This window comes from Miniopterus schreibersii, assembly GCF_964146895.1.
Source record: "Miniopterus schreibersii genome assembly, chromosome: 14".
Taxonomy (NCBI): Eukaryota; Metazoa; Chordata; class Mammalia; order Chiroptera; family Miniopteridae; genus Miniopterus; species Miniopterus schreibersii.
Genome location: NC_138114.1, coordinates 46,119,282 through 46,190,494, shown reverse-complemented (window position 1 = coordinate 46,190,494; position 71,213 = coordinate 46,119,282). Strand labels below are relative to the sequence as shown.

Sequence of the window (71,213 nt, the reverse complement as noted above, 5' to 3'; positions counted from 1 at the left end):
GGACACAGATGAAGTATCTTTCTGGCTTTGTTCCCATTTGCTTTTATCTTCATAGACTGTCTTTACAAAGACAATTGATTTAGTGATTTTGTGGTCACTAAATATTGTCCCAGCTCATTAACAATTTACAGTCAAAGGGCTTTATCTGGCAGTGACCCAGAGAGCCAGTAGGTTGGTCCAAATAACCACGATTGATATTCTGGGACCGTCCAAAATTGTGCTCATGTACGCACAGCTGTGAGGTCCTTTATGGGAGAATATAGCACAATGATTTTTTTTTCCTTTGAAAGAAAAACAAACAAAAAAACAGAAAACCACAGAGTAGCCCAGTAATTTGAATTTGAGAGAGTTAGGAGCTGCCTGGTCAGACCTACAATTTTTTTCAAGTACTGCAAATGTTGGAGAGTTCTGTGATTTCATGCCCTGATCTTTGTACCCTATGATCTTTACTCGTTAGTTACCTTCGACCATTTACATTGTTTCAGATTCTGGTTTGAAACCAACTCTGTTCTCTTACAGTTGGGTTAAAAAACTATGGAAATCGATCATTTCCAGTGGACTTCAAAGACTGAGAGGAAAGCCATCTGCAGTTCTGGGCACACTTCCAGATAACCACAGCACGTCGTCTTTCCTTGGAGGAACGGAGGGCTTGGGCTCAGGAAAGGCTTAGATACACTCTCCCTCCAGCCCAGTTTTGCTTCTGCCCTTAACCCCTGGGCAACCTTGGGCAAATGGCTCCACTTCTCTCACTATCCATTTCCACTAAGCTTCCTCTAAGGTTGCAATAAGGGCCAGAGGAGAGGCATAGAATTAGAAGTTGTATATCAAAGTGCATAATTACCTATAAGATATTATGCAAAATATGTCTACCTCTATCTCTCTTATCATCTATCTCTGTGACACCTCTTGCTGCTAATTTGAGAGACAGATAGGGGAAGGTTGTGAAAGCATTTTCAAAGCTATGAAGTCCCATATCCATTCAAGGTCCCCATTTCTAATAGTGAAGCTGGCCTTGTGGATGGCAGTGCTTTTACCTTGAGGACAGGCTGCTGATCCGACTGATTGCGCAGGTGGAGGTGGGCCTGGAGTGGTCACCGAATTGCGTGGCCCGCATGCCTGGGGTTAGGATGAGTCAGTTTCGTGGGCTCATGCTCTTCTGGCCTCTTCCTTTTTTCTAGCTTTTTGCCTTCATCTTCTATCCCTTTTTGTGTTGCTTAAATTTGTTCTTACTATAGAAGTAATACTTGCCCATTGCAGAATATCTAGGAAGTTTAAAAAATCTGAAAGAAACAGAGTAAAATGCATAATCATATCCTTTTGAGGTAACCGCTAAGACTGTGATCTACTTCCTTTTTTGTTGTTGTTGTTGTTGTTACTGGTTTTGAACTATGCATTTTAAAAATACCATCGAGAGCCTACAGCATATGGAATTGTGGTATCCGGCCGGCCCTCTTCTCTGATTGCCCCATAGTGGAAACTTGATAATCTCTAGGGATGGATCTCAGGACCTTGTTGAATCCCCATATTGGCTGGCATTTGTATGGAATATAATTTCCCCGATATCTCCTCTCCCTATATCACCAGCAGTTGACTCCCAGTTCAGGGTTACTTCCCTCTGCTTTCCACGAACTAGTACATGGGTGATAATAACTGCATTGCACTGTGGCCTGTTGACTGGGCTCCATCAGTAACTGGATCCCATAATCCAGTTCCCTGCTACTTGAAATTCAACTTCACATGACTAGAAAGAACGAAGGACTCCATGTGTTGGATTTTCAGGATCACCTGTGAACAGTTTAAACCTCAAATATTCAACAGTAACTGCCAAGGGTGTCCCGATCCCCAGACTGTTGAATCAGAGGGGCAGTTTAAGATGCTGCATCTTACCTCCCCTTCTGATCGCCCAGGTGGAGTTTGGAGAATTGCAGTCTCAGAGAATCACCTCACTTAGCCTCAGTGCCATCCAAGGAGGGGTGACCCACAGCAAAAGTCTTTATTTTTCAGCAGGTAAAAAGGATTCAGCTGGGGAAAGCAGCAAGGTGACCTTAAGATGCCCACCAGAATCTCTCATCGGGGCCCAGTAGAAGCTCCCTATCAAATGGCCACTGGAAAAGTGAAAAATACCAGTGTTAACCCCTCCCCTCTGCACTTGAGCTTGTCTGAGCCGAATCAGAATTCTCTCTCCCACCTCGCTCAAGCCCATGACTTCAGCCAGGGCCCCCTTTTCCGAACACACTGAAACCATTATCCCACTGGGCAATCCCTGTATTTTTACGTTGGCGATTTCAAGGGCACTAATAGAGTCATCCCCCATGGAGTGGCCTCATTGTCCCAGGCTTTTTGGAACCCATATTAAGTAACTTCAGGGTGGCTGGTTGGAGGCCGCTTACACATTGCAAGTGAGAGTGACAAGAAAGTGGCTTTAGGAAAAAAGAACAAGTCAAATCAGAGAGACGGTGAGCTGATAGGGGTTTGGGTTTCAGCTGTCCCAGTGCCACAAAAGGGCAGCAGTCTTCCCTGCTCCTCCTCTGATTGCAGCCCACTGGCTTAGTTACAGGGAGGGACGTGGCTTTATACACGTAGGGGTTGCTGCATTTTGTGAAATCTACAGCCCAGTGTCAGCCACTCCCTTGCTCAAACGGATTTAATGGCTCCCTATTATTTCCAGGATAAAATCAAATCCCCAGACATCAGTATTAGAGTCCGTCAATGATCTCCCTTAATCCTTGCTTCCAGCTTTATTTCTTTTTTCTTCATCCCTCTGGTAGATGAATCCCAGTGTCTCCGTGTGTTTCACTGATGGACACCAACTTTTGGTCAAGCATTTCCACTCCACTGGTATTGGCTTCCCTCCTTTCCTACTTCCTTTTCAGGGTCATTTCTCAATACTACCCTAATTTGTAACTATCTACAGAGGAGCATTCCCTTCGATCAGAGGTCACGAACAGGCAGGCCATGGGCTGATCAATCAGCTGACAGTATGACTTGTTTGGCCCTCATAGGGTTTTACAAATCTGAGCCAGCATTTGAAAACTGGGAGATTTCACATAACAACTTAGCTTATAACTTAACCTGAAGAATGATAAGCTCTGGCAACACTGTGCCCACATTTCTGCACAATGGTAGCCGTGGTGGAGAGTAGCCCCTGTGCCCTGATAGGTCACACACTCTCCAGTTGTCACAGTCCCTACCACTCAGAATGTGTACGTGTGCCTCCATCTGCTTCTGCTTCTCACATTCGTATTTTCAGTCTGGACTCTGTAGGCACTTGTGTTTCCAACACCTGCTTTAAATAAAACAATAGTAATTTTAAAATAATAATTAAAATACACACAGACACACACACACATAGTCTCCTAAATGCAAAACAAACTAAAGCATTGCCTAGAACATGACATTGCAGAGTGGTAGGGGGATGCCCTGCTTGTGATCTTCTGCTGAAAACCCAAATAGCTCCACCCTGGCTGGATCCCATCAGAACTTACTGATAGTGAGGAAAGAGATGGGAGAGGGGAGAGACAACTCAAGGGTAATGCCCAGGTTCATTCTGAAATAAGGAGAATGGAGTTTCTGCTGGTCAATATAGGGAAAAGGAGCTGGGAGGGAAATCCAGAGCTTGGTTTCAAGCCTGTTAGATTTGATGTCCTTATTAGACATCTCTTATGAGCTGAATTGTGTCCCCAAGAAAGATATATTGATGTCCTAATCCGAGGTGCTTCAGAATGTGACCTTATTTGGAAATAGGGTCCTTGAAGATGTGATTAGTTAGGATGAGGGATCTTGACCCTACCTTCCTTTCTCTCTGTGCAGGATTAGTTCTAAACCCCTCCCACTCAGGGCGACCAGGGAACATCCCCAAGCGACTTCCTCTTCTCCTGCTATCCTCCAGCTTCCAGGGCTTTCCATAGCTGAAGGTCAAGGGGGTTATTGTGGGCAGCCTCCTGAAAAGGGAAAATGTCACAGAAAGTCCACGTGCCGCCCGAGTGGGTTGTGAAGGTGAGTGTTTGGGGGCAGAAGGCGGATGTTTGAGATAAAGATTTGGAGGTCAGGGGAGGTGTGGAGATCAAGGCTGCATCAGGTACTGTAGAGCCCTCAGCCCCCCAAAAGCTCATGCTGCCCCCTCTCTTATTTGTAATTCAAAATAGAAATACTAAATGACAAAGTAGACAGCAAGGATCCAACGTAGTTCTGAATTTTTAATGCTCTTTTAACTTATGAAATAACAAAATTAAAAAAAAACCTCTTTCTCTTGTGTTGGCGGTGGGGGTGGGGGCTGCTTGTGATTTCCTGGAGTCTTCTCACAGCCCTAGGCTCCTCAACAGTCAACGAGGAGCCATCTCCCGTTCCTGGTCCCCATGCCCACATGTGACCTGGAGCAAGCCACTTCTCTCTGACTCTCAGGCATCTCCTTTGTAAAACAAGGGGTTCTCTAAAGATGCTTCATAAACCTGGCATTTTATTATTTTACAAATAAAGCTGGTGCTTGGGCCTGTTCTCATACATCTATCTATCCAGGGGTCTGTGCTAGTTCTTGCCGAAGACAAGCTCACAAATACAAACACAAAAACCTTGTCGTGTTTTGCATGAGAAACAGGTTCTCGGCCAGCTTTTCTAATCTGCCCACGTTTGGTGGCCCATGGACCAGGAAGTGTAATGGACAGTAATGCCATTGGGTGTTTCGCCCTCTCCCCCCCCTTGAAGTGGATACACTTTGGGGGCAGAAATGTGTGAGAAGACATGGAACATTCCGTTCTGGTATCATCTGGCTCCTGTCCCAATATTATTAGTGGGATCTTGTAACAGTAAAAGCATTGTTCCAAGAGGCTTTTTGTTGCTCTCTCCTGGCTTTCAACATGTCCCCTTTTAATCTCCAAAGGTGGTGGTAGCGAGGAGGGGTCCTGGGGGAGACCTTGATGGCTTTGGCTTGTTCCCTTGTCTCACTTTGGCCAGCCCTCTTCCCACCCTTCCTTCTCAAGGCCAAGAAGAGGGAGGTCTGCCTTGACTTAGAACAGCAAAGCTCTTTTCAGGGGTGGGTGGCAGGGCAGAGCAGGCTCAGAGTAAAGTGGCCGTTTTCCAGCCTCTGAAACAGCCTCCTGTGCTATAAGAAAACATGAGAGACTGGAAGGAAGGAAAATGGGATTTTTCTTTGATTTATGGAAGCAGTAAGGCGGGGGTGGTGCACAAGTAGGGGTGATGGAGCAGAACGTAGACTCTTGGCTGGTCTTGAGCCTCCTATATACTGGCTGCTTCTCCATTTTCAGGTAGGTTGCGAGTGACTGACAGAAGCAGGGAGTTGTTGAGTTGGTTCAGCAAGAGGGGTGTCCTTGGGGAAAGCTCCCCTGGTGGTGAGAGTGTCACCTTCTCATCTGCTACAGATGACACCATCCTGAGGCACCATCTGGATAAATCTGCTGCCTAGAGGAAGTGGGGGCCCTCCCTTGTAAATTTCAGGGGTTTGAAAACATCCAAGGAGAAGAGTCTCCCTCCTCTTTTACTAGTTAGAAATAAAACCAAATAAAATCTTTTTTTTTTCCTAAAAGCAGACTATGGCTAGGTATTTCTGGAGACCTTTGAGAAGGTGGTTGCTGCCTGCTTGCCCCTAGCCTCACACCAATGGCCCAAGGGCCCCTTGCCCTCTGGAACCTTCTGCAAGGACTTCTCCACCAAAAGTCACTTCCAAGTGTTACTAGTTGTGGAACAATGTCGGAGGCACTTAGCAGACATCATCTTGTTAATTTTCCAAAGAAACCCAGTGAAGTAGTACTATCAGTCCCCTGAGCTGGACAGCATGTTCCCTGCTTGCCTTCTGGGCCCAATCCCGGAGGGGATTTCCTATCTGGGGACTTCCCAGCCTTTGAGTTTCCAGTTTCCCCTCCCCCTCCCCACTTTCCTGCCCCCCCCCCCCCATTTCTAGATATTTCATCATTTACTTTTGCACAGAAATTCAGCTCCTTTGAATTTGATCTATATGAGGAGGTTGGTTGGTCAAATAGGGCCAAGAATTCAGGAGAAGGCACATTTTTAAACATCTTTTTTCCCTTCTGTTCTGCCTAAAGTGCTTCTCAAAGGACTGAACGGAAGTGCGTATAGGTAAGTGTGGTGTGCTGATGGCAGTGCCTGCACACAGTAGGTGCTCAGGTGCACAATTGCTAAGGTGACGTAACAAGATGCTCGATCTATTTAGGGCCTGAGCAGCAAGTAGTCTAATAAATCGGGAATGTTTGGGTTCAACTCTCTACTCACAGAGCACACTTGCTGTGTACCCTTGAATAACGTTCTCAGCCTCTCTGAGCCTTTGGATTATCTTCTATAAAGATGGCACCAACAAATTAAAATACCGAGTGGTTTTCTAAAGTTGAGCTGCTGCTCCATTTCAAGTGAGCTGCCCTGGGTGTCGAGGCCTTTGCGGACAGTTTGCTGAGACCTAAAGCAGAAGTGAGAAACAGCTGCATGTCTGGTGTGTCGCGTTCTCAGGAAAGATGTGGACATCTTTTGGCAAAGCTTCAAATGCTGATGGCTTTCTGTGGGTGTTTTGGATCTTAATGCACAGCTCGGTTAGGCTTGCCAGTTTTCATTTCTCTCTTGTCAGTGAGGGAATCTGGGGACTCATGTGAGAAAGCTGGACCCTATTCTCTACCTTCACATCGAATAACCACTTTTGAGCAATTTTATGTCCTAAATTGCCTCCAGGACACCCACTTGTCTCCATTCCCCTGGAAACCACCCTAGCCCAGTACTCCCCCATCCCTCCCCCAGGTTCTAGCACCAGCCTCCTGTATCCTCTGTGGTTCGCAGAGCAGCTAGAGTGATGTTTGGAACTAGACTAGGACCACTCCCCCCACTGCATAAGCCCTTCGAAGTCTCTCCACTGCTATCTAGTTAAGTCCAAACTCTCTCCATGTCTCCCACCGCCCTCTATGACAACCCCTCCAGCCCCCTCTGCCACCTGTCTTTTATAATCCTGGCCATATGGAACCATTTGCCCCACCTTTTCCCACCTCCAGTCCCTCACCCATGCTGTTCTTCTGGCTGGACCCACTGTCTTGAGCATCTCCCTTCGGTAACTCCTACTCCATCTTTTGGCCTCTCACTGTCCCTGGCCCACTGCCTCTGAGGCTGAGACTTCCCCTCCTGTGCTAACTGGAGGCATCTGCCTGGAATGCTCCTTAGAGAAGGTTTTTGAGACCAAGGCTGGTGGGAAAGGTGTTTGCAATGGAAGGAGGGGTGCACATGTGCAGTGATCCTTCCCCTCTTCCAGGTGCAGCCCCCTCTTTCCCATAAAATCCTCTCACTGCTTCTGCTCACACTGATCTCACCTCCTACAAATGCCTCTGTGTAGAAGCAGAGCCACACAACTTAGCCCTGCATTTGTCATAATTGTGGCAGGCGTGGTTTCTGTCTCCTGGCCTAGACTGGACTCTCCTGGAAAGTAAGATGTTAATCAGATCCTCAGACCCCAGCCAGCGGGGCTGGAAAATAGTTGCTGCTGGCTGGGCAGCTGCTGGCACCCTTTGTTCTGGCTCCGGAGTACCTGGTGATGGCCGCTTGGCCTGCTCCCTACAGCCCCTGAGACCCCTGCTTCTAGAGCTCGGGCCTCGTCTCCTGCTGTTGCCTGTCGACACCCTGCTTCCCCTCATTCCGGCCTCAGTTCAAATGTCACACCTCCTGGAAGACCCTTTCCTGCCTACCTGCCCTGCTCCTTTGCGACTTTCTAGAACCTTACCCTGCTTCATATTTTTTATGCCATGTGCCCACTTTCTGAAAGTATTTATGGATGTGTTTCCTTTTTTCTTATTCTGTGACTACCCACCCCCATATCCCCCCCAAGTATAAATGCCCCAAAGGCTGCATTTAGCCTGCTGTTCTCACTGTATCCCCAGGCCAGGCACTGTTGTTGAATGACTGGATGAGTAAGAGAATGAATGAATGAATGAATGAATGAATGAATGAATGAATGAATGAATACCTAAGAAATGGGCTGTCTCTCTTTGAGAATGACCTGGGAGAACGCTTTCACAAGATGGTTAATTTCCCAGGCCTTTGGGGTTATAGCCTCTGGCTCTGTGAGTTCAGGAGAACTGTAGATGGCCTCTTGCTTTCCCAGAGAAAACAGAGTGTTTACTGGAAATAAATAAAACAAACAACAAACAAACAAAAAAAAACAAGAGAAGGGAAGTGACTGCTGGACTGTTGGTGGACTGGGCCACCTGAAATGCAACGGAACCCCAAAGCTGCTCTCCAGCTTCTCCAGCCTCCTGGAATGAAAGGAGGCTGTGAAAAGGCCCTTCCAGGGGCCATATGTGCCAGAAAACAATGAGCCACGTTGCACAGCTGACTCACCCGAGAGGAACAAATGCCCCTCTATGGGGCTTGGAGCCTCACACTTGAGAATCCCCTGAAGAATGTGAAGGGGGTTTAATGTTTCTCAGCTTTGGGGGAAAGGAAATAGGGAGCGAAGGGAGCATTTTCCTGTATCCTTTTAGGTCCTAACAAACAAGGCCTGTTCCTCAGTAGAATGCCTTTTTTCTTTAACTGCAATTTTTATCCTCAAAGCCTGTTGTTCAGTTTATGCTCGAAAGCTGCCTTGCCTCCAGGTCCAGGCAGAAAACTGCTTAACCCGTGATCAGTTGATTTTTCAACATTTTTTGCTGTGATCAATTTGTAAAATGCAAAGAAGCAGAAGGAAGAAAAGTAAAAGCATCTATATTCCTAGGGCTCAGGGGCAACTCTTCTGGCTTTAATTCCTCTCATACATTTGCTTCTCTTATGTATATATTTATGTCATATATACTGCTTTTTCATTTGACAAGACATCATAAACAATCATGAACATTCTTATTTAAGATTTTTTTTGGTTTGTTTTCTTATTTCAAAATTAAATACTTTTTGCCCAGCTGGGTGTGGCTCAGCAGTTGAGTATCGACCTAGGATCCAGGAGATTGAGGTTTGATTCCTGGTCAGGGCACATGCCCGGGTTGCGGGCTCGATCCCCAGAGGGGCTGTGCAGGAGGCAGCCGATCAATGACTCTCTCATCATTGATGTTTCTATTTCTCTCTCCCTCTCTCTTCCTTGCTCTGAAATCAATAAAGATATATTTTTAAAAAGATAAAAAATAATAGTAATAATACACTTTTGTTATCGAAAACTAGAAAATAAAATGAAATAAACAAAAAATAGCAGAGAGAGATAAAAAATACCTGCAATTCCACCAGAGATAATCACTGTAAAATGTATATCTACTTATTCTTTAAAATACATATTCTTAAAATATAATCATATTTAAAAGCCTTTTTTTTTTTTTTTTAAAAAAAAAAAAGGTAAAAGTAGAGTCATGTTGTACATTCAGTGAATACAGGGACATAGTTTCTTATACTGTGACCATTTAAAATCAAGTATATTTTATACAAGATTACTATGTAATAAGTATATGGCAGATGCTATTGGTCAGTGAAATTTATTTAAATCACCTTTCCCTTGCTTTTTTCTACTATGGAGCCTGGAAAATGAAAAATACTCAGCTTCCCTTGCAGCTGGGGGGTGGCCATATGATTTGTTCTGGCTAATGAGATGAAGGCAGATACCAGAGGACAGCTACTCTTCCCAAATGAAAACACAATAACTAAAAAAGAGAGGACTTTTGCTGTTTACACTTCCCTTTCTTTTTCTTCTTGGGATATGGACATGATGCCTGGAGTGCAGCAGCCACTTCGAAAACATGAGGACAGAATCCATAAGCAGAAGACAGTATAGCAGAAAAATAGTAGCAACTATTGATGATTTTCATGATAACCTCTTCAGCTCTGAGCTGTCTACCTTTGGAATTCACACTGAGTGAGAAAAATATGCTCCATATTTCCTTAAACCACTATTTGTGAGTTTTCTGTCACTTGTAGCTGAGCACTCTTCTAACTGATTCAAGATGTATGATGTTTTATAAAATCCAGGATTAGTCTTTATCTTTTCATGCTCCATCTAAAATTACTAACTCACATGGGAACTTGATGGGGCCATGTGCACAATATTATGCCTAATCCAGTGAGAATTTATAACATCTGGCTATTTTTACTCAATTATCTTTATGTATCTTTACCTTTCCCTCAGACCCCCATCAGCAGCCAACTCTCCATCCCCAAGTCCAGGCCTAAGCTTCATATTTTTGTGTATCAACCTAAAGGGCCATGCTTTGTGAATGGTAAATAATAAATATTAGTGCTTTGGTTGTCTGATTTTAACTCCCTGATTTCTTAGTTACAGAATGTGTAAAAATTTCTGAAACTATTGATTTAGACATCTTTATAGAAACCACAAACACAAAATGTTTGTTTTTTATTGTTTTTTATTATTATTTTTTATATCTTTATTGATTTCAGAGAGAAGAAAGGAGAGGGAGAGAGAGAGACAGAAACATCAATGATGAGAGAGTCATTGATCGAGCCCGCAACCCAGGCATGTGCCCTGATGGGGAATCAAACCCCGATCGCCTGGATCCTAGGTGGATGCTCAACCACTGAGCCACGCATGGCTGGGCAAAATGTTTGTTTTTTAAAACACCAAGCAGAGCAGTCAAAATGACACTTTCAGACTCTTTGGTTTAAAGAATATTTTTAGCTGCCCATCACCCATCACTTAATTATCGTTACTAGCAACAAATCTCAGTCCAGTGGTCAAATAACACTTTTGAAAAAAAGGTTGTGTTTGGAAAGACCTGCAAATGATTGGTGAGGAGGCTATGATGCTGCTCATGTTGTCTAATCGCGATTGCAAGTGGGATGTGGTCTGTTAGCTGAACTATCCTCGGTGTGCCCCAGGCCTTTGCAGCGGAGGGGCTGGTGTCTGAGCAGGTGGCGGTCAGCAGGCAGCCTCGTGGCCAGGCAGACAAAGAGGAAAGAGGGCAGCGTGGTTGCCCAACAAGCCTTCGGAACAAATTGATCCAAGCTGTTTATATTTCCCAATTGGGCCATGGTTGGGGTGGGGGAGGAAACCTTGACCTCTGCCAGTCCACTTACAGCAGTAGGACGAGCGCCAAATGCTCAATGAGTGCCTTCAGCTCACGCATTCATTGCCTGGCTCAGTCCATCTTCTTTAGCCACGGGGAACAATCTGATGGGGGGAAACGTCACTTGAGAAGATAGTCTTGTTGGCTTCTGCTTTATGGGAGGCCAGGGGGCCAGAAGCCAAAGCCTTTGGTGATTGCAGGAGACAATTGGCTTCGTCCTCAAAGCCAGTCAGGTGAGTCACTTGAGCAAGAGAAGAACCAAAACAACTGATAGCAGGGTTCTAGGATGGAGAGGAGCCAGAGAGGAAGGGCTCTGTGGGTAGTTGGGAGGCATAGAACAGAGAAACCACTGAGCTCTGTTATGTGCCTTCATCCTTCACACTGATTTTCTTTAAGAAGTAAAAGTTTAGGTTTAATAGACCCTCCTCTACGCAGAGACCACCTTTATGGAAACACCGTGGCCATTTTCTGTAAGGGGGGTCCACAGAAGTAAAGGGGGAAGACGCTGTGTGAATTAGGAAGGACCATAGATGTTTGCACATAAAGGGATTTGGAGGTCATCTAGGCCACCAGTTGCCTTCTCTGATATGGAAACTTCCAAGAGAAGGAAAGTGCTGTCTAAGATCACAGGGGCTCAGGAAAGCAACCTGGCTTCCTTACTCCAAGCAGGTTATGCTTTCCACATCTTTCCCGCACCTCCAATGGGAAATGGCTCCCCACTCCCCTTCAACTTCTGGGTTCTGACTCCTGTGCTCCATATCTCTTCTCTGTCCCCTCCCATCCCCTGCCCATTGATGACCTACCTTTGAGGAGGAAGACCCACTTTGTTACAGAAGATCACATATCACGCGGCTAGGGTAATGTCATATAACAAGTCAAAGTGATATGAGCACATATCACTAGGTGCTCAGGCCACGTCAGCCTGTCCCCTTCCTCAGCATGTCCTTGCTTTTTGTGGAGAAAAAAAATTATCATCAGGAAGCCATTGGAAACCCAGACTTGATGCTTTGCATGTGCTAAACTACATTGCGAGCTACCTGAAGGCAAGGACCTTCCTTGGTCTCTTCTTTAAGTCCAGGGCCGAGTGTGGGATCTGGCACATAGTAGGTCCTCAATATAAACTTGTTAAAAATATAAGAGTGCCAAAAGAAAAATGGTGTGATTCTCAACATAGTCAGAGGAGGCTTCCAGAAGAGGTGGAGCCTGAGCCAGGCTCCAAAAACATGGCTGTTTGTGATTCTTTTATTTATTCATTTAATGTATTTAACAAACACCTTCTTCTGCCACTGTATATTATAGGTTAGAGAAGTTCACATATGAGAAGGGAACTGCCGTCCTGTTCTGTAAGAGATGACGCCAGGGGCTCCCACTCAGGGTCTTCCCATCCCTCACCCTTTGTTCCCTAGTACATTCTTTTTCCTTCACTTCCCCACATAGACACCCTCATAGTGAAATTAGGCTGGCTGGCTGGCACAGCTGGCTCCTTGTACCAGGCTCTGTGCTAGGCATGGAGGCGACAGAGACCCAAGGAACACTGTTCCCATCCCCAGGGAGCTCATGGTCCAGCTGAGAAGACCAAACACGCACACCCGAGGAAGCAGATAAGCGTTAAATAATGGAAAGGCAGGAATCAGCGGGGGGTGACGGCACAGTCCCAGATGGTCAGGGACAATGTGTGCTGGAGGTTCAAGGGGGGGCCTCGGGAGGAATGCTCGGGGTGCTCCCATTAGGCATCACGATGGGCCTAAGTGCTGGGAGCTCTGCGTCACTTCCCCCTCCCCCACTCCCACGTGTCGATTCCCCCCCGTTCCCTGAGTACCCACCAAGCCCTAGGCTCCAGGCCAGGTAGTGATTATGTGGGCCCCTGGCTTATGATGTTGAGGGGTCTCGTAGACTGATGGATCACTTAGAGAAGCTACTCTATAGGGGCACGTGTGGGTTTGGGTGGGACCCCTAACGGCCCGAACCCTGCTAACACTCACGGTGAGGCACACGCAATGGGCAAGGCCATTCATTTAGCTCCCACGTATCTGCTAAGCTCTGAAATTCGAATACAGGAATAGGAAGGAAGTCTTTTCATTCCATTCATTACGAAAAAAATAGAAATATAAGAGGAAATAGAATAATGGATCATGTCATGAACCGTGAATGTAGTCATCACCCAGCTTCAGCGATGATCGCCTCACGGACAGTTTTGTTCCATCTTTGGCTTACTCCGCCTCCCACTCGGGTATGGTTTCAGATCCCCGTTTATATAACGTCGGGATTCTGAAATGTCGCTGGTGAACATTTTAGCGTGTGTCTCTGAAGGATAAAGCTCCTTTTCTTTTAGAGCGTATCCACAATCGCCACTGTCACGCATTCGAACTTCCCGAGCTTCGCTCAGTTTTCTTATCTATAAAATGGGCATAACGATATCTATTCTGCAAGGTTACTTAACTACACTTTATATTAAGTGCTTAGCCCCGTAGCTAGCAGCAGCCATAGTCCCGTTACCAAGCATATGATTGACGCTAGGCATTGTGGAGGGGAGGAAAAGAACCCCAGAGCATGATTTCTGCCCCCAAACTCTTCAGTCCAATTAGAAAAACTAAGAAATGTTATTAGCTGTGTGTTTTCTGCTTTCACAGAACACTTTGCATGGGAAATGATATTTGGCATCCTACCATAAAACACTGACGATTTCATATGCTCAGAATCTACATCAAAGTAGAAATACTTACTTAAATAATTAGCCTCAATAACAAAGGGCTAAAGGGAACCTTAATTCTCAAATTGCTTAATTCTTCTTCTTTGGGGTAGAAATAAATTACTATTACCTGAATTTTTTAACACTCACATGCATGTATTCCTCTTTTCTTACGTACATCTACCCATAAACATCATGCAAACATACAAAATCCATCTCTCGTACACATGTCTTGCAGCCTTTTTATGGGCTCTTGGTTTGGAGGTGGTTGTGGCTTTTATAGGTTCCAATGACTGGCTTTTTAATTTTAATATTGTCAGCCATCAGTTCATAATATTACTAAATGATGTTATGTCTCAAGATCTGTGTTAATTCCCTCAGAGTATGCCATTTATATAAAATTCCCTGCACATATACTCATCAACAAGGAGCGTTTTTATCCCTGGTGGCGAACACAGTTTCATGCCAATGCTCTGGCCTCTTGGGGTTTATACAAGTACATACAATGAAGGAAAGGCATTTGAATTCAATAGCTTGGCCCTTCCTTTACTTTTCTGACTGCAATTTTAAAAGTTGCCTTTTTCCCTTATAAGCCATTTGGGGGGAAAGCACTTTTTACTTTCTGAATATTACCAGGCTCCAAATATTATGGATTACAGGGATCAATGCTTAAGAATTATGAGCCATGAGATGCCCGGCTGGTTCCAGACCTCGAAACTCCTGTGTCCCTGCTGTCTAGTCTGAGGTTCCCACTCCCAGGTGAGGAGCACTTTGCACTGGAATCTCTACCTCAGAGGTGAGCTGTGGCCGTGCCCATCGCCTGTGCTCACCTGGCCTGCTTGCCCTCGTCTCTCCCCATGGAGAGCGGTGCCCTCCTGCTTCCCCTCTTGGGTGCTGCTCCACCAGGGCTGAGCTCTTTAGTTGGCTGGACAGGTGACGAGAAGCTCGAGCTCTGTCACCACACTGGCCACCCCTGGCTGATGTTTTCCCCACACCTTTCCACCCAGAACATCTGTTTCTACTGTTTATCAAGTGACCTCAAGGATTTGGACGAAGCATTCCTGGGAAAGTGCCAGCCTTTCAGCTGAACTCTCCCCACGTCCTCTGTTTTCTCTCCTGCTCTTCTCTTCATGGCCTTCTTTTCTCTGCATCTTCAGACTTTCATGTTCCCTAATCCCTTCCACACCTCCCTGCTGTGTATGGCGGCTTCTTCATCCAAACCTACCCTGACCTGTGGCACCCCCTGAAAAGTTACCCTTCCTCCCAGCTGGACAACCAAGACCTTACTGCTCTCAGTTAGATGCTGGGAGGAAATCACACTGATCTAGCTGTGCTTGGGAATCACACACATCTGCCTTTGAATTGTCAGTGGCTGCTTTACTAGCTCCGTGCCTTATCTTTTCCAAAAATTTTATTTTTCAATTACAGTTTGCCTTTAATATTATCTTGTATTAGTTTCAGGTCTGCAGCATGGTGGTCAGACAATCATATGCTTTGCAAAGTGTTTCCCCTGATAGTTCTAGTACCCACCTGGCACCACACATAGTTATTACAATATTATTGACTATCTTCCCTGTGCTGTGCTCTACATCCCCAACAGCGCCACGCCTTTAGATGTTCAATCCTTCTGAACCTTACATGCAATCTTTTTTAAATGCAGGCAAAAACAACTACTTGTGGCGCTCATTGCCATTTTCTCCATAAAGAATAATAAAGCTCTTTCTTTCTTTCTTTCTTTCTTTCTTTCTTTCTTTCTTTCTTTCTTTCTTTCTTTCTTTCTTTCTTTCTTCTTTCTTTCTTTCTTTCTTTCTTTCTTTCTTTCTTTCTTTCTTTCTTTCTTTCTTTCTTTCTTTTTTTCTTTCTTTCTCTCTTTCTCTCTCTCTTTCTCTCTCTCTTTCCCTCTCTCTCTCTCTCTCTCTCTCTCTCTCTCTCTCTCTCTCTCTTTCTTTCTTTCTTTCTCTCTTTCTTCTTTTTTTCTCCCTTGAACTATGCACTTGAGAAACCAAGACTGGGTAGTAATAGTAGGATAAAGACTTGTTTTACATGTGAAGAGTCTTGGCCGGCCGACTTTTGGCAAGTTATGCAAACTTTCTTATTCCTTCTGATCTCATCTTTAGGACAGCAACAAAAAGAATACCTCCCTGTGCCTAGAGTTGGGAGGATTCCAGGAGAGGGAATGTGCGACAGGGCTTTGTGCATCGTGAAAACCTGCAAATCCCATACTCAGCGGCTGCTGTGATAATCTAACTCCTGGCTGGAGGGAAGCCCTTCAAAGGCTAGTTCTCTCACCTGCTTTGTTCCCTTCTTGCTTTCCTGCGATGGGGCTGTGGATTTGAGTATAAAAGGGAGAGGACATTTATACACAAATGTTCACAGCAGCATTATTTATAACAGCAAAAAAAGTGGAAATGATCCAAATTTCCATCAATGGATGGATGGATGAACAAACTGTGGTATATTCATTCATACAGTGGAGCATTATTCAGCAATAAAAAGGAATGAAGTGACTCTTGAAAACATTATGCTAAGTGAAAGGAGCAAGTCACAAAGGCCACATGGTACATGATTCTATTTGCATGGCATGTCTGTCTGGGACAGGCAAATCCACCAGAAACACAAAATAGATCGGTGGCTGCCTGGAGCTGGCAGAGGTGGGGGATGGTGGGGATTGGGGAATGACTGCTAATGAGAAGGGGTTTCTTTTTGGGAGTAATGAAATGTCCTCACATTGATTCTGCCCACGACTAAGTGTTATTCACATAACAAAGGGGTTCTTGTAAGTTGCTTTAAATCTTGACCTCTATACATCCAGGCCCAGTAAGGGTTTGTTTACATCTCCTCGCCTATAAGAACCTCTTAGGCACCTGGCAGAGTTCTTCCTTTTAATCCTTTAGCTATGGGGCCAAGTGAGGAAGAAGCCAAGTGACATGTTCATAGTCACAGGGCTAGAAACACACAGGGCCATTGTGCACTCCCGGACCTGTCGAGCCCCTGGAACCCATCCTTTTTGCTGTACTTCTGTGGCCTAACAGCACTGACAGCGTCGGAGGGGAGGGCGTTTGGTAAGGATGAAGAATTTAGAGAAGTTCAAAGTCACTGCCAATTAAGGACCCATAGGAAGTGTGTGTTAGGCATCTCCAACACGTGAGAGCAAGTCCCTAGGGTCTCCACAACCTTTTCAGGGTCACGGTCAATGAGCTGTACCTCTGGTCTCAAATGTGCTCTCCCCCTGGTGACCCAGCCCCCACTCAGCCCCACTCAGGCTTGGCTTCCTGGCAGCAGCAACAGCTCCGGGCAGTGCCCAATGCCGCAGCATCCTGGCTGGGAGCTGGGTCCCCGGGCCAGGCGCCCCCCCTGAGAATGAGATTCCTGAGCTCAGAGCTTCACACCCTGATAGAAAATCCCCACCAGGCACAGCCAAGAAGACACCACCAGCAGCATCATTAAATTGTAACAAGCCCTGAAACTCGCTCCAGAAGCTGGGTCTGTTTGTCCTTGCAGTCGGAAGGAAGCATGTGATTGGCTGGCCCAGCTCGGCCTAGCAGGGCCTTATCTCGGGCTGGTTATTATTTGATTAAAGAGGCTTCCTCCTGCTGGGGTGTTTCAAAACTGTGCTGGGAGAGTTTGCTGCTGCCTAGGGAATTTCTCGGAGGTTACTGCCGAGCACCCAAAGTCCTTCAGCCTCCGGCCTTACAAACAGGCACCCAGCGGAGCTTTTGATTCACTCCCACGCAGGCTGGGCTGCCTTCTCCAGGGTTTCGATCAGCTTTGCTGAGCAACTGACTGGAAATAATTCCTCAGACACCACAGAGTCAAGCATACAGGTAATAAAAAATATTTTTTTGTGGGGTGGGGGAGGACCAATTTCTTAGGATGTCATGACATTAGAAATGAGGCTAGTGTTGGGGGCCGGGGGAAGGCTGGGGCAGCAAAGTAAAAAGCAGGAGAGGGGCAGGGAACGTAGAGGAAGGGAGAGGAAGGAAAAAGAACTCGAAATCTTGGAATTCTTTAGGGAGACCAAGCCAAGACATGTGTTGTCTGCAGCTGGAAAGAGGCATGAGCTCAGATAGTGGCGTAACATTCACGCCTGCGTGCTTTTGCTCCCCTTGGAATCCTTCTCGATGTCTGGTCTCTTGGCTTCCATGTCATCCTTCCTTCTGGCTCAGAATCCCAAAGTCCTCAGAGGGCTTTGGGCACTTTATGAGAAATCCAGTGGCTTTAGCCTGAAACATCATCAAGGTTGACCTGCAAATGGGACACGGTGTTCAAAGGCTCTGCCTGGTGGCCCCAAGCCTTGTGATGTTGGCTGCAGAGAAAAAAGAAGCGGGTTGGCCACCTCGTTTGTGAGAATTCATCTCCCACTTTGAGACCCGTGTCTGGTGTGCGTTGTCGGTTACCATCACCAGCACAGTCCCAACTCAGTGGTGGTGTCCGCGTTTGGGTTGGGCCGACAGAGCCTTATGTCAAAGGACTTCCTTACGGCAGATGAAAGCTGGGACCCTGTGGTGCCAGCAGGTACCTGATCACCTAGAATGAAGGTGAGAGATGAAAGCCAGGCATTAGCCTTCACCAGTTGTTAGGCTTGGCTGGAGGTGGCCTAGGAAGGAAGGCTACGGTGCAAAAACAGTGAAAACAATTTTATTTTGACATTAAATGGAAAATGTTTTTATGGTAAATTGGTATTCTTAAAACCATTTTTCCCCCTATGCATTTCAGGTGAAGAAATAACTATGCCAACCGTACTTCCTTTCTCTGCCTCGGTTCCCAGTGTTTGCAGCCATGCTGTCTTAACCCCCTGTGTCTGTACCGGCGATCCCTGCCTCCCTAGCTGGGTGGGATGGGACCAGGGCTCTGTCGCACAGCTTCTGCACAGGACGGAGGCTTCATCTCTCTGCTGACTACATTGTGCTTCCCCGGGGAGTTTTCTCTGCTGAGGCCCCACTGGATTTCCCGAGTAATTAGTCAGCTGAGCCTACTGCTCGGGAACCACGGGGCAGGGTGTGAGCAAGGCGTTGAGGATACGGTAGTAAGTGGGCACAGATGGCCTGGGATGCTTTCAGTTCTGAGTTCTGTTCTCTCTCTCTCAGGATCTGCTTTCCCCATTGGCCTCTCTCCTCCCTTTGTAGCCAGATTTAGCCACATGTGGGTTCTCACCTGTAGCCTGAAAGGGGCTCTGAGTAAGGAATTCGTCTCAACCTTGAAGGCAGTACTTGAGGAGGCTGCATCGGCTGGAGGCTCACAGTGGATCAGGCCCTGTGCTGAGGGCTTTCCCTGGCATATTTCACTTATCTTCCTGTGAGGCAGTGTGGTTAGCATCATCTTGTGTTTTTAAAGAGCTAACTAAGGCTAAGAGAATGTAACTAATGTGCCTTTTGGTGAGTGCATGAGCTGAAATTCAATTTCCAACATGACTAGGCTCGGAGCCTACCCTTCCCAAATACCAGACCCTTAGCTTTGGACTCACTGCCTCCTGCTGATTGGTCCCCTCTAATATTTCTGCCAGGCAGATAGTCCTGATTCTTTCTTTGTCTCCTCAGTTGCTAAGTGGGAAACCCCTCACTGCTGTGTGGTCCTCAGCTTCTCATCTCTCCTTCTCATCTTTCCGGTCTAGCAACTGGCTTGGCAAGACCAGGCACCTGCCTGGGGACCCCAGCTCTGAGCTGCTCTCAGTCCTAGAGTGGCCCCTCCATTCCTTCTTTCTCAGGGTATGATCTTGAGGTATCTGGTCCTGGAGCATCACTGCCAGAAAAGTCTAATCCAAGGCCCTCAGCTTAAGGGAATCGATTCCTCAAGTCTGATGGTCTTTGTTTGAAGAGCTATACAGCATGGGGGAAAGGGTCATTCAGATCCACCGGTGAATTTTGCTTTTTCCACTTGTTATTTAAACTGTCTAAGCTCCACTTTCCTCCTCTGTAAAATGGGCATGATACTTCTCTCATGAGGTAATTTTGAAACTAGAGAGTCTGAATTTAATAAATCTCGCTGTGTGCCTACTGTGTGTGAGGCACTGGGATGTAGTGAGAGATGAGGCAGAGAAAGCTCCCTGCGCTAGTAGAATGAGTAGAATGGGGGTGGGGGGTGACAGCATTTAAAAAAATCACACAAATTAATAGGTCATCCTCATTTGTGATGGGAAAAAGGACCTAACTGAGATGGGGAGCTAGTCAAGAAAGGCCTCTTGGATGAATCAACAACTTGTAAGCACCTAATATGCCACCTTGACCAGAACGTAGCGGGTGCTCAGTACCTACAACCCCGGCGAAGCGCCTGCAGCTCCCTGGGACTCAGAGTCTGTGGGTATAAGGTGAGGGGGCTGGAATGAATGATTCCTAGGACTGAGTTGCTCTTCTCTGGCATTTATGACTCTCTTCACTCACAAGATAGAGCCAAATTAAACAAGGGCCTTCTGACTCCCTGTCCAGAGCTCTTCCTCCCCAGTTGTCCCCGTTGATGGAAAGAGGCTGGTTCCAAACTCAATGAGGGCAAGAGGAAGAAGTGGCCATTCTGTCTCCTAGAACCCCCTTCTCCCAGCACCTCCTTCCTACACTTCCGCAGGGCCCAGCAGCCTCACTCCCCTGGGGTGGCTCCTCTCAAATGCAAACCCCGAAGCCTGGGACTGGGGGCAGGGAACAGGTTCGCTGTGTCCTTCCCCCACAAGTGTATCCATTTCTAGGATGATTAACCTCTGGGGAAATATTCAGTCGTGAAATTCCAAAAATAGGCAGGCTGGGTGGGGGGAGCAGGAAGCTGAGGGTTTGGGGATGAGCCCATTGTCTTCCTTGGCTGCTCATGAATGTTCCCAAGGCCGCCTCCTCCCCACCCACTCGGCCTCTCACCAGGAGCACCATGTTCCCTTTGCGTCGCACACAGTGTCTTTTGTGAGCTCTCTGGCCAGGGCTTTGGTGACAACTCTTGTGAAGTGCCTGTTAGCATTTTCCCCAGGCAAAGCCAGAAGCTCTGAGAGGGGGTGAGGCCAAGCCTGAAGAGAATGAAGAACGGCAACGGCCACTCGAAGGAATGGTGATGTCAGCACCTCCAATGCTCCCTGACCTCGCCCTGTGAGCGACCCTGTCCCCTGGACTTCCATCTTCATCTTTCCACCTTCTCGCCCCTACCTGGGGCTCACTCTGGCCTTAGGTGTCCTTTAGCCCATCCCCACCTATTGCTTGCTGGCCAGAGTGCTTAGTAGAACCTCCCAAGGGCGTCAGTGTTTTAGCCAGGGATCCATCATGAGGGGAAGACGGGCAGTAACATTTATACTTTCATGCACACATCTGTCTTCACACGAACTCAGGATTTGAAAACCACTGTTTGGTGGGAGAACCATAGAGGATTGCATATTGAGAAGGGAACGGAGATTCCATGCAATAAAAAATACATTAGACCAAGAGCATTTCCAAAGAGACTTTGAATAGCAAGTTGTAACCCAAGGCAAATCTCTCCAACAGTTCATAAGAAGAAAAATGACAGGACATTTGCAATGGGAACCCCACCCTTGCCATTTAGTTCCCAGAGCCCTCAGTCTTGCTAATCCCACCAATGTGGAGCTGGTTGAGCAGCATTTCAGGCATATTATGGGGCTGCCAGTTGCATGCTGAGCCAGTGCTAATGAAAACACTCCATCATCACTCCTGGGCTTTCAAGAGCATGGGGGGCAGGAGCTGTCTCCCTGCCTGTCCTCCCCATCTCAGTGCACTTGCTTAGTGAGATTTGCACTTGGCTTCTACCCAGTGCTGCTGGGTCTAGTGGGAAGTTTAGCTGAGGCTGGCCTGTGTATTAGGCTTCAACATCCTGCCAGAAACCAGGTTGGCTAAAAAACCACCCAACATGAGCCTTGAAGGAAAGCAACATCCATTTCCCTGCAGGCGGGACTTTCTCTGTAGAGAAGGGGTGGTTGCCGTGGAACTTAACCCCAGGGCTGCTGCTAACACTGTGGATGATTTTTTGTTTGTTTGTTTGTTTTTCTGAGTCAATTCCAAAAAGTGCCTATGAGGAACAAGGGCTTGGGAAAATTGAAAACCTTGAGACTGAGAGCTCTTTTCAGAGTTGGCAATGGGAAAACCAAGGGGATCAATCAGCAGGCAGGCAGGAGGCTGGCTGCTCCCCGCCCCAGCCCTGCTCCTGCCCAGACAGCTCTGAGAACCACGGGAGAGGAGCTGAGTCTTTGCCCAGCAGTCCCCTGGCACACCCCTGGGGCAGCAGCAGATCCAACCCCCATCGTGCCCTCCTTGAGGCACATTTTAATTATCTTGTGGGATGATGCTCAGGGTGAGTCTGCCAGGTCGGATGGAGTTGGGGCCCCCACCACTACACCAGCCAGAAATGGTACGCATGATTAGGTAATAGAAAATGTGCCCTCTACTCCTCAGATTTTATGGGTTCGTGAAGCAGCACTGTGTGTCCCTGGTGCTTTGCCATTGCTCCCTCGAATGGCTGCTAATTACACCACCATCCCATCCCTGCCCCACATCTAATGGGCTCCATGACTCAGGGCAACAAGGGGCTACTCTCAAGGAACTCAAAGCCCAGTGGAAGAGATGGGTAATTAAACAAGCTACTCAGTGTAGCATTACAGTGTGGAAAGTGCCACCACAGAGCAAAGAGGTTTATTCTCAGGGCAACCCCTGTACCCCCAGTTCCATGCCCTTCCCCTTCCCTGTCCTTGCCCTGGAATACCTTCTGGGTCTCAAACCTAATTCTTTTCCAGGAGACTCCAGTGGCTACTCACAGTACCCACCTTCCAGACTGCAGATGGCTGCTAGTCTATGATAGTTTTTCCAATCTAGGGGGATGTAAGAACTAAGGAAAAGTAGCAAAGTCTTGATTATAGCTATGTGTATGCAATTTGAAGAACTTCCTTTTGTCCCGAGAGTCTGTCCTTCCCTCTTCCTGAAATGTTAAAGCATTCTTTCTCTTATCAAATAATGGTGTTTTTAGATTGTCCATTGATGTATAGTATAAGTTCAGTATGATGGCTGGGCAGAATTAAAGAGTTAGCATCCCTTAGTTTTCTGCACTGTGATAGCTCAAAGCTTGGGAAGCATTGCCCAGCAAGCTGCTTGTCACCAAGGTTAACACCCATGTCCAAGCCCAAGTGGGAGCCCCTGAGGTGTCTCTCTGAGTGTCTGATTTCCCAGTGTGCAACAGAGTGGCAGAGCTGCTATATTCAAATTCTACTCACTTCCCCAAGACACTCAGCCGGCTGTGGCAGCCAGCTCCTTAAATAGACATTAGTGTTCTTGGCGTCCCAGGCTCCTGTATGTTTAATGCCTTGGGTGTCCGATTTCTGGGCCAAACTCATGAAAAGCTAAAGGGGAATTATCCATCTCAGAAAGCAGTTGCAATGGAAATAAAAGCCATTAGTACTCAGTGTTATCAGGATGTTTAATTTTTCATTGAAATTTCAAGATAAAAGTCAATCTTCAGAGTTGTGTTAACCCAGATCTCCAGCTTCCACTTCGATGCAGCAGAGAGACTGCTGGACAAGATGCCCGGCCCTGGTCTAGGGTAGTCTTTTAGGGACCCTCCATCCACCTGCTTAGGTTAAGGGATTTTGGGGTCAAATGGTCAGCTATAATTCAATGAAGTCCCATATTGCATCTGATTATCTGTCATTTTAGATATGGTCCAGGAAGCTTAATGGATGAGAGAAAAAATGCCCATCAGGCAGGCCAAATCCCAATAATACAACTGGGAAAGTTCAAATTCTTGGGGTGCAGCTGGGTGTTTCTGTGTTGAAAGTTCTTTAAGCGGCTTGTGCCAGGCTTAGCTATTAGCTGTACGGGGGTTTGCTTTCCCATTTTGCAATGTTAGTTTTGCTCTGCAGCGGAGGTTGCAAAGGAGACCCCCGTGTTGGAGCTGAGAGCTACTTGAGGTCAAGGGTACATCCGGTTCTCCTTCTGCCCATCTCCTCCCTGGAACCCAGCACATCTCTTGGCACATAGGAAGCCAGAAAGTTGTCATTGATGAAAAGGATCATGCAAGTAACTCATCTGTTTTGGAAAGAATCGGTTGCTAGCCATTTCTACCTTGACTTAATATGACCACATGATCATTAATATGTTTAACTTGCCTACTTAATTATTAAAAGAAGAGTCTTTCTTCGACTTGATAAGCACTCAGTCCCAAAGCTGGTCTCCTTGTTTTCTAGAACCTCCCCTGACTGATCGAGATGACAGAGACTGAGGAACAACAGCTTGGTCCACTTGAATTTACCTAATTATGCTCAGCTTGCCTGGACTGTTATTGCCAACACAGCATTTTCCTCTGAACCCATCTCTCTCGTAGCAGGCAGCCCTCGGGCTGGTCAGCAGCTTGAGGTCTGATAAGAACATTGTAGAAGGTTTCAGGGGATATTTCTCAACACAACTTTGCCATCAACCAGTTGTATGGGCCTGGGCAAGTCTCTTTATCTCTCTGGGTCATGGTTGCCTGCCTCATCTGTAAGACATGTTGGATTATATCAGAATTTCTCAGCCTCAGCACTATTAAAGTTATGGGTCATTTTTTATGCGGAGCTGTCCTGTGCCTTGTAGGATGTTTAGCAGCATCCTGGCCTCTACTCATTAGATGCCAGCAGTACCCCTCCCGTCTTTTGTGACAACTATAGATATCTTCAGACATTTCCAAGGGTCCTCTGTGGAGCAAACTCATCCCTGGTTGAGAATTATTGGATCAGATGATATCAACCCCACTTTGAGAAACCACATTATTTATTAACCGTTAAGTCATCCTATTTTATTGCACTCCTACAATATGCTAGGCACTGTATTAGGTTTAGCAGTATAAATATATATATATAATTTTTTACAAATAATTCAATTGGGAAAATGCCATTTGCATCCTGGAAATCTGAATTAGATCAAGTCTGGTTAGATTCTTACTAGCCTCATCTGTAAAATGTCAGCATTACCTATTGTTGATAGGACCCAATACTCAGTGTATATAAAAGCACCTAGATCATAATAGACACTCAATATTAAACTCGTTCCCTTTTTTTCTCCCCCATCCCTGAGAAAATCAGTTCTGTGAAAAACATTAACTTTATCAGCCTTGCTCTGCTATCTCTAGGAATCTACCTTATCCCAACACCTCTCCAAACCCCTCTCTGATCAGGCCAGCACTGACATGCTTGAAGGGATTGCCTCTCCCTAGCAAAGAAACAGATTTTCCAATAATCACAGATTTGCAGACACCATTGTTTCAGGTTTACTTGTGCACAAAAATGACAACAAGGAGGAATCAAGACTGAGGGAACCCCTACTGGGTGAGTTATGGGCACTGCTCCTCCAGGGGCATGGATTGTGCAAGGGTTCGATTACCTTTCTTGGGTCCTCAAGGGGAAAGACCCTGTGTTGGATGTCCATGGCAACTCCTGCACCATCTCTTCCAGTTTTTGCTAAAACTGGATTTTACAAGTGCATAGTCCAAGGGCATAAATGGGCCTAGGAGAAGGTTCAGGAGCCTGACTTAAGTTTAATCTTTGTCACTTGCTCAAATATTTAGGGCCCGTGTTTAGAAAATTGCATACAAATTGAGGAAAATGTGCCTATTGGGTTAAGAACCATGAGCTGTTTCCAGAGGGACTCTTTCTTCAGGGTAGGAGAGAAATGAATGTTTTATCTAATGTGTTTCTAGTGACCTAGGAGAGAAAAACAATGCCGAGAGGCGGCCTTACCCCCACAAGGCTCCAGCCCACAGCAGCCTGTTGCTTGTGCACAGACAAGCACAACAGACACCATCGCCTTTGTCCCTTGTCTCCCCCCTTCTAAAGTTCAGCCTTTGCCTCCCACCCCAAACCCAAGGGCCTAGGAGTTGACCTTTCGCTTTGGTTGTGATATTCAGTGCCCAGAGCCACTCTGAATGACTGAGCAATGGAACCTAATCATGGTCGCCTTCCCAGTGAGGCTGCAGAGATTTCTCCACCCTGCGGATTCGTATCTTGTCTTTCACCTCCTGCCAATAACTCATACGTTTTGCTTGAGAAGGAAAGATAAATTTTGAGGCTCAAAGTTTGAAAGAGGAAGATTTGAAACAGTCAGAGTGACTTGATGAACTTTGTCCCTTAATAATGACCTCTTGGGGCCTGCTTGGGATGGAAGGCTGTGTGGATCTGATTAGGTGTTGGTGTGTGAAATCCTGTGTAATTACAATATGAATGGAATTTTGGTTAAAATGAAACACCTTATTTCAATTAAACTCTACTGTAGTCTTAACTGACAGTTATAATCCAGTGGAGAAGCTGAATCAGTAGAGTCATAATTCCTACCAGCAACTTATTGCTGATTTTGCCTTTTTTAGCTTAGCTTAGTTTATCCACCTGATGTCCTTCTTATATGGGGAGGGCTCATCATGCACTGAGCACACATTTTAATGCTTTTCTTTTACTCCCCTTCTCCTTTTCTCGTTTTTTAAAAATCCCTTTTAGCACAACCTATAGAATAATGACATAAAGGAGGAATCTGCAAATTATGGCCCCTGGGCCAAATCCTGCCCACCACATGTTTTGTAAATAAAGTTTTATTGGCATGCAGCCATAGCCATGTATTAATGTTTTGTCTATGGTTGCTTTCATAGCCCACAGAGTTAGGTGGTTGCTACATGTAGAGTCATATGGCCTGCAAAGTCTTAACATATTTACTCTTTGGTCCTTTCTAGAAAAAGTGTGCTGCCTCCTGACTTCGAGCATGAGTGTTGAAGTCGAGCATGCCTGGGTTCAAGTCAGGTCCTGGTTACTTGCTAGCTTAGTTTATCCACCTGATGTCCTTCTTATATGGAGAGGGCTCATCATGCACTGAGCAAGCTGGCTTTGACATTGGGAGAGCTGCATAACCTCTCTGCAACCTAATCTGTACCATGGGGATAAGCGATAAATACCTACCCTGGAGGGTCGCTGTGAGAATTCAATGAGATAGTATTTATAAAAACCTACAACTCTGTGCTAGGCACAGAATAAGTGCTCGAGAAATAGTAGCTATTATGATGATCATTCATTCCTTTAGCCAGCAAATGTACATCAGGTGCTTTTTCTGTGGTAAGCCTGGGGCCTATAGCAGGGGTCAGGACATAGGAGGTGCCTACTCTCATGGGGCTCACATTCTAATGGGGAGTATCAACAATGTGAAGACAACAAATCAGCAGATTATTTCAGATAGTGATAAGCACCATAAATAAAATTTTGTAGAAGGATATGGAAGAGAGTGACAACGCAGGGGACAGAAAGTTGCTAACAGAGCTAAGATGGGAGCTAAGAGTGAGACAGCCATGCAGATACCTAGAGAAGGGCCGTTCCTAGCAGAGAGGACAGTAAGAACAGAGGCTCTGCACCTGGGATGAACTTGAGATGGTCCAAGAACAGAGAGATGACCTTGGAGATGGAGGCGGAGCGAGGGAGGGGACATGGGAGAGGCTGAGCGAGTAGAGGCGAGCGTGGGTAAGGGTAGGTCAACCCTTGCAGACCCCAAGACGATGTTTGGCTCTTAGAGGCAGGGGTACAATCTGAGAGCATAATGAGGCAGAAATGGAAGTGGGCCTGTGGCCTCATTCTATGACCTTCATTGTAAATACATGACTCTTCCTCCTTGGTCTCTGGTACTGGTGACTGTTGGAAACAGGTGATGAGAGGGGACCTGGTGAGCCCTAGTCAGTTGACAGCTTTTGGTTGCAGCAGGCCCATCACACCACCTGGCTGGATGCAGCCACCTCACTTGGGCTTTTCTCCTCACAGTACCCCTGACTCACCCCAAAGATCTAGCTGATGTCATTACTTCTCTGAAATCACTCCTTATCAGGAGCCTTTAATGCTTCCCCAGGTGGAGCACTTACGGTGAAAACCAGTTAATGTGATCTTAAAACCCTCCAATAAATGTTCAGCAACATAAGACCACCAGATAATCATTTTGTCCCTAGGGTCACTCAGAATTCACAGCTCAGTTCCCATAATTAACATTTCTTTTGTGTCTGAATCCTTGAACAGGCGTGAAGAGCCCCAGTGATAATAATTTACCTGTTTGAGGTTTAAAAGGAAGCTTTAGATACAATCAGCTACTCAAACTGCCTCCAGAGTTGCTATAATAACGGCCATACAGTCCTCCCAGTTTCAAAGCGCTGCTGCATACTTGGCTCGCTCGAAGGTAAAAGTACACCTTTAGTTTACCCACCTTTATCCATTTCAAATGACTCCTCCTCCTCATATTCTCTTCATTTTCCCCCTCCTGCATCATCATCAAAGTCTTTACTGGAAAGTACTTAGCTGGTTTAGAGTAATTAATCCTTCCTTTACAATGTGCAAATATGTGTTGCTTTCTCGTCTTGCAGAAATTGTGAAAAAACAAGATCCAGTTTGGCTATCTTCCAAGTCATGTTCTCAAACTATAAGTCTTAATCTGGGGTCCATGAATGACCTCAGAGGGCATTATGAACCCCCTGAAATTGAATGTAAACTTTTACATGCACTTCCCCCCCAAGGAGAGAGTCTAGAGTTTCATCAGATTCTCTGACTCCAAAAAGTTAGGAGGTACTCCTTAAAAGATTTTCATGACTAAATAAAAGAACAGATGCTCCTTGACAAACGATGGGGCTGTTACACTCTGATAAACCTACGATTAGGTAGAAATTGCATTTAATACACGGAACCTACTGAGCGTCATGGTTTACCCTAGCCTACCTTCAACCTGTTTAGGAGACAATACCCCCAGAACGCTGGCAACACAGTACACGGCAGAGTAGTGGTTGTTTACCCTGGTGAGCTCCCGGTTGGGAGCCGTGCCTTCCTGCCACTGCACAGCAGCGTGAGAGACTATCACACCTCATCCATGAGCCTGGGAAAAGATCACAATTCAACATGTAAGCATGGTTTCAGCTGAGTGCATATTGCTTGCACAAGCACCATAAAGTAAAAAAAACTGTGAGTTGAACCATCATAAGTCTGGGACCATCTGTACAGTCAGCAAAAGATAACTGTCTGCAAATTTGTAATTTGGAAAGGAAAACTTGTAGGGGTTGGATCTGGGGAAGCCTGTGATTCTCAAACAACACATGTATTGATTCTGCTCTGTGAAAACAAGAGGGATTGGTAGCTGGATCAAATAAAGCCTTCCTTTCTGAGGACTGGACGTTTCCCCAGGAACTCTTATGATAACTGCAAACATTACATAGTGCCCGCCATGGGCCAGGTACTGTCCCAGCGCCTAACGTAGTTTAACCCCGAATCCTCACAACAACCCTATAAAGTAGGTATTATTATTATTAGCTTTGTTTTACAGATGAGGAAAATGGGGCGCAGAGAGATTAAAACCATAGATTAAGTTTACAAGCAATATTCCAAGACCCTTCGTGGCTCTGGATAGTGTAGTTTGTCGAGCTATAATGAATGGTTCAGAATAATTACCATTCTGGACATGTCTGTGTGACGGCCATGATTACGACAGGGTGGCCTAATTAACGACAGGATTCCTACATGTGCTGCCTCTGGTTTTGTAAATAGAAGCAGATTGCAGGTCACACTGAGAGGAGGCTATTCTGCCTCAGTATAATTTGGCTGAGTCACTGTGGTTAATGAAATGGGGTTACTGACCAAGTAGGTGATTTTATTATTCTAACTCTTATCACCATTAAAAAATTCACACTGTGCATAAAGCATGTTGTAACCCTGCGGAGTTTAACTAAACCTTATCTCTGGGAAGTTAGAATGGATTCAGTCCAAGACTTGACCAACTGATGGGACTTGAGATATAATCCATCTTCTACCTCAATTATATTTACTCAATAGTTAACGAGCAGGTGACCTAGAAATCTACATGGACTGTTCTCTAAAAGCACAATTTATAAAATAGCCTAGAGAAATGCTGATATTATGGATAGTAAGGTTTATGTGATCCCATCTGTACCTACAGTGGTGACTAGGAATTTTACAATTCATGTGTATGTGTTAAATTTACATATGAGTTCCAGTGACTTGCGGGAGTAAAGTAGGAACCCTGGACCAGAACTGAGAGCCTCTGGAAAAAGTAACTAAAATTTGATAACGGGGGCAGGTGCTTTGCCATCTAAGCAGAAGTGAATGTGCAACAGGAATGAGTGACTGTAAGTCACCGTGAGTGAAAGGTCAGGCTCCACGGCCCGCCCGATGGGCTGTACAGCCGAGCAGGGTAGAGGAGTAGCTTGCGTGCTGTGCCTCTGGGTTATGGAAACCTAGTACCCGATCTCTCATTTTCATGTGGGAGGCCCTCATTGCAAGAAACTGCAAGTGTCTTCTGGGGTAATATGATGACTGTCAGAGTTTGGTTAAAACCACAGTCAATTGGATTCTGCTTATTCAGGGTTTGCTTTATACCAGGTAACTTAGACAACTGGAAACTGGGTGGGATAACACTCTTTACTTTGTTAACCTCTTCTTCGGGGGAATCTGCAAGTTATAGCTAAATACAGTTATAAGGAATATGTTTAAAACATCCAAGGGAATAAGTTTCCCAAAAGAAAATTGTAGAGCTTCTATGTCCCCAATAATGCTAATTTTAAAAAAAGTATTCTGAAAAATAGTCTTAGCTGAACTTAGATTGACCTTCCTCCCAATTAGACTTAATAAGTGAGGTTCTAGCTTCCTTTAAACTCATTAGAAAAATAACCTAAGTGCAAAGCAGTTCTGCTTCTTGTCTATTTCGTCAAATAATTATTTTTGAAAATAAAAGCTGATTGTGAGGGAGGGAAAATAAAAGTGAGTCTGTCTCTGCCCTGGCCGGTGTGGCTCAGCTGGTTGGAGGAATGGCCCGTCCCAGTCACACCGAGGCCGTGGGTTCGATCCCAGATCGAGGTGGGTGCTAGAGGCAGTTGATCTGTTTCTTTCTCATATTTATGTCTCTCTCTCTAAAATCAATATAAACATCCTCAGGTGAGGATGAAAAGAAAGAGTCTGCCTCCAGCTATGTCCAGCTTTCCTGTTCAAGTGCTTTCAGATTCCCTCCTTCAAATGCACTGGGCATTGTAGGTTTGCCTCCCAGCCTCTGCTCTGCCTTGTTCTCAACAGAGGCATTCAGTCCCACAGTGGGCCACCAGCCCTGTGTTGCTGGTCGCCACTGGAGTCCTGGGCTCCTATTGTCCCTTGTAGTTATTTATGTGGCCCCCTCTACTCCGGCCCAGGGAGTAGCCCGGGGAGGAATGAGAAACCGGTTTCTGCCTCTCTGTCCAGCTTGCATGCATGGCTTCCCTAAGGCCTACAGCGTCCTGAGCACCCAAAGCCCTGTTTCATGTATTCCACTTTTCATACTTCTATTCCTAGAGCTCACCTGGTCAGGACCGTTGTAATAGCCATTTACAGTCTCCTTTTGAAATAGCTAGCTAATCATGTCTTGTCTTTAGACATTCAGCAAATAGCTCATGAGCATCTGTTTTGAGCAAAGCACTGTGAGGTGTTAGAACAGAGGAAGGGAATAGGAAAAGGCGAGAATGACATTTAAGAGAGAGAGGTAGATACTACATGATAATTCTACAATTAAGTATTCAGTTATACTTGTGATAAGATCCCATGGGGGCGAAGCATATGACAAGGGGCTGATTTAGTCTGAGGGTCAATAAAGGTTTTTATGAGGAGGTGACAACTACAAAGCAGAAGGAGGGGTTGTGTGGGCAACCATAGCCAGCAGAAGCAGCAATTTGTGCAAGGGAAGCCCAGAAACAGTCTTCTTTGAGGAACTGAAAGCAAGCCAGGGTGGCCAAAGTAGAGAAAGAAGGGACAGTAGGAGGAGATGAGGGTGGTGAAGTTCGCCAAGGACAGCCAGGCATTAGATGCCAGGATAAAGACTTCAGTCTTTGTCCTGATTACTGTAAGGGGTAATGGAAAGGACTGGAATCAGTTGGTGTGGGGCTCAGGGAGAGAAACATGGGGGTGTCTGACATAGTGTTGTATTTTCAAATCTTCGTTCTGACCAACATGTGGGATGCTTGGGAGGGTGGTGGGTGGGAAGCAGACCAGAGAATTCCAGGTGGCAGGTTGTTATGCCTCCCAGGTAAGGTGGTGATGGCCTGGATTAGGACAGTGTCAAGTAGAGAAGGAGATAAAAAAGATGATGGATTTAAAGCTATTAGGAAGGTAAACTTGCCCGGCCGGGTGTGGCTCAGCGGTTGAGAGTCAACCTAGGATCCAGGTGATCTGGGTTCTATTCCCAGTCAGGGCACATGCCCGGGTTGCAGGCTGCAGCCGATCAATGACTCTCTCATCATTGATGTCTCTCTCTCTCTCTCTCTCCTTTCCTCTCTCTGAAATCAATAAAGATATATTTAAAAAATAAATAAATAAACTTGCTAGAAGTTAGTGTTGGATTGGGTGTGGGAAGAAGTTAAGAATGACTCCTAGGTTCCTGGTCTGCTAAGGAGAAAGGATGGAGTGAAAAATGAAAGAGGGCTTTGAATCAGTGAAATATGCCAAGAAAAACTACAAAATAGGTGGGAAAAAAACCCCCAGGAGGGCATGAGATTGTGAAAGCTGAGAAAAGACCTTGCTCCTTAACGCCAAGACCTTGAACTTGCTCAACAAGCCATCAGCACCCAGTAATCTGATACTAGGTTACATAACAGTAGGAAGGTTCTGGATAAGACCAGGCACGCATGATCTAGTCCACACAAGTCAGGATCCCTCTTCCAGAGACAAGATGCTTCACTTCCAGCCAGCATCTCAGCTCCACAAAACATCTTGCACAGTATCTTCCAAGAACCAACAGTGATTTTCAGGGAAGTGGTCTAAAAGACATGTTGTCTTCAGAGATGCAATTCTGGGCGTGACAAAGATAAACTTCTATGAAGTCCTGTAGGGTAGTCTGGCCTGTTAGACTTAACTAAATCTCTTCATGCCAGAGTGGGATTTTAGATTTATCCAGCCCAACCAGAAGGTCCATTGAGGTTGTCGTGAGTCATTGGGGTTGTTCATAAATATTTAGTTATCCTGTTTGCAGCATATGGTAGGATTACACTTCATCCACTTGCTTTATATGACACTTTAGCTAATGAAATGGGCACAGAAGTGATGTATGGGTTAAGAGCCAGTGTGTGGCTCACTGTGCTTTCTGTTCCCAGCCTCAGCTATCAAGGAAGCCTGGATCACAAGGGATCCCCCCTGTGACCTTTATGAGCAGAGAGCCTAATAACCTGCAATTTATTTGCGCCACAGACAAGAAATAAACTGTTGTCTTAAGATAGTGTGGTATTTCTTACTGTGTCATAACTTAGCCCATCCTGATAAACACTCCTCCCAGAATAAAGTAACTTCACGGGTTCATATGAGTGTCAAAGATTTTAGGACAAGTTCTTTACCAAAATTCAAGCTTGAAGGCATAGGATCGTGCTTTTGTCCTCAGAGTCTCTGCAAGAAGAGACTAACACTTATAATAGCTACCATTTAATAAATCTTATCATGTGGCAGGCACTATGCTAATTATTTTTATGCCTTATTCCATCTTACCTCAAAATAATGCAATAAGTGGATACCAGTTTTTTTAAAAGACCGATTTTCTACATCTCTACTTAATATGCTCAATCTTTCCTCTACTTTCTTGGGCATAGAGAACATAATAATTGTTTTTTAATGTCCTTGTTTACTACTTCTATTGTTTCTGCAACTCTCGATTGATATTTCTCATTATGGGTCATTCTTTCCTGCTTCTTTTTTGCATGCCTAATAATTTTTGATTGGGTGTTAGGCATTGTGAGTTCCACCTTGTTAGGTGCTGGATATTTTTGATTTCCTGTAAGTATTCTTGTCCTTTGTTTTGGGACACTCTGTTCTTGGAGAGGGTTTGAACCTTTTGGGGCTGGCTTTTAGGTGTTAGGTAGGACCAGAGCAGCATTTCCTCTAGGGTTAATTTTATCCCACTTCTGAGGCAAGATCTTTTGAGTAATGAATTATGAGATTCTCCAGCCAGGGTACCAGGATCAAGGCCTATTCCTTGTTCTATACTTTTTACTCTGGCTTGTGGGAACAGGAATTCCCTATCTATTGCAAGCTCTGGTATTTCTTCTCTCTCTCTGTATGGGTGGTTCTTTCCCTGGCCTTGGGTACCTTCCTCACATTCATGAGCTAATCCACTGAAGACTAGAGCAAGACCTGCAGGTTTCCAGAGCTCCCTCTTTCTCTGTATAGCTCTTCTCTCCGGTACTCTACCCCCAGCTTCATCTGCTTTGGCTTTCTTGGTCTTCTACTTCTACCTTCTCAACTCAGGGAATCTGCCTAGTTCTTGTTGGATTCCCCCTCTCAATATGGTAGCCTGGCAACTCTCTCTCGACAGTAAACTGAACCAATCATGATGCTCACCTCACATCTTTCTTTTCCCTTATGGACAAGTGTCCTGGGCTGCTGCCGTTTTATTTATTTTGCCTGGTTTTAGTTGTTTTAGCTGGAGAGTAAATTCAGTCCTTGTTGCTCCATCTGGGCTGGCTGGATTGGATTACTTTAAGTTACTATGGTTCTGTTGACGAAAGAGTGCCAAGGGTGTCACTTGTTTCCAAAACAATTATTAGGTAACCTGAAGATGTGCAAACCACGCAGTCTTCTGCAAGTACAGTAAACCCTTTTGCAACGGGGATTACAAAAGAGTCCTACAAATGAACGTCATGTAAGACGATCTAATTTTGAATTCTGGCTTACCTTTTAAATCCTGTAATGTTTTCTCAGCTTCATTTCTCATTACTTTATCGACGACTCAAACTCTGAGGCTTTCCTCTGCCCTTCCCCCCATCCCCTTTTTTTCTTTTCTGTTTTTGTTCAGGTACCAGTAACCTGTACATAAAATGTCATGATGTTTTGGGATTAGAATTCATCTCATTCTAGTCAACACGGTCCTTGCTAAGGTGCATGTGGGGTTGATAAAGACGATCGGTCTCTAACTTCAAGAAGCACACAGAGTATAACCACACCTACTGTTTTGGATTGTTTTAAAAGAGGGCGCCAACTGCATTCTGGTTCCATTGGTTGGAGTGTTGTCCGGTGCACTGGCATGTCTTGGGTTTGATTCCCAGTCAGGGCACATACCTACACTGCGGGTTCGATCCAGGTCAGGGCATGCATGGGAGGCAACCAACTGATGTTTCTTTCTTGCATTGATGTCTTTCTCTCTCCCTTCCTCTCTCTCTAAAATCAATGGAAAAAAAAAGTTTGCTACTACTACAAAAAAAAAAAAAAAAAGAGGGATACACCTGCATTTTGGGATAAATTTATAAACAGAAGTAGAAAGTTCAAGATAAGTAATTCCTGTTTTTCTTCCTATTTCTCAGCTTCAACAAGTATTAACTGAGTACTTAATACAGCAAAGCACCATAGCATTACCTAAGAGACTGAGGCGTCACTGACATCAATCATGAGTTTATTATCTTGTGGAAGAATGACACAATGGCTAAAGACCCAAGGTGTGGTACCACAGTAAATCTGTGAGATTTCACAGGAGAGTATCATTACTGGGGAAAGATTAAGGAGGGCCTGGCGACCTAGTTCAGGAAGGAACGGCAGAATTTAGGGAAAGTGGCGGCATGAGCACAGTTAGGAGGATGCGTGTCCCTGGCGTGGCTAGGGTCAGTGGGACAGGTTGAAGAAAGGGACTCCTGCTGCAGAACAGTGGGAAAAGTGGAAGTTTATCTGTGAATGCCTCGCGTGTCAGCCTCCGGCACTTGGGCTGTCAGGGGGCTTTGGAGGATTTTGCTGGGCGGACAGGGGCAGATTTGTTTTGAAGACAGGGTTAGGATTAGCGTGCAGAGGAGATGAGGGCTGGTGGCAGGTGTGTGAGGACAGGGACTACTTCTCAGCCCAGCTGCTGGTTCATATTTAGCTCGTTGCTTAAGGGCGTGTGAAAGGTCGTCTCCTTCCTCCCAGCTCACTAATGCTCTGGGTAACTGCCGGCCTGGTGCACGGCAGGCAGACATTGTGAAAGAACCTCTCCGTGCCGGCTGTTGCTCGGAAGGGCTGCAGGCTGGCCAGCTTGGGTTCGGACTTCCAAGCCTCAGGTTTCTTTTTTTACTTTATTTTCTTCCCTGAAGGAAAAGGCACTGAGCCACTGTTACGGAAATTACACAACGGGGGCCATTCCCCACCCCGCCTCCTCGTCCCTCATAAATCCTAGAGCGTTGCAGACCCCGCAGCAAGGCAGACCCGCAGCAAGGCAGGCCCGCGGCAAGACAGACCCGCACAGCCGCGGGAAGCCAGGGCGCGCACCCCGCCGCGGCCCGGACGAGACGCGAACCGCCGGGAGCGCGTTCACGCAACGCAAACTTGGCCGCACACACCCACCCGCGCTCGCTCACACCCACCCGCGCACGCTCACACGTGCGCGCACGCTCACGGGACCCGGCGCCGAGGCAGAATGACCTCCCGGTAGGACGCACACCGCTCAGCCACCGAGACAGAGCCTCGTGCGCGCACATCCTCCCGCCAGCTGCCCGCGCCGCGCGCGCGAGGCCCGGAGCCGCCGCCGCCGCCGCCGCCGCCGCCGCCGCGCGGCTGAGCGTCACTCCCGCGCGCCGTTGCGTCATCGGGGCGCGACGCCGCGGCGAGCTCGGCGGAGGCTTCAAGTGCCCGCAGCTGCAGCGCCGGAGCCCGCGGAGCTGCGAGTGCGAGCCGCGGGGCGCGAGCGGGCTGCGGGAGGCTGCTCGGGCCGGCAGCGCCGGGACAGGTGCGTGGTCGCTCTCCGCGCGGGAGCCGGCGTGGCTCCCGCGAGCTGCCGGGCGGTGTGTCCCTCCGGGCCCCTCCCCTGAGTTCCGGGGTCCCCGTGAGAACTGGGTTCCGGCGCGTGCCGGGTGGGATTCGGAACCGTGTTCTTCCGGGAGGCCGGGTGGCCGGGCCTGTCTGTGGCCTCAGGACCCTGCACCGGAGGGGGACGCGGGGCAGTGCGTTTGGCGTTGCGGCCGCGGGGGTGCTCGGAGAGCGGCCGGGGCTGGGGACGCTCCGACGACAGGCGACCGCCGGTTGAGCTGAGCGCTCCCTGCGTGTCGGACCCCGCGCTGGGCGCTCTCTGCGCGTTTTCCAGCCCCCCGAGGCCCAGAGGTAAGCGCTGTCAGGTGATGCGCATTTCCCAGGTGGGGAAACCAGGGCATAGGAGCGAACCAACCTGTCCAGGGACCCACGGGGGGACTTGAACTCGGCTCTGTTTGACTTCAGAGCCGCCCCTGCTTCTGTCCCTTTCAGAGCCCACCGTTGGCTCCCCTCAGCCCATAGTCTGGCACCTCCGAATCTGTAAACTTTTGTTTTTTTAAACTTTTCGACCTTGCATAAACGCCGTGGGGAGGGAGGAGCGAAGGGTAGACTTCCTATTGGCACCGCGCTCGCCGTCTCCCCTCCCCTCTCCCCCCTCTCCCCGGGCCAGCGCGTCTCCCTTTCCCAGGCGCGCGGGCTCCCCCGTGCGGCCGCCTCCTGAACCTGGACGCGACACCGGGCCTTACGGTGCCCGGCAGCCTCCGCACGGCTCTTCCCTCCCCTCGCCTGCTGTGGTCACTGATGCGCAGCACATAGTAGTTATGCAGCAAACCCATGTCGATTAGAAAGAAATTCGAGTGTGACCTCCCAAGGAACACTGTTAACCTGGAATGGACCTTTCAGGGTTTTAAAGGAATAATTTAAGGTCAGGTGAGAAATAGCCAAAAGCTATCTCAAAATAATTTGAAACTTATGTTAGAAAGTTTTTATATTTTAGGCTAATCCCTATCAACGTTCTTTAGCAGTTCACTGTTGGGGAACATTTTCCTGGAGGGTAGGGAAAGGAAGAGGCTTGTTGAAAAGATGGAAACTCATACATCAGGCGTTTGAAATAGGGTGGTTTTGTTTTAGAGCTTTGTAGATGTACGAGCAGTTATTTCCCTTGAGGCATCGCAAGAAAATTAAGAGCTTAATTCAGTTTAAGTGGGAAACTTTAGAGGTCCCTTATTGCCTTTACCACTTTTGCATTACTGCATAATATGTATGACCTAAAATTCTCAGCACATAATGTAAAAAATGGTCTACCTTTGTCTACACACGAAACTTATGTTTAAATAAACTCATGCCTTCAACCCCCCCAAAACTATTCACTTATTAACACAAACGAAGTAATTATTTGTCACATACCTGAAATAAGCTTTTATTTACTCTTATAAATTCATAGCTGTTTTGTTTAGGAAGTCTAAAGATACAAAGATTGATTATTTTTAAGCCAAGCCTGCCTAACTGAGTTCATACAAACACATCAAAGTCCGTTTTTACATTTTGATTGAACCTGGTGGAAGCCTGTCACTAGTTCATTTGATATCCTGTTATGGAGCAAAGTCATATAGAAGTTAGAATTTTGAGTTCCGATATTTGCTGTCTGGATTCTTCATTAACTGAAATGGTACATATTTTCTTATAGCACATGACTTAGGATTTACGCTTTAGGACATGGATGAATCTGCACTGACCCTTGACACCATAGATGTTTCTTACCTCCCTAATTCATCAGAATACAGTGTTGGCCCATGCAAGCATGCAAGCGAGGAATGGGTAAGTTTAAACCTAAGATGCGGATTAAAAGCAGTCAACCTAAAGATGTTCATTTCAGTGTTGTTTATGGAGGTGAACATTCTGGAGCCAAGTTAATATCAATAACCGAGAAGAAAATCTCGGGTAAAAAATTTGACTACAGACATTATGTTTAAAAGCAAAATACTTTTGCATAGGAAAAACCCCCCTACTCGTCGTTATTTTGGGTGGTATAATTATAAAGATAGTTTTAAAATGTTTTTGTATCTATTGGCCATAATTATACCTAATAAGTATACATTTTTTGATGAAATAAAATTTATGTAAAAAATTAAAAATAGGAGAATAAATTTTAGTATGAACCCAATCCAGAGGGTGTACATTATCTTGTATTGTTTTCCCGATTTCAACATAACATGATGTGTCTAAAATATTTCTTGAACTCTATCTGCTTTATTTAAGAAGTGATGGTAGAGATTTTTTGTTTTTTTGTTTTTGCTTATTTTTGAGCATGCTATATTAGTGGGATTTGAGCAACAGTGAACTCAAGAGGAAAATATTTAGAATGGAAGAGCTGAGTTTGACCCTAATGGTACCTATAGCACAGCTATAATTTCATTTTCAGCCTTTACACTGTCGTTAGGATAAATGAATGTTCTATAACTGTACCTTGTTTTTTATTTAAATCAAAATATTTTAAGCTCTATATAACAACTTGCTTACTGTGTAAGGCCTTGGTAGTTCTTTTGTGAGAGTGTGTGATTTAAGAGAGAGTGAGATGAACTGTTAGCATAGGGATCAAGGAGTCTGATTTTATTCATCCTGCTACCATAAGAGGCTGTTTGACATTTTCCAGTTTTGTTTTAAAACCTTGAATGCTGCTTTGAGCGTAGAGTAGTTTTTGCCAGCTATCGCTATTCTTAAGTGCTCAGTGTTTGGGAAGAAACATGTTTCAAGTGTTGCTCATGGAGGGAGTACCTTGAATGAAAATCACTCTGAGAATTATGCCACTACCCGAAGAAAAGTATGTCATAAGTTTCTATCTGAAATATCTTCATTTTAGAAATCACGTGGACAAGTATAATTTTTTTGCCAGTTATGACCACTTTTTCCTTAATATTTATTAGGGTGAGTATGGCTTCAGACCTACTGTCTTCAGATCTGCAACCTTAAAATGGAAAGAAAGCCTGATGAGCCGGAAAAGGCCATTTGTCGGAAGATGTTGTTATTCCTGTACTCCCCAGAGCTGGGTAAGAATGTTACTACTGTTGACCTTTAATAAACCCTTGAAATATGTGACATAGATTTCCAACTTTGTGTGAATTTGGTATTGGGCAAATACCAAATAGACTTCATTCATTGATGTTGACTCAATTTTTCTTTCCATTCATATGTTCATTAAATGTTGGTTTAGTAGTTGATGCTAGGCAAGATTTGGCTTCTTTAGTAGTTTTGGTATGACTTTAGGGCAGGGATGGGGAGCACGACCGTATACAGCCTATGAAATCATTTGGTCTGGTCCTGCTGAGGCAACCACAGGTGGGACTCAAAATTCAGTAAATCTAGGAGCTTTTTTCATAGCTAATTTTTAAATTGATAATTTTGTATGGCCTGCGAATGATGTTATAAATATCCAAATGGTCCTTGGCAGATAAACGGTTCCCCACCCTGCTCTAGGGGAAGAGTAGATCTTTCTTTAGTTAACTCTTCCAAAGAGTTGGTAGGAGCCGTCATGTATCTTACAGATGTTGAACTTCAGCCCTGTGGCTTTGCTGTACTCTTGCTAAGCTTCTATTTCGGGGTGATGGGGGAAGGGTGTCTGCTGACTCTGTGAAGAATGGTCACTAAAAGCTCAGGTGAAGACTTAAAAAAGAGTGTGTATGTACCTCTTGTTTGTATTTTGGTGAAAAAACATAAGCCCTGCAAAATCTTACACATTACGGTGTGGTGTCGCTGTTTGAGAAGGGTTGATTAAATGAGAGGTATGCTTCTGATGGCGTTTTGCCAGAGGGATAAGTTAGCACAGGATGGTAGAATCTGATGTGGCTGTGTCCTGAAGCAGTAGAGTTACGTATTAAAAGGTATACCTGGATGTTAAGCCCTCTCTGAGATGGGTCAGTTATCAGGACATAGAAATTCTGCCCTTTAAGGATCTGTTCTTTATAGAGGTTGCTCATAGCTTGTGCAAATAGCTAACTTCTGTGTGAATTTTCTGCTCAGGGTTGGTTTGTCAGGAAGTAGAATTCTGAGTCTGGGACAAAGGGGTTTACTAACCTGGGAGAGACTTGTATGGGACCCAAGCAGCTTATGTTAGATATTTAGGTCTGCTCAAGAATGTCTTGATATAAATATTCCTTTTAAATCACAAGGGCCTTGTTGCCAGAATTTGATAGCAGTGAAGGATCATGGAAGTTTCTAGTCAGGAATAAGGCCAGATTAATAGGCCAATAGAAATAAAGATTTAAATAGAAGATCACATGGCTTTGAAACGTTTTTATTTTAGATCTGGCCTCTCATCTAATTCTAATTTGGAATGCTTAAAAGACCGAAACAATACCTGAACTCTAATGTGTTATTAATTCAGGAGGGAGCATAGGAAACTTTTTGGTGGTGGTAACGGCTTGGGGTGGGGATAGGTGAGTAGTATAGAGATAATTGATTTTTTCCTAAATATAGGAACTAAACTTTAGGTACTATAGCACCTAAATGTAGAAGCTGAACTTGATCTTGAAGTTCTTCCATGACATGTTTATTTAAAATAATTTTTGGTTGACAGTATTTTTATAGTAATTTTTTGATATTTGCTACCCTTTCTCTGAAGTCTTATTTTCCTTTTCTCTAAAGAGATTTGTCTTAGTATTTTTACATCTTTTGCTGAGGGTACATTATGCTTTCTCAGCACTTATTTGTGCAAAGTTTACCTTATGTCCCTATAGATAATATTACAGACTTTTTCTTTTCAGCAGTTATTTCTGGATTATCTTCCAAGGTTACCTGTAAAGAGGATGACCTTTAACCATACATTATCTTTTTAAGTGGAACAGTTATTGTAAGGGAATAGAAAGACCATACTATTTGGAGTAAGATCTAGGATTGAATTGTGGACTTCTGCCAGACTCAACTTCCCTGTCTGTAAAATGAGGATAATAATTCTTACATATCAGGATTATTGGGAGATTTAATAATCTAATATAACTACATGTTACTTTTTGTTGTTAGTAATTAAATTTTATTTGCAGAACAATCACAGTTTTATTTCAGTGACAGAGCATGTAGCCAGTAGTATTGATTTTAGTCTAATACAGGAACTGAATAAAGTGTCAGTCCCAAAATATAAAGCACATCTCCTTGGCATATTGTGGAAACTGTCCATGAGTCACTTCCCTCGAACATCAAAGATTAAGTCCACATTTATACATGAAAGTACCTGCCTACTTGGCAGTTTTCAGATACAACTAGTAGTGATTCTCCTGTTGAGTTTGGAACATATGATATGTTGGTACTCCCTTGGAGGAATAATACAAATTTTCCTATATTGCTTTTTTTAGTTTTCTAGTTTGGGAACACTGAAATCTCCAGTATTTTTTCAGTGACTTAAATTATATGTAGTTTCAACTCTTTGGTGTTGGAGGGTGGGGAGTGGCACAGGAAAGGAAGAGACACTGTTTTCTTTGCAAGGTGTTAAGGCTTAAATTTGAGTTTGTGACTTTTTTTATAGACTAGAAGGTACTTTTCAATAATTTTCATCACTTTGATTTTTAAAGTCATGGCTGACTTTTTGAAGCCATGCCTAACTTTATGCTTGAATTTTCAAAGTTATTAAGTACTAGTAATGGAGCTCTTACCAGCAATCCAGTTGTATATTTATGTCTATGTTTAATCTTGTTTTATGTAGGATAAGTTTTTCAACCCCAGTATCCCGTCTTTGGGCTTGCGGAATGTTATTTATATCAATGAAACTCACACAAGGTAAAAAGAAATTTCTTATACTTCTAATACATCTCAAAAGAAAAACTCTGTAATAAGTATAAGATGAATCTCATTATGTTTCTGAGAGTTAATAGAATATGAGCCTCTGACACAAAGGCTTTATCTAAAATTTGGAAACAACAAAGGTACTGAGTAGTAATTACTGTTATTACTGCTGTAATTATATAATCAATATTTTCTTGAGAGTGTAGATATCACTCACAGCTTTCTTAACTTACCCATGTATTGATTTTGCATCTGAAGTGTTCCAAATTGTGACGATTTGTCTGAGGAGAGGGGTAGGTTTGAATGTCTTACGATCTGTTATGACTATTTTATACTTAAAAAAAGTATAGCCAATCTAGAGTTCTAGAAGGTATTTTCCTTTATTGAGCAAGCGTTCTTTGATTTATTATTAGTTTAAGACTTTTCTCAGAATTCTTACTTCCAAATTCCAGGCAAGTGGGGATAGGCTATTAGGCAGCAGGGTGAGAGAAAGAGGCTTTGTTTCTGTGAATCTAGGCTAGGGGATAGGGAAGGAGGGTGCGAAGGTTGTGTGAGTGTCTTTGAGGCATGAGAGGAACTGCAGCTGAAAATGCTACCAGTTCTTATAATTCTAAGAGTAAATGCCTCGCAGAGGGAAGCAGTAAGCTCAGGTGATGAGAAATACTTGAATTCCTATGAAAAACTGACCTAAGAAGTCAAATACTTAAGTTTTAAGTCTTTCTCATGTTACTGCTCATATTTTGATGATAAAGTCATAACTATGACAATATCTGCTTGTATAGTTAAGATTTAAAGAAAAATAGATGCCTGGCTGGGCGTGGCTCAGCGGTTGAGCGTCAACCTAGGATCCAGGCGATCGGGGTTCGATTCCCGGTCAGGGCACATGCCCGGGTTGCGGGCTGCAGACTATCAATGACTCTCTCATCATTGATGTTTCTATCTCTCTCTCCCCCTCTCCTTTCCTCTCTCTGAAATCAATAAAGATATATTAAAAAAAAAAAATAGAACTGAAGTCAAGGGGCATATTTTTTCCCATTTCCATGCTCCCCCTTCCTTCCACCCTTCTCCTCTCCCTCTCTTAAGTTTAAAGGTGAGAGAGAAATTCTGGTTCATTGATTTTTTTTTTTTTTCTTTCTCTTGGTTGACATGATTAAGATCCTAAGAAAAAGAGATCTCATAGGGTCTCTATGTAAGTACACATCCAGTGTATAAAGCCAGAGGGTCCATATATTGCCCTCAATTGGAGGCAATTAAGGAAAAAAAGTTATATTGACAGGGCAAAATGAAACCATTCAATGTAGTAAGCTGCCTTGCTGTTGAGTTGGATATTTGGCTTTTCTGTGTGTTGCCTGAAGCAAAGCCTGAACTTTTTTTTAAATATATCTTTATTGATTTCAGGGAGAGGAAGGGAGAGGGAGAGAGAGAGTTGAAACATCAATGATGGAGAGAGTCATTGATTGGCTGCCTCCTGCACCCCCCAACTGGGGACCAAGCCTGCAACCCAGGCATGTGCCCTGACCAGGAATCAAACTGCGATCTCCTGGATCCTAGGTCGATGCTCAACTGCTGAGCCACGCCCGGCCAGGCCAAGCCAGAACATTTTTTCACACACACACACACACAAACCTTTCCTTCAGTTGCAAAGGGATTTCATAGAGGGTTTGGACTTTGTACGTTCCAGTAATAATTCTGAAAGCTTTCACTGAAGAAAGAATTAGAATTAAACACTTAACATATTGGGCCAAGTTTTCAGAGAACCGAGACAAAGGAAAGAAGGCAGAACATCAGGAAGGAGAGAGGAAGGAACATGTGACTCATAAACAGTTCTCCCTCAAGTTGCTTTTCCTCACTCGAGGGCTTTTTGGTTCTTTTCAGAATTGATGACTTTATAATTGAAATCTTCTGTTTACAGAGGAAATGATAGTGAGGCATTATGTAATCATTACGAATGGTATCAAATCATTGCCAGTGAAAGTTGGTAGCATTCTTATTCTGAGATACCTGTTCCAAACCCCCTCATCCAGATAACACATAGTCACTGCTAGGAATATGACCTGTCCTTTAGGTGTGTTGAATATATATATGTATATTTTTTCTTAATAAAGACTAAGAACTTCTCGCTCCATGAGCCCAGAATACAACCTTAGAAGAATTACTATAACAACAACAGCAACAAAAAATTAGCCCTGGGTGGTAGGAAAAGACTTCCAAATTAATTTTTACAGCCCATAGCTATAGCTATAAGCTATATAGTATGTATATATTATTCAACATATTTGTTTCTTTTTATGGGATTAATTAAGATATTTTTGTTTCTTTTGTTTTTATATTTGGGTTATTATTTGCAAAGTAACACTACTTAGGCATTGATACACAAATTCCAAGTTTAAATTTTAGCTGAGAGTACAGGAAAGAAATCGGAAATGAAATTGTCTGAACTCCTAAGGAGAGTTTGCTACAGGAGAAGCTCAGTCTCAGGAGTAGATGAACTGAGACCTTGTTTTTATAGGAGAGAACCACTATCGAAGTGTTCCCAGAGTATGTCTCCGCTAAAGGGTTTTCCTGTTGCAGGCACCGGGGATGGCTGGCAAGGCGTCTTTCTTATGTGCTTTTTGTTCAAGAGCGAGACGTCCATAAAGGCATGTTTGCCACCAACGTTACAGAAAATGTCCTGAACAGCAGTCGGTAAGGGTGGGGACGCTGTGGTAAAGGGGAGAGGTGGCGGGGATGGGCTGTAGGAGTGGGAGCCAGGAAGTAATTTCCTTTATTAACCTTTAATGCCTCTGGGATTCTGTCTCGGGAGGCATTTGCATTTCCAAGTTAAATATTAAGCTCCACACAGAAACCAGGGAAAGGCAGAGCAGGTGGTTTTGGTGAGCAGCGCCCTGCTGGAGTGGCAGGCTTGTGTTGTGGGTGAACAAGTGAACGAATACATGAAAGGCAAGTTGGAGTCAGACATGCACATCCTTCAGAGTTCTGTTAGCATTCTGAAATATGAATGCTTGAGACATTGCATTTTTTTCTACTTTGTAGCCAAAAGAGAAGCGAGTCTGATACTTCTGTCCAGCAGTAATTGAGTACCTGGGTAGACATATTTGTACTAGAAAGTCACTGTTAGAGATTTTAAGAGAGTAAGACACTGTCCTTGCTCTTTGAGGAGCCTGCTTACAAATGGAAGAGACTGGCTTGAATGCAGGTGGAGTGGGGAAGTGAGTCATTGTGGAGATCAGGCATTAGAATAAGGGCGTCTGGAGAACGTTGGTCTCTGTTCCACATTGTTGGTGTCGCCCATGTTCCACATCTACCGGGATTTGGGTAGCTGGAGACAGGTTTGGACGGAAAGATGCACAACAATGCAGGCCCTATGGTGTGGTTGTTAAGGCTTGAACAGTGGTGGCGCATAATAGGTCCTCAAGTATTTATTGAATGAATGAATGAATAGTTGATAATGGAGATGTAATAATCATGTCAATTACTTGTGAAAACATTCCTGACCAGATTGAAATAAATACTTTTCAAAGAGTAGACTCAGGGAGCATTGGTGCCCTGTGGGGTTGGTCTTTCCGTATTAATGAATTGTGGGCTGTGTGGAGTCTAATATCAGTAGCAACAGTGTGAGAAAACACATTTATCTGAAACTCCCTTGGATTATCCTGTACTCTGTTTCCTAGGTAAAAACCTTCAAGTATGTTTCATGCTATCCAGATATTTTGACTTATAACTAGAATGTTGGAAGTGGTTGAAGGAGGTTTAACCTCATGCGTTCTCCCCTATGTCGTGTGGAAGATTTATTAAACTGGATAGAATCTTGCCTTGTACCTCACTGCTTAATTATTCTGTGCTCTTTTAGTCTTGAGCTCTGCCTTTTCAAAATTATTGGTTTTATTTGAAACCACTTGTAAATATTTATGTTTCTCTTGCATCCGTCTTAGAGATTTTATATATAGTTCCAATAGAGTCACTCTATACATGAATAATTAGGTCTTCAAAAGTAAAATTAGACATTACTTTGACAATGGGTTTTGGATGCCTCTGCATCATATGCCTAAATGGATAATCTTCTTTTTCTGTCTTCTGCCTGAATGCAGCTTTGTGTTTCTCCCAGCATAGCTGGAACATTCAAATTTGCATAGCTGTTTCTCAGTGAATTTGAATTAAATTCCTAAATTGGCTTTCCAGAGTCCTCAGGGGTTCATTGCTTTAGGAATATCTTAATATTTAATAGACAAGCAAGGAAATCACTTCCAACTTGAGCTTATTCTCTCATAACCACATATCAGAGAGAAGGTACATTTTGTCTTGTGATTTATAGATCTGGTTTACAAATTGCTGAATACAGAACCAGTTACATTGTCTATCTTTTTGTTTTCAAATCAGTGTGCAAGATGCCATTGCAGAAGTGGCTGCTGAATTAAACCCTGATGGTTCTGCTCAGCAGCAGTCAAAGGCCATCAGTAAAGTGAGAAAGAGAGCCAAAAGGATCCTCGAAGAAATGGTTGCCACTGTTTCACCAGCAATGATAAGGTATCACAAGCCAAGGCAAAAAGTTTTCAACGAGAGCCGTCTGTTTTGAGCAAATAGGGCGGAACCATTGGACTCTCCTTCCTAGTACAACGCTTTGGGTCTAAGATATTTTAACTTATTCTGATGTTAAACCCAACTCCTCTTTATATTCTTACTTGTCTTCCATGGGGAATAGCACTGTGGTAGGCTTTAAGGTTCCTTAACCTCTGTTAAGTGACAGCAGTTGTTGCATTACTGCTGACACTGGCTTTCTAGACTTGGTATGAGCCAGGTTTCACATGCCTTTTTTTAAAAAAATAGCTTTAATCTTTATTGTTGAAAGTATTACAGATGTCCCCCTTTCCCGCCCCCTGTTGGCCCCCTGCCTCCCCACTGCCGCCTCTTCCCAAGCCTTACCACACTACCATTTGTCCATTGGCTTTGTATATATGCATAAAGCAGTGTAATTGACAATAACTAAGATCTGGAAACAGCCCAAATACCCATCAGTAGATGAGTAGATAAAAAAGCTGTGGAAAACAATGCAACTATGAGAAAGAGGGATCTCTTGCCCTTTGGACAGCATAGATGGACCTGGAGAGTATTGTGCTAAACGAAATAAGTCAGTCAGAGAAAGACAAGTATCATATGATCTCACTTATATGTGGAATCTAATGAACAAAATAAACTAACAGTTCCAGAGACATTGAAACATGCAACAGACTGATGTATTTCAGAGAGAAAAGGGGGAGGGTGGGAAGAGATTAATCACATGCCCATGTCTTAAAGGGAGTGGTTTTCTGTCATTCTGCTCCCTGAAATACTTGCTTGGCCATTTGTTTCTAAAGTCTAAAGTGTGCTGTTAAGAGTGAAATATAAGATTTTAGTCCATAACAAATGGATACTTTTATAAGTAGTAAAGTTAGCTGTTCAGTTCTACAATTCAGATGCACACACATACACACGCATACAGTCACAAACACTACATACATGTGCACGTTTAAATTTCTTTTGTTTTTGTTTTTCTTTCAGACTGACTGGATGGGTGCTGCTAAAACTGTTCAATAGCTTCTTTTGGAACATTCAAATTCACAAGGGTCAACTAGAGATGGTTAAAGCTGCAACCGAGGCAAGAAATATGGGAATCTGTCATTCCGTCGTCTTCACATTTGTAGAGTGATTTTATAATTCTTTTGAAAATGTTCTCTTGTATACTGTTGTACATTTCTACCCATCTGGGAGATTTCTCCCATGGATGATAACTGTAGAGCTGTGTGTGTGTGTGGGGGGAGCAGTGGGGTAAAGCAGGACCTGCCAGCGAGGCAGGATTGCTTTAGTGAGTTACCTTGCAACAATTCTGAATATCAGGTAGAATAATCCCTATTTTATACATGAGAAAATAAAGGCTCAGATAGATTAAGAAATTTGTCCAAGTCATGGCTAATTGGCCCAGGATTTCAAGCCGTATCAGGCTTGACTCCAAAATCTATCCTCTTTTTGCATGATCAGAGCTGCTCGCAGAGATACATAGGCTCAACTTCAACTCTTTTATTTATTTATTTATTTTTAGAGAGAGGGAATCAAACCGGCAACCTTTTGGTGCTCAGATAACGCCCAACCAACTGAGCCACACTGGCCAGGGCTCAACTTCAACTCTGGATTGCTCCTGTGCTTTCCTATTCTTTTTTTTGTAGTTGTTTTTAGCTGGATAATTATTAAATTGAAAGAATTCATGTTACTGGAAAATGTTTTTAAAGAACAGGTCACTGAATAGCTGATGTCTGAGTGCCTCTAACCAAATATGAAATTGCAAAGTGTGATTGAACTATCATTTGAATTTTAAATTTGGCATTTTCCTTTTACTAGACAAATTTGCCGCTTATATTTCTACCGGTTCATAGATCACACATTGACTACCTGCTGCTCACCTTCATTCTCTTCTGCCATAACATCAAAGCACCATACATCGCTTCGGGCAACAATCTCAACATCCCCATCTTCAGGTAAGCTGAGCCTGCTTTGTCATTTAAGGGGAGGAAAGGATTATATTCTGTACTTTTTTTTATTATTATACCTTTTGACATGTTTATATATGTAAACATTTATATTTATATGAATATCACTCTATTTTGAAAGAATAGGAAAGCTCTGAGTTTGGAGAGGTTGACATAAGTATTAGAACCTTTCAAGTTCATATAAAAAATCAGTATTATAGAGACTTGGGGTTGTGAAAAAAATTGTTTTATTTCTGTGTATAGGTACATGAAACAGATTCTTGTTTCATGTTTTGAAAAGATGGTTATGCCTGGTTTCAGTTTCATAAAATTATCCTATCTCACAGAACACTCTCTGAGCAATCTTTATTTGAGAAAATTTCTCCAAAGTAGCTTTTATAACATCACACTTATTTTGTAGTAAATGTGCCATAGGTAAACTTTGGGATGTCTAACGGTCAGTGTCTTGAGACCCTGGACAAGGTTTTAAAATTTAGCAGTATTTCATAATCCTCTTAAACTCTGTAGCATTGAATTTGCAGGGTGATGTATCAATTGGCTTCTTTTGGCTAGGAGCAGATGTAGTAGAGCCTCAGCCTGCAGAGTGGTGTTCTAAAGGCTGATGGATAGTAATGTGAATGAATGAAACACGCCAGTAACATGGAAAATGGAGAATGTCCGCATGCTCGCTGTCGGCAGCTGCAGCAACACATGGCTTATGTTCATGTGGCAAGTGCTGAAGTAACTTGGAATTTGAGTATTCTTTGTAAGTAATTAATACATTTTTGAACTTACAGCACCTTGATCCATAAGCTTGGGGGCTTTTTCATACGACGGAGGCTGGATGAAACGCCGGATGGACGGAAGGATATTCTCTATAGAGCTCTGCTCCATGGGGTACGTCTCATCTCTAATTACCCTTGGAGCGTTGTGATAGTTACCACAGCAGAAGAAGAAGAGAGATTTGAGATTTTTAAAAATCTGTTGTTTGAGTAATTATTTGATCCATTACTACTTGGGTATGGGTTTGATGATTGTTTTTGTTTTTTTGTTATCACTAAAATATAGCATTAGAGGAACTGTCCTTTTATTGTTTATGTGAGTAAAATACTTTGTCCATAGTGAAGTTATATAGGCTTTTCGTATTTTTTTTTAAAGCTTAACTTTGCTGACCCTTCTCTAAGTTGAGTGGTCTTGAATTCATGTTTTACTCTCTCCTGATTTCCCAGCATATAGTGGAACTACTTCGACAGCAGCAGTTCTTGGAGATTTTTCTGGAGGGCACACGCTCCAGGAGTGGAAAAACCTCCTGCGCTCGGGCAGGACTTTTGTCAGTTGTGGTGGATACTCTGTCTTCTAATACCATCCCAGACATATTGATAATACCCGTTGGAATCTCCTATGATCGTATTATTGAAGGTCACTACAATGGTGAACAGCTGGTAAGAGGACTGCCTACCCACAATCTTCTTTGCTTTCAAGTCTGTTGCTTTTAGAATTAATTAGGAATATTTTTGATACTGCCTGGTTTTATTTATTTATTTTATTTTTAAAAAATGTATCTTTATTGATTTCAGAGAGAGGAAAGGAGAGGGAGAGAGAGATAGAAACATCAATGATGAGAGAGTCATTGATCAGCTGCCTCCTGCACGCCCCTGACTGGGGATGGAGCCCGCAACCTGGGCATGTGCCCTGAGCGGGAATCGAACCTTGATTGCCTGGATCTTAGGTTGATGCTCAGCCGCTGAGCCATGCCCGGCTGGGCCATTCTACCTGGTTTTAAAGCATTGTGGGAAGCATGGCAGGGCATGTGTGGGGAGCAGCTTCCATCTCCCATGTCAGCCTGACTGGTAGTGCTGACACGGTGCTTACCTGCACCTGGAGAAAGTGACATGACTAGATGTACCAGTGCTGGCTGTGGTCATGGGACTGGGAAATAGAACACTTGACACTGAGTTGCTGTCTCTATTGTGGGGGGTTTCTGTGGCTTCTTCTTGCCGCGGCCAGAGCTTAGGACTGTTTACGTGCAGATTTTAAGTTTAGCCAGAAGGACTGGTGGGATCCTGTCGACAAAGCAACTATAAATTAATTTGAGAAATGGCAGTCACTTTTTTCCTATAGATTAATTTGAGAAACGGCAGTCACTTTTTTCGTAAACTTCTCGTTGAAGTAAGTATAACAGTTACAGACGAATGCTCAGATCATAAACACGTAGTTTCAATTATCACAAAGTGGACATACCCACATAACCTGCACTGAACTCAAGAAAATATCAGGACCCTAGGAACCTGCCTTGTGCCCCTCTCATTGCTGTCCCCTCAAGGGTAACCACTTATCTTGACTTCTTTAAGGAAGAGTGTAGGTGCGCCTATATTTGAACTCAATATAAATGGTATTACGTAGTGTGTGGTCTTTTTGCTTCTGGTTTCCTTTGCTCAAGTAGGTGTTTGTGTGGTTCATTCATGTTGCATTTACTTAGTTTGTTTCTTTTCATAGCTGCATAGTATTCCAGTGTATGACTGTACCATAGCTTAGCCTATCGTAGAAATACAGTTTGGGTTCTAGTTTTTGACTGTGATCATTTTTGTGCATTTCTCTTGATGACCACATGTATGCATTCTGTTGGGCATGTGCCTAGGAGTGGAATTGTTGGGTCGTAAAGTCTGTGCATGTTCAGCTTTAATAAATCCTGCCAAACAGTTTCCCAAAATGCTTTTACCAACTTACCCTTCCTCCTGGCATTGTGAGAGTTCCAGAGGAATTTAGTTTATTCTTTCTTAGCATGGAAGCCTTGGGCAAGGTGCTTGTTTCAAGTCCACTGCCCAAAATACGTCAGAAGCTCAAGGACACTTGATAATTAGAGGCTTTGAAAGTTAAGTAATAGACCTGGGTTATTATCTGTATCTCTTACGAGATTTCTCCTTGAGTTTGTTAGGTGTCTGTTCTGAACGTGTATTCCACTCATGCTGACTGTCTTATGAGGTCACATCTGAGTCCTGTGTCCATTATATGGCCATCATTGTGCCTTATGTACATTAATATTCAGTAAATGCTTCCTGAATGAATAATTAGCTTAAAGGCCACTGTGGGGCTTGACTGATACTCAGCTGTCTAATGTTAGGTATTCAGACTCTGGCGATCATCTGACCTCAGATAAGCTGCCTCTGACATTGTACTTTATCTGAGAACTGCAGAATAGTTTTCATCTATGTCATTTTTACCCTTTGTTAGTTTGTAGTTGTAGTTTTGAGAATCATGTAGATAGGGTACTGAATGAATTAGTGTTAAATGTTTTGTTTTTCATTGACCAAATTATCTCTCCTGATGACATGGTTACCATCTTCTAGAACCTTTGAATGCTAAGAATTCTCTGACAGGCCTCAGCCGATGAAGACTCATCTTCCCTGTTCCTTCATTGTGGTTTTTCAATATGAACCTCTAGTTCCCATAAAAAACAAAAACTAACCAAAAACTGTATTCTTTGGAGAACAGAATGTTTGCATATGTGTGAGCTTTCTTTCTTACCATGTTATCTTTCAAAATCGGAATTTAGGGGAAACCTAAGAAGAATGAGAGCCTTTGGAGCGTGGCCAGAGGCGTTATCAGAATGTTACGGAAAAACTATGGGTGTGTCAGAGTGGATTTCGCACAGCCCTTCTCCTTAAAGGTAAGAGTCTGTGGGACCAAAGCTGTTCTAAAGCATTGACGTAGCTTGCGGTCAGGTCTGGGGCTGGCCCTGCCTCTAGTCCTGCTTCTGTCACCTCAGCTTCTTCTCTTGGAAAGTGAGGCCTATGTCCAGAATGGCGTTTCCCAAAGTTTTCCACCAAAGGACGCCTGTTAACAAAGGACATAAATATCTATTTTTGGGAGATACTGGGTTCAACATTCCTTTTTTTTTTTTTTTTTTTTAAATTCATGAGATTTTTGCATGTTGTTTTATATATCGATACTTTATATTGTGTTTTTAAATTGACTTTAGGGAGAGTTTTTCAGACAGGACTCTCAGCTGAGTACTAGTCAGCCCAGGATGGGGCTCTGACCCTACTGAGCAGGACCCAGAACCCACATGTTCCAAGGAGTGAGGCCGTCACAGGAAGCCTGGGACTGGTGATCCCTGAGGTCCTGGCAGGTTTAAACTAAGATTTTCAGATTGGTTAAGGAGAAAGAGAAGAATGGGTAGTTCCCACTACCCAGGGGACCAGGGACAAAGACTCTGCTTCTCCTGTTCCACACTCTGGTTTATTTTAAAAGATTCTAATTGCTGTGCTAGATGCTTTCTGGTTGTAAGTGCTTTCAAATCTTAGGAACTTCATCTTTCTTACCATTTGAAAACAAAACAAAACTATTGCACAGCTTCTCTGTCTTGTTACGATTTGCTTTGGGGTTGAGGCTCTTTTGAATATTATGTGACCCTCAGGTCATCAGATTTCCTTTAAAAAGCATGGTTATGTCAGTTGTCACTAAAAATAATATTGGGAATGTCAAATAATTTCCTGAAGATGTGAGAAAAGTTAAATTTTCTCCTTAAATTTATAAATGATTTTGCTGACGCATCATCCTGTTCTTCGTATTTTCAGTTCTTAGATTTTGCATTTGACAACACTCTATGAGTCATTCTGGACTCCTGAGGATAGTTTAGGATATAAGAAGTGTTTCTCATGCTCTGTAGCATGGCTCATGTCATAAAACAACTCCCTTTTTATTTTTGAAGATTGAATATATTTTATATATGTTTATGTGAGACAATGAGAGTAAACTTTTCCCCCCCAGGAATATTTAGAAAGCCAAAGTCAGAAACCGGCGACTGCCCCACTTTCTCTGGAACAAGCTTTGCTACCAGCTATACTTCCTTCAAGGTGAGGTTTGTGGAAATTTTTTATGCTAACTAAACTGTCAAATATCTGTTATGTTTTATATTGCATAGAAAATAGGTTAACTTTAATGAGAATGTGCATGCTCTTGTTTTCACTTGCTAGCTTGAGTCGCTTTGTCTTGGTCTTGTAAGGGATGTTGAAGTGATGTGCTTTCATAGTTCAGAGGTTTGTGATTTATTTGCATTATAAAAACTATTTGATTTTGTGAATCAGGTAGGAGTTCTTATTTGATTTATGCTTTTGAATGTTTGAACTGAATACTTTTTGATAGTAGCTTAGATTATACACATTGTACATATAAGTGCAGTGTATAAGACTTTTTCTGTGTGAATTTTTCAGAATTCAAAATGAGCTGTAACTTAGAGGGATTGAATATTAAACCCTTCCTTTAATGTTTTCAAGTGTCAAATCTTCATAAATGTTTTAAAACGAGGTATCTTGCTTTATGCATCTTTTCAGCCAGTGGGTTTTAAAAACGATGTACTGATAGACTGTTTTGTTATAACTAAATAGTATGTTTCGGCCAGGAAAATAGAGTATATCATGAAGGAAAACACCCATAGAAATAATCTATTTGTGGTTTAAATTTAGAATATGTAGTGATTTACAGTATGTCATACCTTCATATCTTAGGTTCCTAGTTTGTTTTGTAAAAGGGGGTGGTTGGAGAAGTCTAATTTTTAGGAAAACTTTTCAGACCCAGTGATGCTGCTGCTGAAGGTACTGACACATCCACTAACGAGTCCAGCAGTGCGACAGAGGAGTCATTCCGGAGAAGACTGATTGCGAACCTGGCTGAGCACATACTCTTCAGTAAGTACAGTGACAGACACTGTTCTGCAGCTCAGATCCGGCGTGGCGCGGGGGGACCACGTGGGTCCGGAATCTGCCGTGTGTGGTTCCACTTCTAGTCCTAGTACCTGGTACACAGGTGGCCATAGGTGAGTTATTAGCCAGAAGGTGGTGCTGTGGGGCTTTGGGGTAATTGAGTAAAACATCTCAGTAGTGCCTTAGGATTAGTAGGTGCTCGTGCTTTAAAAAGTATACAGTGTTGCCACCGTGATCTGTTACCTCTTTTACTCACAAATGTGCTTCCTTGAACTAACTTGCAGTGCAGCATCTGGGTTAATGGTTTCATGTCCCCTTTCCTTCTGACCCCACGATTACTCAGCAAATATCGAGGGGCTGTGTAGGTAAAGCTTTGCTTTAGCTTCGGGGAATGCAGGTTGAGGACTTAATGGTTCAGCACTTGAGGAGCCTATGCTGTTCTCTGTGGGATAGTTGTACACAAATACTGTGAGTGGGAGGGACCCGGAGCGGAGCAAGGTCAGTGCAGAATCAGCCTCTCCGAAGTTCCACATTGCAGTGTTGTGTCATGTTACAGAGGCTGCTTTATAGCCCATGGCAGCATCATGGTCCCTTGGTGTGCAGCCCTGCACTTCCTGTGCCCATCCCTGGTTGGTCCGAGTCTCGGCACTTCCCGGTGACACTATGGCCAAGGCTCCCTCACCTTCTCTGGCTCCTTGTGCTCCAGCTGCTGCTACTCTTGCTTCATGCTGGGCCAGAGCATTCTTTCTCAGGCACATCCAACATGCCTCTCTCCTGGGCTTGAATTCTGGATGCTAAAAATAATGCATCCTTAATGCTGCCCAAGTAACCAGGCGTGTTGCTGTTTGGTCCCTAAAAATCTTTTTTATAGTTTTGTCTTGAACTCTTGCCCATTTGTAACACAAATACTTATTCATGTTTTTAAAAAACTATTTTTAAACATTTTTTTTAATGGCTGTAAATATAATACTGGGTATCTTTTGTTTTTTAAACACTGGAAACATCAGTTGTGAGTGAAGGATTCATGAATTCTTTATCTCAGAAAACTCACAAGTGGTGTCTTTGTTTCAGATTATTCCATAGACGCTCTCATATTTGATTTATATGACTGTAATTTTCTGCAAATTCAGAGTATTGGATATGGACTATAGTCATTCTCAAATGGATTTCTGCCCCCCTTCTTCCCTACCTCTGACCTGCCTCTGGGCCAGGTTGAAAAGAGGAAGTGGAAATATATTGAGCAGCATCACTGTGACTCCTGTGGCAGGCAGGGCTGTCCATTTCATTCTCTCACAGCCCAGTGAACTAGGCGGTATTCTCATCTTACCCCTGAGGACGCTGAGGCTTGCAAATTCAAGTAATTTTCCCAAGTCATGACATTAGTTAGTGTAGAAGTTAGGTTTTGAGCCCAGATTTTCTGACTTTGAATCCATTCCCACCTCCCTTTGTTTTAATGTGGTGTATACCTCTGGGAGGAGTATATTACAGTTACAGTAGACTGCCCCCAGGAGCAAGTCAAGAAACACCACAGTGGGATGTCCTGGAAAGCTCCTAGAACGGGCTCATACTTCGGGTCTTGGTATTTCCATAAAGGGGTCTCTTGGTCATTCAGTAACTAAGTTCCATTATCCTAGATTGAAGGTGGACCTGCCTTAGACTGAATTCTATTATATGACGAATAGTGGTCTCTAATGGCCCAGAACACGGTATAATGTTATAACTTCCTTTTGATAAATCACCTTCATGGGAATTGTGGTAGAGGACTTTTATAGTTACAGATACTCCTATTTAAGATTTAGATTTTTTAAAAAGTTTTAGCTATATTAAAAAAAAGTACAACTAAAGCTTTGTGTTTGTCTTTCAGCTGCTAGCAAATCCTGTGCCATTATGTCAACACACATCGTGGCCTGCCTGCTCCTCTACAGACATAGGCAGGTATGTGCACATGCCACCTTACGTAGTAAGAGCTAAGTAGTAAGCTGTTCAGGTACCGATTCATGGATACATTGGCCCCACTCCTGGCAAGTACTGTGAGATAAACAGTAATATAAGCTAAGGACCTGCCTGCAGGAGCTTATAATCCCAATGAAGAGAGCTACATGAAAAAAATTCAGAGACTGCTTTATAATAGAAAGACATTCTTTGAGTGATCTATGTAGTTAATGTAAATCAGTCACATTTTAATTGTCATGCAGATAACTAACGGTTTCCCAGCTATTTGATGTGTGTTTAGGACCATATTCTGCCCTCCCACAATGCACTTGTGGTGGGACAGGCCATGTCTGTCTCGCTCACAGTCATGTTCTCAACACCAAACATAGTGCCAGTATCTATAGACACCTGATAAATATTTGTCAGGTAGGTATTTAATATGAGGGAAATTCTTGCTAAAAATAAGCACTTCTTTCAGATGGTGGCTTCATCCGTTTGTGACCTCATTGCTCATATCATGTGTGGCTGGAGTGCTCTTCAGACATGGAATATCAATTTCTTGACATTCTGGGGGACCAGCTTTTTAACCAGTTTTTCTTTTTTTACTTTCTCTGCATGTGGCCCTTTTTCTGTATGAGCTGACAGGGAGCTGCAGGAAAGCCAAGGCAAGAAAAAATCCTCGGTACGGCCTCTCGGCATTTGGGGAAGGAGTTTTCCGCTGTCATGAGACCATTTCTGTTTGTTTCTCTAGGGAATCGATCTCTCCACCTTGGTGGAGGACTTCTTCGTGATGAAGGAGGAAGTCCTGGCCCGAGATTTTGACCTGGGATTCTCAGGAAATTCTGAAGATGTGGTCATACATGCCATACAGCTGCTGGGAAATTGCGTCACAATCACCCACACCAGCAGGAATGATGAGTTTTTTATTACTCCCAGCACGACTGTCCCATCAGTCTTTGAACTTAACTTCTACAGCAATGGGGTCCTGCACGTCTTTATCATGGAGGCCATCATAGGTATGTTGGGCTCTGAAACATTTTCATAGAAAATACAACGGCCTAAAACACACAGTGGTGTCTACTTCAATTTGGATGGTAGCCTCTTATTTGAGGGAACGTGTTGCTGTATTTTTAGCCTTCAAATAAAAATATAATCTGCTATATCACTGTTTATAGCTTATTTTTACATCTATTATTCAACAAGTAGTTCCTGAATTACTGCGTAGTGTTAGACTTACGACTAAGGGAGAGAGGTAAGGTGTCTTGCTATCCAGGAGCTGAAAAACTGAGTGAGAGGAGAGACACATGCAGTGATGAGTGGTGGGGGCTCATTTGTGATCAAGGGGGCACAGGGAGGAGAGCAGAGGGGACTGAAGCCCCAGAGGAAGGCGATTGACCAAGTTGGGATCCCATGGACTCATGACAAGTGAGTCCCGAGGGGATTTACTTAAATTTCTCAAGTGAAACGCAGATAATTATTTTCGATGTTACAGTCTAGTAAGGTAATCCAAGTTACTCGTGCCAGTGGAGTTTTCTTGGACTCTGAGACTGTGGCTTCATTGATGCTTTCATTTCCTCAGCCTGCAGCCTTTACGCAGTTCTGAACAAGAGGGGTGCGGGCGGGCCTGCCGGCGGGCCCCCCACCTTGATCAGCCAGGAGCAGCTGGTGCGGAAGGCGGCCAGCCTGTGCTACCTGCTGTCTAATGAAGGCACCATCTCTCTCGTAAGTGACAGCTCTTCAGTGTTGCCTGTTCTCTTTCTCTCTAGCATTTTTATGAAAACGTAAACCAGCTTTGTTTTTCTCTTAGAGAATTTTTGGTTTGTTACCAAGGCTTTACATTCCACTCCTGGTCTCAGTGACCTCCAGACTAATATGTTGTTGACTATCAGGGTGTGGCTGTTGGGGTCACTGCTCCAGAGACCCCTTCGTGCACCTATGAGATGTGTTGGGAGACTGCTCAGTGTTCTGCATCAGTCAGATCCAAGGTTACTGAGCTCTCATTCCGCATAAGGCACTGGGTCAGAGGTCCGTAAGTAATTAACGTGCTTCCTTGTGGATGATGGGGCCACAGAAGATAAGATTCAGAAGCAGTCTTGAAAATCATCTGCTCAACCTTTCCTCACTTTACAGATGGGGAAACTGAGGCCCAGCAGTCCTGATGAGCATTTATGTTATGTTCAAGCACTTGTAGGCGTTTATAATGAGGCATATGTGTTAAGCAATAGAGCAGTATTTTTCCCTCAAAATCAACAACGAGAATTCATATTCTCTTTGAAGCTCAATGTTCTCTTCCACGTCTATGAATGTGTCCTGGCCATTTATGAGTATATGTGTTATGAGCACCGCCCTCCCCACGGGGTTCTCCTATACAGCACATTGCTGGTCCTGCTGGGGAATCTGCTTTGCCTAGTCTTGGGGGGCGGAGTGGGAGGGGAGAGGTGGGTAAGCTCTCAGGTTGCCTTCAGTCTCCCTGGGCCTTTTTGAGTCACTTGAATATTGTGTTGCCTCATCCACCAACTTCGTGTGCATTTACCGTGTGACAGCTTTCGCAGAGAAATGGCCTGGAAAAAGTGAAACAGGTCCTGGGGCCTGACAAGCAACCCTCTGAGGGCTTGCTTCCCTGGAGGCGGGGGAGGGACTGAGTTTGGGAGCACCTTTGTAGGTGGTGCCACACTGGGTGCCACCAGTCAGGTGAATGAGGTCTCTTCTGTGGCTTTGCCCATGACCACAGGAAGGTTACCAGGAGATGGGCATCGGAAAGCTTAGGACTTACCAGTGGAGTGAGGCGGGTGATATCATGGAAGCATTGGCAGCTACCTTGTATACAGTGTTTTCTGTTTCTAATAAAGGAGCTATAGGACCATGACATTGACCTTGAAATGTCTGTTCTTTTCAGCCATGCCAGACGTTTTACCAAGCCTGCCATGAGACAGTAGGGAGGTTCCTCCAGTACGGCATTCTCACGGTGGCAGAGGTGAGAGGAATCGCTGTCCTTCATTGCCTTTGTTTCCTTGTCTTTTCTGCCAACTCTTTAAACCAGTGTTACAACCAGTTGTTTTAACCAATAAGTTACATTTTTTTAAAAAAAAATATATCTTTATTGATTTCAAAGAGAGGAAAGGAGAGGGGGAGAGAGAGATAGAAACATCAATGATGAGAGAGTCATTGATTGAGCCCACAACCCGGGCATGTGCCCTGACCGGGAATCGAACCCTGATTGCCTGGATCCCAGGTTGACGCTCAACTGCTGAGTCATGCCCGGCTGGGCCCAATAAGTTACATTTGATATGTAGTCAAATCCAGATGAAGAGAAGAGAAAAGTCAGAAGGGGAAGTGTAAATGTCTTCGGATTGTTTAATATTTGCTTCCTTCTGTGTGACTGGTGTCTAAAACACATCTTGACTTAATTCCGGATCTGGAAGTTGTCGTTCTAACATGAGATGTTTTACCTCTCAGTGTGCCTATAGCTTGCGCATATGCATATTTCTCTTTTGAGATTTTGTTTTAATTTTGGTAAATTTAGTAGAGCAGGTATGGCCTGGGAAAGTAGGTATCAATGTAGAAAAGGTGAGGGCATTTTTATTTTATGTGTCTGGTAGCTCTCCCCCCCTTCTTTCCTTCTTTCTCTCCTCGCTGTCTCCCTAGTGATTCCGAGTTTGGAGAGGGAGGTGGATTGATGTTGTAAACGGCTGGCAGAGAAAAGTGGGGAGGGAATGAGAGGAACTGCTGTGGCTGGTCCAACCAGCAGTGTCCGTGTGCCTGTGCGTGTTTGTTGACTGTTGCTTATCTCCTTGGCATAGCAAGATGAACAGGAAGATATCAGTCCTGGTCTTGCTGAGCAGCAGTGGGAAAAGAAGCTTCCTGACCCCCTGTCCTGGAGAAGCGATGAGGAAGATGAAGACAGTGATTTCGGGGAGGAGCAGCGAGACTGCTACCTGAAGGTACTTTGGGGAATTCTGGTGGACGTTACAGTGATGACTGGAGGTTTATGCTGCCACTAGTTAGTGAGGTTCTGATAACTGGGACCCTGGTGACTTATTCATAGCTAAAGCACCCAAAATACAGCCTCAGCATTTTCTACCAAGTGAAATAAAGCTCTCAAGCTTTTGAATTAATACCTTAAGTTGTTCAGTTCGAGTATAATTAAATGGAGAGGAACCAAGAGTGAACACTCAGAAAGATGAATGTCCTGGATGGTGCCGTTCATGACCCTGTCACCACAGTAAGCAGGTGCAGACCTGTGCCATACCCGTTCACCCCTGAAGAGGCGTGTCAGTGTTCAGTCATCACCAGGCAAGGCTGCACCACACCAGCCGTGGGAGGGGAATTAACATTCAGCTGTCGTTGGTCTGGCTGCTCTTTTTGTGTCCTCAGTCTTGCCATCACTTCCAAATTTTATACATCTAGCTCTTTGCTGTCAATGAAAACAAATCCTATCACAGGAGAAAATTTGGATTTTTAAAAGTTTGATTGCCCCTCATTTAGAAGAATTAATTTTGTCTAATTTGTGATTTTAGAAATTAGTAATAATGACCCATCTTTTCTGAATACTCTAAGTGGACACTTTCTCTGTAGTGGGATGACACCCCTAGTTTACACAAACACACATACACACACATATACACGAGTCAGGAGGCGTAGCTTCTGGAGATTCCAAATGACATTTAGAAAAATTTCTGTTTGGGTTTTTTGGTTTTTTTTAAAATATGTCTTTATTGATTTCAGAGAGAGGAAGGGAGAGGGAGAGAGAGAGAGAAATATCAATGATGAGAGAGTCATTGATCAGCTGCTTCCTGCATGCCCCCCACTGGGGATCGAGCCTGAAACCTGGGCATGTGCCCTGACCGGGAATCGAACCTCCATCTCCTGGATCCTGGGTTGATGCTCAACAGCTGATCCACGCCGGCTGGGCTGTTTGGGGTTTTTTTACCATCAAGATGGGGCAGTGATCTTGCTTCCACACACAGGGGGGCTTATCTGAATGTGCATGGTTGGAGGGTACAGTGAGAGCCTTGCCATCACCACACCATCACCATGGGCTGAAGGACAACGGAGGTGGGGGGTGGCAGGAAGTGGGAACTGGGGAGGACTGAGATGATCTGTGGTCTTATCATGTGACCTTTCTGTACCCTTGAGTGACTGTCAGGCCAGGCTTCCAACCCTGTAGAGTTTAACCTTGGGACCGGCTACTTTCAGTCATATTATGACAGTGTCATAATTATGGCATTCGGGCACCACAGTTCCTTCTAGGCAGCTGCACAATGAATGCAAATCTCATGTACTGTAGAAGTCAGTGATTATGAAAAAGAGTACATTTCAGGACTTACAGCCATTTCCAGCACAGGCCGTGTGCGTGAGCAGTAGGCTGCTCTGTGCAGTGACAATTACAGCCATCTTCTCCATCACAGGTTCTTCGGGTGGTTCCCCTGTCAGTGTTCCGTTTCTTTCCCTTCTCATGATTTTGTCTCTGCTCTTGCACAGGTGAGCCAGTCCAAGGAGCACCAGCAGTTCATTACCTTCTTGCAGCGGCTCCTGGGCCCTTTGCTGGAGGCCTACAGCTCCGCCGCCATCTTCATCCACAGCTTCAGCGACCCTGTTCCGGAGCCTGAGTACCTGCAGAAGCTGCACAAATACCTCATCACCAGAACAGAGAGAAGCGTTGCTGTTTATGGTATGCATGTCGCTGGCTTGGCTCCTTTTAAATCTATAACTTTTTTGATTACAGGAATCAGCTAATTGTAGGAAATTGGGGGAAAAAAACCGCAAAATTATCCTGACCTCTTGCTTCATGGTCCCATCATTTGTGAGCTTCCTGCGTGCTGTTGCATGTAGTTGTTTGTCCTTGCTGCTTTGCAGTCATCCATTGATAAGTATTTACTGCATTTTATTCATTCTGCTGTTGACAGATATCTGGGTGGTTTGCAGTTCAGAGCCACTGTGAATGGTGCTGCTCTGCATAGGTTGAGTATGTCTTTGGGTGAACATGTGTACGCATCATGTTGGGTGCATATCCAGGAGGAGAATTGCCTAGTCACAGGGTGGCACGTTCAGCTTTAGTGGGTGGGTCCTGCCAGACGCTTCCTGCATGTGGACCAGTTTGCGCTCCCACCAGCTGTGTCTGCTCAGTTGCTCCACCTCCTGGCTGGTTCTTGGTATTGTCGGGTGAGAGGTGTGATTGGGGTGGGGTAGCATTTTATAGTTATGGTTTAGAACTGAAACTGCCGTGAATCAGTAGTTTATTTAGAGACAGAGGGATCTAGAGATAGAGGTCAATCTAGAGAGATGTATAGATCTGATCTAGATCGATACCTAGAGAGAGTCATCTCACATTCTAGATGAGGAAGGCATCCTGTTCACATAGCTAGTTAATGGGCAGACCTGGGTTAGGACTCTTCTGACCTCGAGACTTGTGCTCTTTCCGCTTCCGCTGCTGTGGGAATCATCTGTGCAGTTTAGAAGGATTTCTACACAGTCTCCTTTGATTCTCACGAAACCCCTTCAAGACGGATGCTTAGGTATTTTTCCTTCCTTTCCTCCCCCATTCCTCTCCCTTCCCTTCTCTCTCTGTCTCACTGTGTCTGTCTCTGTCTCTCTCTGTCTCTCTCTGTCTCTTTCTCCTTATTCTTCTCTCCTTCTCTCTTTTTCTTCTTAAAAGATGACAGTGGGTTTAAAGAAACAGCAAATCACTTGAGACTCGCAGGTCGCCAGCAGCAGAACTGGAGCTCGAGCCGTCTGCCGACTTGCTCTCATTTCTGCAGCCCCCACGCTTTCTCCCCGTGGATGCTGGGTTTGCTCGCCTGGGCATTTCACAGGGTCTCATTCTTTCCCTGCAGCTGAGAGCGCCACATACTGTCTCGTGAAGAATGCCGTGAAAATGTTTAAGGATATTGGGGTAAGTGCCCACTGCATGTGGTATAAAAGCTTGTGTTAACTTCTGTTCTCTTCTTGTATAGACCTAGCCTGTCTGAGCTCCCTTTGGGGCGGGGGGCGCGGAGAGAAGCAGTTTCTGCTGGATTAACCATGAAGGCATTTCTGGGGATGGGTGGGGGCATTGAAGGCGAGTCCCGTCAGTACAGATTTCTTTGAAAGTTCCAGAGTTTTGCTGGTTTTCACCTTCATTCCAAAACTGTTTACACAGAATGTGTCAGTGTGTTTCAGGATGCTCCTGCAGGTGGGCAGGGGTGTTAATGATGCCTGTGGTTCTGATTGTTTTTACCAGTATCGCTAGAAGCATCCTTAGCCATCTTACTTTCTTGTATCATGTGGAGTGATGAATTACTAGTGGGCTTTGTCAGGGACTGTGTGTGACTTTATTCCAACATAAATGTTAGAGGGAAGTGCATTGGCTGCCCTCCACCGAAAACACCACACCTGCACCGCTAACCTCCACCCCTCGCAGACACGGGCAGTGCATGTGCTTAAAGCCAGGATACAGTGTCATGTGCCTTAGTGTTCCTTGGGGTCTAGGACACAGGTCGTGGTTGGTGATGGAAATGCCCCCTTTTTTTGTGTTTAATTTGAACTTTCTCTTTAGGTTTTCAAAGAGACCAAACAGAAGAGAGTGTCTATTTTAGAACTCAGCAGCACTTTCCTACCTCAATGCAACCGGCAAAAACTCCTAGAATATCTTCTGAGCTTTGTGGTGCTGTAGGTGCCGGCTGCACCTCCGGCAGGCGAAGGGCATGGACGGGCCCCTCGTGGGCTCCAGCCTCTGGTTCGAAGTGGAAGGTGCGTCATGCAGCCAGGCCTGACCTGTCCTGATGTGACCTCCCGGGTACAAGTGCCTTCTTCCCTCTGAGGATCTGTGACCATCCCAACTCTGAGGTGACAGAGCAGCCTGCAGATAAACACTCTGGGGCCCCGGCCTCCGTTTGCAATTCCTAATCAGTAGATGACAAAAGGAAATCTCAAAGTGATTTTGGAGTTTATTAAAGATTTACGTTTTAAGTATCTGTTAAGGACTAATTACTGTGAAGGACACAGAATGTAGCTGTGTTCTAGAACCGAACCTAGTGTGGTGTACTTAATGCTGTCGGGTTCATTGGTGTATTTTTTGATTAACAGTTAATCTTCCTTTAGAAACAGTTGAGTCATCCATTTACTGTTTTTTTCTTTCAGTTTTATCTTTGTCAGTAGAAGGTAAATTTTAAATGGGATCCTTTTATCCCAAAGGGCTTTGTGGAAGAATGGGCTGGTGTACATCACACCCAGGTGTCCCGGTGCTGGCCTGTGCAGTCAGACGTAGGGAGTGCTAAATGGAAATGCGTTAGATTAGGTCAGGGGTGGAGATAGCATGACCAAATATCTAGCACCAGAAATACCTGTGGCTGGGAAGGTTCAAGGTGAAGTTGGCCAGAAAACTGACTTTGAAAACTTCTGCTCAGATAAAGTACCATTGAATTTTAAATGGCCACAAGTATTTAGGAGCACTTTTGTTTCATGTCTGTACCCTTTCCCACCCCTCAGGTGGTCCCTGCCTCTCACAGGTATAGCCATTTGTTGGAGACCCTCCAGCCAAGTAGCCGCTGTCCTAACTTGATTGCCTCAGCCTGGGAGACTGTTGGCAGGAAGTGCTCCGGCTGCAGGCTGCTGACCCAGGGCTCCCTGTGCTATACCAGCTGTGTGCTGAGCCTGGTCCAGTGCCTGGTACCCACTTGAGTTGTGCAATGTGCAGCCTGTGTGGGCTTCGTGGGGGCCTGCTGACTGGTGAATGGTTGGAGGCATTTATGGATCTTTAGCTTGAGGGAAAACCATGGTTCTTTAGAAATTTAACAGGTTACATGCCCCAACCCCAATGCCACGTAGTGGCAAATCATTATGAAAACTTGTCTGTTCATACAGAGGTGCCTTTCTGTGAGCGAGGAGCTTAGTGTTCATCAATTGTGCTAATTCTGATTTCTTAAGATCAAGTGATACTAAAATGTTTTCTAACAGTTCATTGTTCTTTTTCTCCATGTGTTATGGGATGAGGAACTTTTCCTAATGAATATTGCATATAGTCTTTGAACTTAATATGAAAGTACTGAGAATGAAGTTTGTACTTAAATAAGCTTGCATTTTAAATGCTAATCATATCTCGTGAATATTCTGTGTTTTGGGAAAGGGAAGGGTACTGACTGATATTTCACTTTGAATGAAATATCTGGTTTGAAACTCATAGCAATAAGGCCGAGCTGTGCGACCTTCACTCTTCTCAGATTCCCCATTTGGGACATACTGTTTCTGGACAGGAACTCACGTACCACTCGGCCACCGTCAGTGTTGCAGCGGCTCTGGTGCGGAGCGGGGGCTTCATCTTGCAGCTTCCGTTTCACCAGCTGGGAGTTCGGACGGAGTGCATGCGGAGGCTTCCATATCCCCGCGGGCTTCCCTGTCCTGGCCAGCAGACGTTTCACTAGTCTCTCATTCACTCCCTAAATGAAAGTTCAAGGTTACTCAGCCTGTCTTTTGTTCTCTGAAACGCCAAGGTTGGCACTGGCTGCTCGTGGCTGCCGTCGCCCTGCTTGTGAATCTGCTAGAGCTGCGCTGCTGGGCCAGCCAGAGCGGGGACAGCTGCTTCTCTGGCTCCATTTCCCCTCCCCGCTGGTTCACTTTCTAGAAATCTAATCATGCTCTGGGGAGTGTGGTGTATGGTCCACTAGCGCTCTCACCACTTAACTCACTGTGAGGATAAATATGCACGCTTTTTTGTAATTAACTGGTGCTTTGAAAACCTTCTTTAAGGAAGGAAAATCTCAACCAAAGTTATGCTCACCCAGACCAGCTGACCCTCGAGCTAACCTTAGCACAGCTCACTCTTCAGTGCCTCTTGCGAGAACACCCGCGTCATCACAGGGCTTCCCGATGGCAGTTTCGCTTAAAGATTTATTCATTGTTTTCCCAAAGCGAATGGCTTCCACGTAAGATTAAACAAACTAGGTGCTTGTAAATAATTTATTACAGTTTACTCTTGCATTTCTCTGAACCTGAAATGCTTGCCCTCCAGGGAAAGACTGTGAGTCAGGTTAAAATCAAACAAAGAAAACTCCCAATAATAAACAGTGTGAAACTGCGCCCTTTCAGAATGGGAGTGCTCCACGTCATTCAGAAGAAGGGAAGGAGTCTTTGATCTCTTAGGTTTTAAGGACACCAAAGGGCAAGAACTAGTGTGGGATGTGTAGAACTGGTGACAAACACCATGTGGAAGGGCCGTGACTGTCAGCTGGCTGTGGCATTCCCCTCCCCCGGGGGGAAACGCACTGCGTCTCCCTAGTCCTCAGGGTGGTGAGTGCGCTGTGTGACGTCCACAGGTGTCCTGCATAAGAAAGTGTTCCTGGCAAAGCAAATTTGGACATGGATCCTCTTTCCTGGAAACTCACCGTGCACTTCAGCGCAGTGAGGGCTCAGGCTCTGCGAGGAAGCCTGTTAACCGGCATTTCCAACCTGTGACCCCGGGACCTTTCCCCCTTCCGGACACCATTGGGAAACGCCAGGTTAGGCAGCTCTTCAAGGGGATAACACAGTAACTGACAGATGGCTGAGGCAGAGTTTGCATGGATTTTGTACAATCAGATGTTACATTTAAAGGCTATATGTTTCCTCCCCTACAGACAGTGAGCAAAGGCACCTGTAATATAGGTGGTCAGAGCCCTTTCTTCCCATGGAAAGACCAGCTGTCAGTGATCCTGGGTTTTCACTGAAAGTAGCAAAATTAACACAAAGATGAACTGGGGCAAATAAGACTTTTATTCAGATTTAGAAAAATATATTGCACCATTGAATGTAGATTTTTATCCACAGATAGTTCTAGTTTAGAAGTGACAGGACCTATTACTGACGTTTATAAGACTTCATTTGGATGTAAATCTGTTTTTTTAAAGCACTTTTTAGGAATGAGACTTGGCATCTAGCATTTTAGTTTAATACAAACTAATGATTGCATTTGAAAGAGACTTTTGACTTCATTTCTAAACACCTAAAGCTCAGAAATGCCTTGAGGGAAGGTGTTAAACTGTTTGCCTGTTGTACAAAGAAACACTGACTTGTAAAAAGGATTTCTCTTACTGTGAAATAACACTGTGTGATTTTGTGAGCAACACTTACTTGGAAACATTAATTGATTTTTATGTCTGTTAATAATGTAAGAAGCACAGAATTGTAGTTCTGTTTTAATAAATCAAAAAATGACTATATTCTTGATGTCTTGATTTGTAGTTAAAAGTTCCCTACATAAAATTCATTATACAAACAATTGTTCTTGTTTGACTTTATACAGAACTTGATTAAAAAGCTTATGAGAACTAATCTTACATAAATTGATGGACCTTCGGTGCGTGATTTTATTACTGACTCGGCGCTCTTGACACTGATCCAGCACTTGGCGAGGGGGATGTAAACCCACGTCTCAGCTGCTGCTCTCCTTAGTAAATATTCACGTCACAGATACGTTCTTTGGGTGTCTGTAAAAATGCCTTTACACTTGGTGCTTCTGTCATAGTTTTGTAAAGTTTATAAAAGTATGTACTGAAGTGTTTGGTTTTTCCTACTAATTTGTAATAATTGCTCAAAAAATGAGAGTTTGCTTTTTTGATAAGGCAAATGCATTATTAAAGCACTGTTTTCTGCAGACCCTTAAAAGCACTCAGATGCAGCCTTCTCTCAAGAGTGTGCCCCCTGCAGGGGGTGGTCAGTACATGCCCAGGGATGCCATCCGCGACCCTTGGGTGCTGGGCACGGCTGTGAACCTGACTCCCAAGGCCATCCTGTTCGTCTGTTCTCTCTGTTCTCTGCCAGCCTTTATCTGATCTCTGTCCTTTAACCCCTCTGACTTCCTCTGGGATGTCGTTGCCATGACTATGCCCTCACCCCTTGGCGCATTCATTCTTTGCTTTAGCAACTCTCGCTGCCCCCAAGCAGGACCTCCCCTTATCAGAGAAAATTCTAACTTTCACAACCACTCTCTGTAAGTCGATATTAAGTTTCAAGCCTAATCTCTCAATGTTTGGTCCTGTCCTAATTTTAGTACTTCCCTTCCTAACGCCTTGCAGCCCGTCTTGTATGTGTACCTAGAAAAGTTCTAACGTTCCCCCTGGACAAATACAAAGGAGTTTTCTTCTCTGTCGTCCACAGCAAGGTCTTTAGTCATAGGAAAGTCATCAAGTCTGAAAATTAGAGTAACTGGTTATATGACTTTGGGCAAACACTTGATTTCCCCCATTTGTAAATTGGGGCAAGAAAATTAGAACCCCAGCGGGCCCGTGGGCAGCGCTTTGAAAGAATTTATCCTCTGAGCGTGAAGACAGACTTCATCGCAGGGCCCAGTTTTCTCGGGCAGAACTCTTGCAGCAGATATGGTGGGACCCGTGGGTGCTCCTGCGCCTCGGCCGCCTGCATCTGCCTGCTGAGGGCGTTCTCTGACCTGCGGACACTGGTGAGCTGCAGGCCTAATTCAGACCGTGCATTTGCCTCGGTTGGTAACTGAATCATCAAAGAGATGAAGTCAATGCATAAGATGCCAGAAGATTTTTCTAAAATCTACAGTTCTAGTAAAATTCTAGCTTCTGTTAAAGCCATTAGACCTGGCAGCACTGGGCCTGCATTCTGCAGGGAGCAAGGGGTTGGTGATGAAGAGCGGTCATTCAGATGGGGTATGGGCTTGTCGTTTGCTAGTTTCCCCTGCCAGATTGTCCCTCGGTGGCACTGAGGCCGAGGGTCACGGGGTCATGGAAACATTGAATTTATACAGTCTATTGTGTTTATATTTTTCAAAATAGCAGTGTTTCTAAATGCATGCCGTTGTTTGAAATGGAAAAGAGAAGCCTGTGAGTCTGCAGAGGGGCACTTTGTTTTGTGTGGGGAGAGTAAAGTAACTCACGTTGAGCATGAACTGACTGCCAGCCGCTGAGCTAACAGCTTTGCGGGCACAGCCAGCCACTCCCCCGGCTACGCTTGAGGAAGCAGAGGTGCGGGACTCACGTTTCTCGGGGAAGCATGGCCAGCTTGGCCCTCAGACCCCTGCATTGCCCACTGAACCTGGGTTTCCTTGACCGTGAGCTTCTCCCTGAGTGTTTGCATTTCAGGATCTGAGGGTGGTAAGTCCCCACGGTCACCACATTTGGGGGTGGGATAGAGATGAGGGTGGAGGGAGAAATAAGGAGGGTGATGCCTTAGGTAGTGGGGCTTTCTCCCTATTATTTAAAGTCTGCTTCCCAGGACCCACGTGGCTGTCTCAGGAGTTAGACCTGCCCAACCCAGGGCAACAGGCCACAGCTGCTGCAGGAGAGGAAGCCCGGGCTGGTGTCCAGGGCGACGGATGGGCCGACCCCATGACTGGGGCTTCAGGCTGATGAAAAGAAGGCCGTGCCCTGGAAGTCAGGGGTGAGTCCATTTTCTTGGCTTTCTTAGGGTACAGAGCCCCAACCTACCAACAGACTAGAGTTTGGACAGGTAGAGTCCCATGCAGGAGCCTGGGGTCTTTGGGATTAACCGTCTTTGTGACATGACTGCAGCCGAGGTGTTTTTTGCTTTGTGCTTCAGCCTAGAATCTGGCTGAGGCTGCCTGGGTTCAAATCCCAGCTCTACCCTCGCCTGCCAAGCGACCCTGTCCCTCTTGATTAGCTGCCTCCACATAATAGGGGATACAATGAAGTAATGGACGCTCACGAAGTATTTAGCATTAAACCCGGCACACAGTAAGTGCTTTGTTAATGTTAGCTCCATTAAGAGTCTGTGCCTTTCTGGTAACTCAGAAAAGTGTCGGCAGCACCCTCTGCTTTTTCAGCCTCCACCTGCCCACCCACTCCCTCGGCCAGGGTTTCTGGAATTCTCTGACAGACACTCTGCGAGCCACGGTGGAGACAGGGACAGCAGCCTCCGCCCTCAGCTTTCCAGGGGTCATGAAGTTTCCCAGGCGAATTTGCTGGAATCTGGCCCCAGGACGCAGGGTGTGGCCACGCCGCGCATTCCAGCTTTGTCCACCAGGTGGCGCCCGAGCCCCATCTAGGGCTCCTAGACCGGGGCTGGAAAAAAGTTTGGTCACCGCCCAGACCAGGGGACTGAGGCGTGCATCCTGGGGGGCCTTGGATGCTCCTCGGCAGCGGGGCTTCTCACCCACAAGTGAGACCTCAGGATGGGTCCTCCAAGTGGAGGGAAGGGAAGGGAGGAGCGGGGTGGTGGGGATGAGGGGGCGGCCGTGGAGCCCCAGGGCCCCTGTCTCCCTCATCTCCATTTCCTGTCTGCTGTCCCGCAGGAGCAAAGGTGTGAGTGGCTGGGGCCTGAGGCAGCCTCTGCCTGGGTCTCATTTCTGTGGACTGGTCTCTGCCCATTGCCCTGTGCTGGGCCAGGCTCTGGCCACTCTGTCACCTCCCTGGGATGCCGGGGTGAGCTCCTCTCCGGCCCCCCAACCCCCCTATTCCTTATAGTCCATCTTCCATGAGCCTTTCTGCCCGTTAGTCACCCCCAGAGCCCTCCACGATGACCTGTCCTCTCTGTCGTCACTCTCAAACCCGACCCCTCAAGGCTTCTCAGACGCCCTCCTTCCCTCCTCTGCCCCTTTGTTGCTGCAGTTTGTCACCACCTTTGGCCTGGAGTCACCTGGAGGTGACTTCCTTCTGCTGAGCTCTCATGCCGTGGACCTTTTCGTCCATTCACTGCACCATCACTGAGCACCTCCTGTACGCAGCTGGGAGGGCCTCAGGGAGAACTGTAGCTTTGTGTTTGGGGCGATGGGGAACCGCTGGGGGGGGGTGAGGGGCGGGATGCTGGGGCTGGAAGGCGTGTCCTGTGCTTCACAGCTTTGCCCTGGGCGGGAGGGCGCGCCTCTCTGGGAACCAGCCCCCCATCCCCAGCACAGGAAGCAGGTCCCAAAGCTGGAGGCTCCAGGTAGAGCCTAAGGCGCAGGGCCCTTCCATCCACTAGAGGGCGCCTGCACCCCCACCCCCGCGCCTGGAGAGCTGGAGTCCGCTTCCAAGTTGCTGATAG

The 71,213-nt window shown here is 44.9% G+C and overlaps 1 protein-coding gene across 4 annotated transcripts; it reads left to right on the top strand.

Annotated features, from left to right (window-relative positions):
• Positions 1-11,164: 11,164 nt before the first annotated feature.
• Positions 11,165-67,426, top strand: GPAM (glycerol-3-phosphate acyltransferase, mitochondrial). Of its 4 annotated transcripts, none has more exons than XM_081158967.1 (21): positions 11,165-11,230; positions 38,040-38,170; positions 39,277-39,399; positions 42,045-42,118; positions 44,696-44,809; positions 46,502-46,648; positions 47,660-47,756; positions 48,494-48,630; positions 49,419-49,518; positions 49,851-50,063; positions 52,175-52,288; positions 53,392-53,477; positions 54,193-54,308; positions 56,188-56,258; positions 57,007-57,271; positions 57,835-57,977; positions 59,152-59,229; positions 60,056-60,196; positions 61,737-61,926; positions 63,089-63,147; positions 63,790-67,426. In XM_081158967.1, exons 2-21 carry the CDS (start codon positions 38,069-38,071, stop codon positions 63,904-63,906), a joined length of 2,487 nt encoding a protein of 828 aa, XP_081015093.1. In that variant the 5' UTR covers positions 11,165-11,230; positions 38,040-38,068; the 3' UTR covers positions 63,907-67,426. The 4 variants fall into 4 exon arrangements, with proteins under 4 accessions (XP_081015093.1, XP_081015091.1, XP_081015090.1 ...); XM_081158965.1 differs by lacking the exon at positions 11,165-11,230 and adding an exon at positions 17,099-17,510; XM_081158964.1 differs by lacking the exon at positions 11,165-11,230 and adding an exon at positions 36,001-36,332.
• The last annotated feature ends 3,787 nt before the right edge of the window (positions 67,427-71,213 follow it).

Bases quoted from the DNA above. Each gene is read 5' to 3' on its own strand.
- GPAM (XM_081158967.1), top strand. From the start codon at position 38,069: ATGGATGAATCTGCACTGACCCTTGACACCATAGATGTTTCTTACCTC. The intron at 48,631-49,418 runs GTAAGCTGAGCC...TTGAACTTACAG, and splicing joins CTCAACATCCCCATCTTCAG to CACCTTGATCCATAAGCTTG. The intron at 61,927-63,088 runs GTATGCATGTCG...CTTTCCCTGCAG, and splicing joins GAGAAGCGTTGCTGTTTATG to CTGAGAGCGCCACATACTGT.